The 70,215-nt window shown below is 42.0% G+C and overlaps 4 protein-coding genes across 6 annotated transcripts; 2 read left to right on the top strand and 2 right to left on the bottom strand.

The window, feature by feature from the left end:
* Positions 1-5,539: 5,539 nt before the first annotated feature.
* psme3ip1 (proteasome activator subunit 3 interacting protein 1) lies at positions 5,540-10,206 on the top strand. Of its 2 annotated transcripts, XM_072386670.1 has the most exons (8): positions 5,540-5,599; positions 6,700-6,836; positions 6,923-7,021; positions 8,105-8,227; positions 8,412-8,550; positions 8,791-8,876; positions 9,293-9,499; positions 9,786-10,206. In XM_072386670.1, the coding sequence occupies exons 2-8, from the start codon at positions 6,710-6,712 to the stop codon at positions 9,788-9,790; spliced, it is 786 nt and encodes a 261-aa protein (XP_072242771.1). In that variant the 5' UTR covers positions 5,540-5,599; positions 6,700-6,709; the 3' UTR covers positions 9,791-10,206. The 2 variants fall into 2 exon arrangements, with proteins under 2 accessions (XP_072242771.1, XP_072242770.1); XM_072386669.1 differs by having other exon boundaries at positions 9,293-10,206.
* Positions 10,207-11,272: 1,066 nt separating this feature from the next.
* On the bottom strand, positions 11,273-13,261 carry exosc6 (exosome component 6). Its single transcript, XM_072385295.1, has 2 exons — positions 12,964-13,261; positions 11,273-12,272 (listed from the first exon to the last, which is right to left on the bottom strand). Exons 1-2 carry the CDS (start codon positions 13,239-13,241, stop codon positions 11,726-11,728), a joined length of 825 nt encoding a protein of 274 aa, XP_072241396.1. The 5' UTR covers positions 13,242-13,261; the 3' UTR covers positions 11,273-11,725.
* A 573-nt stretch (positions 13,262-13,834) lies between these two features.
* Positions 13,835-33,837, top strand: aars1 (alanyl-tRNA synthetase 1). Of its 2 annotated transcripts, none has more exons than XM_072386667.1 (21): positions 13,835-13,912; positions 17,270-17,427; positions 17,546-17,734; positions 18,583-18,728; positions 19,839-20,030; positions 20,384-20,528; positions 21,857-22,002; positions 22,228-22,336; positions 23,671-23,821; positions 24,665-24,789; positions 27,108-27,252; positions 27,343-27,521; positions 27,969-28,082; positions 28,168-28,374; positions 28,532-28,716; positions 31,147-31,255; positions 31,538-31,651; positions 31,729-31,935; positions 32,563-32,676; positions 32,758-32,943; positions 33,039-33,837. In XM_072386667.1, exons 2-20 carry the CDS (start codon positions 17,284-17,286, stop codon positions 32,935-32,937), a joined length of 2,901 nt encoding a protein of 966 aa, XP_072242768.1. In that variant the 5' UTR covers positions 13,835-13,912; positions 17,270-17,283; the 3' UTR covers positions 32,938-32,943; positions 33,039-33,837. The 2 variants fall into 2 exon arrangements, with proteins under 2 accessions (XP_072242768.1, XP_072242769.1); XM_072386668.1 differs by having other exon boundaries at positions 32,758-32,948; positions 33,046-33,837.
* Positions 33,838-35,456: 1,619 nt separating this feature from the next.
* Positions 35,457-60,305, bottom strand: st3gal2 (ST3 beta-galactoside alpha-2,3-sialyltransferase 2). The gene is made up of 7 exons (XM_072386672.1): positions 59,819-60,305; positions 46,259-46,318; positions 45,783-45,916; positions 42,565-42,744; positions 42,251-42,296; positions 41,213-41,332; positions 35,457-41,088 (listed from the first exon to the last, which is right to left on the bottom strand). Exons 1-7 carry the CDS (start codon positions 60,227-60,229, stop codon positions 40,915-40,917), a joined length of 1,125 nt encoding a protein of 374 aa, XP_072242773.1. The 5' UTR covers positions 60,230-60,305; the 3' UTR covers positions 35,457-40,914.
* Positions 60,306-70,215: the final 9,910 nt, after the last annotated feature.

Raw genomic sequence — 70,215 nt, 5'->3', positions numbered from 1 at the left:
TGCTTCATTTAAGTGCTTTGGCATTACAGAGTTAAACCACAATGGAGCCCTGGAACAGGGAGAGGGCAGGTCAAACATCACCAAACCACTCAATATGGTTTGTATTCCTGTCGAGTGAAGCTGTTACACCTCCCCATCAGTGTGCTGAACAAAATGACACAGTTCTGAGTGGCTAAGAAAAGCACCCGAGCAGTGCTCAGAGAGGTTGACACAGATAAAGATCCTAAAACAAGAACCAAGGGTGGACAGAGCTCAGGAGACGTGAAATAAGGTCGAGAAGCTGAGACAAACGGACAGAAGGCACAAAGAAATCAAATGGGACAGCTGGCACACTTCATTAACAAACCATGCACCTGCATATTTCTGTTTGCATCATGTTCACAGCTGCAAATTACTCTATAAATTGTCACTGCAGCCACCAGAGTGTGATCCTGTTTCCACGACAACCCATTCTCTTCTTCACCCACAGGATAACCTGTCTGTTAGACCTCTGTCTGTCAGCAAAGACAAATAGATGAGAAGCTAATATTTCTGAGGAAATTTGAGGTGTTTTCAGGCAACTAAACTGGGATTTGGCTCCAGACCAGTGAGTCACTGCGCGGAGACAGGATTAGTCTTTTCCTGCATAGTTATAGGGTAGCGCTAAGCTCGTGATTCAGACATTACTGCATGTACAGTAAATGAGAGGTAACAACAAATGTAGGTTCAGGAACGTAGGCAAGGCAAGGCAAGTTTATTTGTATAGCACAATTCAACAACAAGGTGATTCAAAGTGCTTCACAGAGACATTAAAACAGAAGAAATAAAAAGCATGATTTAAAATTTAAACAAAAGAAGGAAATAAGAACAATAGATAAAATAAGAAAAAATTATATATATGAAAGATAAAATCAATAGTTAAAACATGATTCCGTTTTGAAAGTCAAGCTTATTCAAATGCAGCTGAAAATAGATGTGTCTTCAACCTGGACTTAAATACACTGAGTGTTTCAGCTGATCTGAGGCTTTCTGGGAGTTTGTTCCAGACATGTGGAGCATAGAAGCTGAATGCAGCTTATCCATGTCTGGTTTTGACTCTGGGAACTGATAAAAAACCGGATCCAGGTGACCTGAGGGGTCTGGAAGGTTCATAGTGGGTCAGGAGGTCACTGATGTATTTTGGTCCTTGACCATTCAGAGTTTTATAGACCAGCATCAGAACTTTAAAGTCTATCCTCTGATGGACAGGCAGCCAGTGTAAAGACTTCAGAGCTGGACTGATGTGCTCCACTTTTTTGGTCTTAGTGAGGACTCGAGCAGCTGAGTTCTGGATGAGCTGCAGTTGTCTAACTGACTTTTTAGGCAGACCTGTAAAGATGCTGTTACAACAATCAAGCCTACTAAAGATGAATGCATGGACTAGTTTTTCCAGGTCCTGCTGAGACATCAGATCTTTTAGCCTTGATATATTCTTAAGGCGATAGTAGGCTGACTTTGTTATTGCCTTAATGTGTTTGTCCAAATTTAGGTCTGAGTCCATCACTACACCCAGATTTCTGGCCTGCTTGGTAGTTTTTAGATTTATAGATTGAAGCTCTGTGGTGACTTTCAATCGTTTATCTTTGGCTCCAAAGACAATTACCTCAGTTTTGTTTTTGTTTAGCTGGAGGAAGTTGTGGCACATCCAGTCATTAATCTCCTCAATGCATTTTCCAAGGGCCTGTACAGGCCCTCTGTCTCCTGGTGACATTGTTATATACATCTGTGTGTCATCTGCATAGCTATGGTAGTTTATTTGGTTGTTTTTTATAATCTGTGCCAGTGGGAGCATGTAGATGTTAAACAGAAGAGGTCCCAGGATGGAACCTTGGGGAACTCCACATGTGATTCTTGTCTGCTCAGATGTAAAGTTACCTATTGACACAAAGTACTTCCTGTTCTCTAAGTATGTTTTAAACCAGTTTAGTACAGTTCCGGAAAGACCAGCCCAGTTCTCCAGTCGTTTGAGTAATATATTGTGGTCAACTGTATCAAAGGCAGCACTGAGATTCAGTAAAACTAAGACTGACATTTTTCCACTGTCTGTATTCAGACATATGTCATTAAACACTTTGGTCAGAGCAGTCTCAGTGCTGTAGTGCTGTCTAAAGCCTGACTGGAAGGTATCATAGCAGTTATTTTGTGTTAAAAAGTAATTAAGCTGTTGAAAAACCGCTTTTTCAATGATCTTACTTATAAATGGGAGATTTGAGATGGGCCTGTAGTTGTTAATTTGCGTCTTGTCAAGATTTTCCTTTTTCAGCAGAGGTTTAATTACAGCTGTTTTTAGTGGCTCTGGAAACACACCTGATGTTAAGGACAAGTTCACAATCAGTAACAGGTCTGACTCCAAAGTCTTTGAGACCCCTTTGAAAAAACCTGTTGGTAGGATGTCTAAACAGCAAGAGGAGGACTTCAGGTGACGTAAGATGTCCTCCAGGTCTTTACTGTTAATGGGTTGAAATAGTGTCATGGTGTTTAAACCGGTTTTCGGTGGACACAGTACATATGCTGAACCTGCTGCTGATGTACCAACTGCTTGTCTAATATTTTGGACTTTGTCTATGAAGAATTTGGTAAAGTCATTGCAGGCCATGGTGGAATGGAGTTCATTTGCCACTGACACAGGAGGGTTTGTTAGCCTGTCAACTGTAGCAAATAAGGCCCGAGCATTATGACTGTTTTTGGTGATGATGTCAGAGAAGTAGGATTTCCTTGCATTCCTCAGTTGTAAATTATAAGAGTGAAGTTTCTCTTTATAGATGTCATAATGAACCTGGAGATTTGTTTTTCTCCATCTGCGCTCAGCTTTCCGACACTCTCTTTTCCCATTTTTCACCAGTGTGGAATTTCGCCATGGAGACTTCTTCCTTCCAGAGATAACCTTCACCTTAATGGGAACAATAGTATCCATAACATTTAACATTTTATTATTAAAGCTACTGACGAGCTCACTGACTGAACCCCGGACAGGGCAGGTGTTAAAGAGAAGACCTGGTTAAAGATCTTACTACTGTTTTCAGTTATACACCGTTTTGAGATCACTGCTGTTGAGACATTTGTGTGCACTGAAATCGTACTCTCAAAGAAAACAAAGGAATGGTCAGACAGGCCCACATCAGACACAGTAATCTTTGAAATGCTTAGACCCTTAGAGAATGATAGGTGCATCTCTGTAAAAGAACAAGAAAGTTAATGGGGAAATACAAAATGAAATAAATGGATGAAAAAGTTAATTTAAGAAACATTAAGATAATAAGACTATGGTTCTCAGCCGGAAAAGGGTGGAATGCTCTCTCCGGGTCGGGAATGAGATCCTTCCCCAAGTGGAGGAGTTCAAGTATCTCGGGGTCTTGTTCACGAGTGAGGGACGAATGGAGCGGGAGATTGACGGGCGGATCGGTGCGGCGTCTGCAGTGTTGCGGGCTCTGCACCGACCCGTCGTTGTGAAGAGGGAGCTGAGCCAGAAGGCGAAGCTCTCTACTTACTGGTCAATCTACGTTCCCATCCTCACCTATGGTCACGAGTTGTGGGTAGTGACCGAAAGAACAAGATCGCGAATACAAGCGGCCGAAATGGGTTTCCTCCGCAGGGTGTCTGGGCTCTCCCTTAGAGATAGGGTGAGAAGCTCAGTCATCCGGGAGGGGCTCGGAGTAGAACCGCTGCTCCTCCGCATTGAGAGGAGTCAGATGAGGTGGCTCGGGCATCTGGTTAGGATGCCCCCTGGGCGCCTCCCTGGGGAGGTGTTCCGGGCACGTCCCACTGGGAGGAGACCCCGGGGAAGACCCAGGACACGCTGGAGAGACTATGTCTCTCGGCTGGCCTGGGAACGCCTCGGGGTCCCCCCGGAAGAGCTGGAAGAAGTGGCCGGGGACAGAGACGTCTGGGTTTCTCTGCTCAAGCTGCTGCCCCCGCGACCCGACCCCCGGATAAGCGGCAGATGATGATGATGATGATGATTAAGATAATAAACAGAAGAATTCTTCATTTACTAATAATAATATATTCATGTTTGCATTTATTCTTGTATTTAAAATGTGTTTTTCCTATAAATGATATTAATTTATTTCTTAGTTCTTTTATGTGCTACTCTAATCATTTGATGTAATTTTTAAGACAAAACAAGACTTTTGGTTCCATGTTCTATAACCTCTTGATGGCACCGGCTCGGTTTTGCTTTTTATGGAAAAGTTCACTCCATGGGTGACATCAGCTGCAGAATTTACCATCAACAAGACAAGCAGTAATCACAGCTCGACATGCAAGATGATGAAAGGATATGGGTCCAAGTTATGAGACTTGTACAATTAGGCTATCATGCATACCTTTAAAAAAATATATTATAAAACTTATTGTAATAACCAGCATGGGTAGGAGAACTGATTACAGTAAGGTAACATTAGTTTAGTGTTCACAGAGGCTTCTGAATATTGTTTCACCCTTCTTTGGTCTCTTGAAAAAGAAAATTACTCAGCTGTTGCTCTTGTGTGTTACCTGAAGCATTAATGAACCCAAACCCACCCATAGTTTTTTGGTTACGTTTTACACTAAAGTTAATTTAATCATTACATCAGCTTAAAAATGATCAAACTGGCAATTTAGACTAGGCTGTCTCCAGGCTGTCTGAAGGTCTTCCAAAGGCTGCTTTTCTGTTTGTTAAGTCACTTAACACTGACCTATTAATCATTCAGGCTTAAAAAAGGAGCCAGTTAATACCTTGTATTAACGTACCTTTTTAAGGACATAACAGACAACTTAACCAATTTAAAGTGGAACCTGTCACAAAGACACATCATTTGTTCCCATTTCGTTAGTTGCATCTGTGAAAAACAGCAAAGATAACACAGTTTGACAGACAGAAAATAGGATTTCTGCAGCAACAAGGTGATTCCCAAAGAGCTATTAGCTGAAAACTTGGCATATCTCAGCATGGTGTGCAGTGTGTCCTTAAAACATTTGAGGAAACTGGACAAGTGGAGGACAAAAGAAGAAGTCTCAGGCCTAAAAAACTATCTGCAGCAGATGAACAGTAGCTGAAAGTGATGTCCTTAAGAAAGAGGATGAAGAAAGAGCAATGACTTTTGCACAGTACAGTGCCAGCTGACATGTCCTGTGCTTCAAGCGCCATGTTGTGATCATCCTAGTAGCTTGGACATTGTTAAATCCTCTTTTCATGTACATTATTAAAACATAATACGTATATAAAGATATCTTCGGTTTTTCTAAATGACACATATGGGCTAAGAAATTGTTTGAATTAATTCTGTGATGTTGACAAATCACTTTCACTGCTGAGTTAATGTTGTTATCCTCTGAATCTTAATCAGGATCCTAATCTTTTGGGAAAACCTCAACTACTTTATTTCTATTTATAAAGATCTACTCTGAGTTTTGCAGCTTGATTCGGCATATCCTACATTTGTTAAAATTAGCAGTTAAGTTGAAAAGAAAGGGTTGTTTAAGGCCGGTGCCGCTAGAACAGCGAAGCGGAACAAATTCACAGTTTAACCATTTCTGACGAGCCACTTTCACTGTAACGCAAAACGTCATTATTTGGTGCTGTTTGCTAGCCTTGAGCTAGGTAAGTTTTAGCGTCACAGAAATAATTCAGATCTATATGAAATTTTCTTGCACCAAAACTAAAATTGTGCTCAGTTGTTCATACAAGAGTTTCGCTTTTCAGACATGTCATGATGTTGTGTTGTCGGCAGCGGTGATTTGTGAAGCTAAAGAAGCTAAGGTTAGCCATAAGGCTGCAGCTTTGCCGTCCTACAATCTCAACTCAAACGAGACAGACTTGATCAACCTTACTGCTGTCATACAAACTAATAGCTGAGTTGTTTTTGTACTAGTAACTAAGTGTATCTACTGCCTTTAAAGGCTGAATTTATTTGTAGCTAACGTCGCATCCGTGACCCGAGGAGCGGATCAATGGGACCGATAATAGCTGTTAGCTTCTGTCTGTTTGGCAGAATTTGTATTTAATTTAGTTGAAATCAAGTTGCAATTCAGTTTTACTAACTACATGATTTTCTGTTTACTGGTTTCATTCACCCGATAAGTTGTCAAAATTGTCATATTCTTTTCGGTTCCGAAGGCCTGATCTAGCCTAATATTTTTCTTTTCTTTTGGTAATACCATCTGTTTTGCAGGACACGACGAAGATCCATTAACTAATTGTCAGAAGAGGGTTTTATAGAACACGCACACACACACACACACACACATTGCACGTAGTTATATCTTTGTTCTGGTATATAAAGTCCTGGAATGACAGCACAACAAATACTGGAGTTTTGGGACCAATACAACTTTTTTTGGAATAAAAAAGTGTATTTATACAGTTATGTGAAAAAGAATTCAATACTAACGTCTTATGTAACAGGACATATTGAAAAAGAGTTCTTACCCTGTCTTAAAATTAGGTAAATGTCCTTAGGAGGTCCTTGCTTACCTTTTTAATTTATTCTACAAATTCATCGATGAACTGTATTTTAGAATTTCTATTTGATAGTTGGATTTATTTTCTGCTGAACAACTTATGAAAAGAGAAACAACATTGATAAATTCCCAGTTGCTCTCAAGAGGAAAAGCACTCATGACCAGTCAGTTATGAGGGGGAAAAAATGTATATATATCACGTTGAAATGAAACTCAGAAGTAAATACCTGTTGTTTTTAGGGTCGTTTCAATGGCGGGGGATAAAGCTGCCGGCGCCGACCTCAGCAGGAAGTTTGTGTCTGAGTCAGAGCTTGATGAGAGGAGGAAAAAGAGACAGGAGGAATGGGAGAAAGTCAGGAAGCCCGACGATCCCGAGGGTGAGAACACATGAGCTGACACGTGGATTCACAACACACTGAACCCACTGCAGTGCGAATAACCTCATATTTGTTTGTTTCCTCAGAGGCCCCAGAGGAGGAGTATGACCCACGTTCACTATTTGATCGACTGCAGGAGCAGAAAGACAAGAAGCAGATGGAATATGAGGAGCAGTTTAAATTCAGTGAGTCTTGAGTCTTTATATCATTCAGTTGGTTGACCAAACATCCCATAAATGGGATGAAATATATCGATCATGCAATCATTTTAATCCTAATTAAGGAAAGGATTGAATAGTTATTTCACCACCGCGGGATCCTACTCCACCACGATCTTGATTTGTCGGTCAGAATTTATGTTTGCTTTTCAATTTTATTCTTAATCAGGAAAAGCAAATGTATACAGCTGCCATTTTGACTGTAGTTTCAGCATTTTTGGGCTTTAATTGTGCTGTCATTCTGTCACATAGTCTATTGAAAACAGGAAAGGATGGCTAAGTAAAGTCTAAATGTCCTTACCAACGATGCTTTTGTCAACTTATAGAACATTTCTTTCTGCGCTTCTGAGAAAAAAGGAGGATATTTCAATCCATTCTTTAATAGTGGGGGTTTCCACTTTTAACCATTTTCTTGTGATAGCGTTCTTGTTAGCTGCTAATAGTATACTAAGTAATCTTTTGTCATTAGTATGCCAGTTATCAAACACTGTGTTACCCAAATACTTAGTAACAAAATGCTTGTGGATCTCCTTCCATTAGGCTGTAATGACCTGAGAGTTCCAGACAATGTTGGTATAATTGGCTCCGTCAGTCTCAAATTCTCTCCAGTAAGCATTACCACTTCCCTGATGCCTTTTCTGAACGGGCGTAACAAAGAATCTCACAATGTTTTTCATGCAAAACTCTCACTATGCATTTGACCCTGTTGAAAAGTCGTGTGATAACATCCACACAACAGCAGAAAATCTGCCAAAACACGTTAAAAACACCCAAATATCCGAGCCAACTTTATTTAAAAAGCACTTTAAAAACATGTTTCTGCATGCAGGATGGATAACTTGCTGGTATCTGTAAAAGTAATTTTTCCAACCCATGTTCATTCTGTGGAGCCTCCAGATTTTATTAAAACAATACCGGAGCAGAACTTAAACTTAAACATTTATAAATCAGCGCTCAGAACCCCTGAACTATGTGTGAGTTGTGAAAGCAGACTATGTAGGTTTGTCATATTTCCCGCCTTGTGTTGAGAGTTTGTTTCCGTGGTGACAGGAAACATGGTGAGGGGGTTGGACGAGGAAGAGACCAGTTTCCTGGACGAAGTCTCCCGGCAACAGTGTCTGGTTGAGAAGCAACGAAGGGATGAGGAGAAGCAGGAGCTGTTGGAGTACAGAATATCCTTTCTCGTGTGAAGTATTATTTGCCAGTTCTGTGGTTTATTTGACTTGTCTTTAATCCATTTTAGTGAATGATAACAGATTTTCCTGATTTGATATAAGCACCATCACATGAGGAAAAAATAACTTAGAAGAAAAATGGCTCCATTATGGTTTATCCACCTTAACTCTGTGTTGTCACAGCGCTCTAGTGAAGCATGCATCCGCAGAAAGCCGCAGGGAGCCTGAAAAGAAGGCAGCACCAAAACCTTCAGGGGCAGAGCAAAGAACCAGCCACCTGTCTCAGGCCCATTTATTAGCTGGAGCAGTCAAGAGACGCAAGTAAGCTCACAGATACCTTCCATTTAATCCTAAAACATCAATCAACTTTTCTCTCTGTTTCATCCTTTTTTCTTTCTCTACCTGCTACTGAGGTAAACTCGATGATAAATGCTGGATTGTTTTCAACAGCTACTCACTAACACCATCTGCTTATAACCAAAACATTAAAGTCAATCAAACGAAGCTGCAGGTTTATGCTGGCTATAAATAATCAGAATTTGTCTTTGTTTTCTCCAACAGTTCTTCGCAGTCGTCAGACAGCAGTAAGAAACAGAAGGTGGAAATCACGACTCCGGCAGCGACAGGAAACGGAGACAGACTCACAGGTGGGCCGCAGTCTGAGCTCTTTCAGACCAGAGAAACCAAGATGTTCTGCTCACTGCTCCACTTTGTGATGCATAGAATGCAGTATGTTTGTTTTCAGGCAAAACTGGCTGTGTGATTGGAATAAAAACCAATAACAAGACTGTCACATAAGACCAAGATTAGCCCACATAGAACCCAGCACTGGCCTGACTCATTTCTACACCTAACTCAGCTTCATGTAGATGTATTGTGCTACACAGCTTCCTGTTTCTGATGTCGTCACACACTTATAAAAACAATCTGAATCTGTCGGCTGAATCTAAAAATCTTACCAGTTTCCTCCTCTCTAAGCTCTTCGTGAAGTAAACAGGCTGAGTGGATGCTTGGAGGGATGCATTTACAATCTCTGAGTCTTACAGTGTGTTGTGTTGTTCAGCACAGGAGGGTGGAGCAGGAGGAGGGACGAAGGGAGCCGTTGATGAGCGAGCAGTTCCTGGCCTGACAGCCAGGACACCGTCAGCTCCGCTGGGCTCCGGTGAAGGCGTGTTACACCTGCCATCAGCAGCCGTGTGCGTCGGCGTTTTACCGGGACTCTGTGTTTACTCTGGCAGCAGCGACTCCAACAGCAGCTCGGACAGCGAAGGTAGCGTGGATGCAATCATGTCGCCGTACCCACGGCACAGCAGGGCCTACAGATAGACACACTCACTCCTTGCACACATTTTCAGTATTCCTGTTGATTTCACAGCTGTGAGTTAAACTGTTGCTCTTTGTCATCACAGTTCAGCCCAGTGATATGAGTGAACACTTTAAACCCATTTAAACACTATTCTGAACCAAATCTAGTTGTGATTTTTAATTTATTTTTGCTGTTGTGGCGCTAAAACATGACACCTCCCCCTTCCTTCCCTCAATCGCATCTCACACAGTTTAAGCCGAGCAACAAATCCCGCACTGCCTACCCTGATGACATCCGGCCCCCTCCCCCACGCTCCCCTCCCCACCGCAGCCACAGTGACTGCAAGCTGAACTATTGGCTGAAGGAACAGTGATTGACAGCTGTGGAGCACGGAAGAGACTGCTTTAGATGGTCACATGACTCACACCCGTTAGCTATCAGCAGCAGAGGAGTGAGAACACAACACGCTCGTCTGACTCTTCCATTGGGTTCAATGCAGAGTTGGAATGGTTTGAAAAATGTTTTTATTTGTGAGATTCAATTTGTTTTCCCATCAGTAGTTTGTTTCAGAGTCTTTGTGGGGAGATGCTGGATCCTTTGCTGCTGTCTCAGATGTTGGAGTGTATTTTGTTTATTGAAGTCTGAAGAGAAAAATAAAGAACTTGCTCTTGGTTTGTGATTACTGTCAAATTTGTGTTAGTGTGACATAAAAAAGGGAGACAGTTGCTTGGAAAAGCATTCACCCCTCTTAGTAGTTTTCTTATTTTGATGCCCTATAACCTGGAATTAACATGAACTTTTCCGGGATTTTACCGTTCCATTTGCAGATGATACAAAGACAAACGAGTGTGCAGAACTGTTCACCTTTCTAAAGTCAGGACTTTGCAGCGCTACCTTTTGCACAGATTACAGCTTGCTTAATCTAACCACTGGGAATTTTTGCCTACTCTTCAAACTGCTCCAGCTCCTTCAAGCTGGAGGTTCTGATGGTGTGCAGCAGTCTTTTAAGTCATGCCACAGATTCTCAGTCGGCTTGACGAGGCCATTCCAACATATTTCAACCTCTCGAACGCTGCTTTAGCAGGCTGCTGAGGGACTTTGTCCTGCTGAAAGGTGAATCTCCATTATCCATTATGTGATTAATCATGAGCACCAGTCTTTCCTTCTGTTTACATCCTTTCATCTGAATAGTTTGAAGCCTTACTGTTTAAGTATCCAGTGTCTCACAGGAAGAAAATAGCCAAAAATCATTATTCCAGTCAGAACCTCAAGCAGTCGGTGAAGTATAAATATTTTTTAAATGTATCTCCAAACCTTGGTCCAGCGCTTTTTTGATTAGACTAAAGTTACTGAAACCCATCATAAATAGGTTTGACCTAAAACCTCAGATAAAGTTATCTCTCGTGGTGTGAAATTCAAAAAAATAAAATAAAAAAGTTTAACAGTTTCAAATCCCCTTATGTGTCCTCATCTTTGGCCGTGCATTTTGCAGAGGGTGTCCCTTTTCTTTCAGGGATAAAGGAGTAGTGGTAATCCAGTAGTTTCAGGGGCCATTTGAATGGCTCTAATACCACTACTCCTTGATCTTCAAGATAAAAAGTTTCCTTTCAGCTGCAAAATGTCGGGATGAGGTCAGGGGGAGAAACTGGGATTGGTCTTATCTTCCATTACTTTCTATATTGTGATGCAAATGGAGGAGGCACGGAAGAGAGTGAAGTCGAGATATTAAATTCTGTTTTATTATTTTTTAAAAATTAGACATTCTCGCTCCTGAGCCATCATGTAGATCAGTGAGAGTTTAACATGAGGTGCAGAGCTGCATTATCTGTCCACTGGTTTGTTACAGCCGGCTGCTTTGTCTGACGACATCCAAATTTGTTCCTAAAAATAATATAGGTTCAAACTACTCTTATTTCCAGTGAAATACAATGCATTTCATTGGTTATTCTGCACTTTGTGCGATACCCCTTGACGGCACATTCAGGGCAAACAAACTCATACCTTTTCAGTGACAGGAAACTGTAAACTTTAAAATGCATCAGACCAAGCCATGTATGCCTATAAAATTATTGAAGAGGAAATCACTTGAATCAGGAAAGAAAATGGCATTCATAGAAAAACAGGTGATGTTATCAACTGGTAATGGAAATTGTAAACTAGAAAAACTACAAATCATGGTTGATTAGCCTCTCAGCTCTCTGATGGTGGGGGCGCAGCCTTGCGTACAGCCTTGAGCAGGGCCTGTTGGATAACTGGGTACAGTTTATAGCATCCCTCAATGCAGGTCCGAATCCCTGTTGTCAGAGTCTCCTCAGCCATTTCTCCATCTGACTGCAGCCCAGAGATCTGGTTCAGACTGGGTAGGAACGCAACAGTCAGACCGCCCTGGTCCTCACTGCTGCCAGAACTCCAGCTGTTTTCCTCTGCGTATGTCGGGTCGACCACATAGGAGGCGCCATCCCGACGGATGGAACAACCGAGCACCAGATCGTACATTTCAATCCCTGCATCTGCGAGTGCGAGAGAGGCGCATGTGATGGCATGGGCCAGAACTGAACCGCCGTTCTCCAGAACCATCACACTGACCTCAATCTGAGAGCGGGGATATTTGTGAAGGCACAGCGCTGGCTGCAGACTCTCATGTAGCATCAGCGAGAGGTCCTTGTCCTGGCTCCCCTGGATCCAGGAGCCCCTCTCCGGGCAGGAAAACGGAGCGAAACGCATGTCGGTGGTCAGTCTGGATAAACAGAAAAACACAGAGGTGGTGTCACATGGATGCTTGAGGATTAAATGACTTGCACGATTCAAAGTAATCACAAGGATATGGCTTCATTATGTTTTTATGCCAGTGTCATTAAAAAGTTGGTTGCCTTTACAAGAGCAGGGCCTGTGTGTGCTCCTATATGGTATCCTGAGTCAGCACAGTTCCATTCACAGATGAGTTGAGCTATGGTTACAGCTCCACTTGGCTGTTTAACTGGACCACCATCTGTTTCCCCATATACCTCCATGGGAGGGGAATCAAGTTATTGACTGACGTATGTCTGATGTTGTAATGCTGTCGAAAATGTTCAAGACATTCTGCTGTTTCCAACTTTCTCTGTGGCAGATCATCATACATATAAGTACAGCAGAATTCACCGCACAGTTTTTGATGTGTTTATTCAACTAACAAAAATAAGAAGCTCGAGTTAGTATGCTTTAAGTCAGTTTAACATGTTTACACACATTTTAAAAGTGTATGTATGTATGTGTGTGCAGATATTCATAGTTTAGTCAAATGTCCAGGGTTTATTCTGTTGAAAATGTCGGAAACACTTCACTCAACACAAACTCATAAATACTAATATTCATACTGAACCAACTTTGCTCACAACTAACATTTGACCATCTTACACATTAAATAAACACATATCATCACTACATACCTCCCACATTTCATATCTGTCTCATCTTTCCGCTCTGTTTCTCTGGGACCGTAAACGCAGCTCATCAGCTTGGTGTTTCCAGCTTCGATATAAGCGGAGCCTTTAGCTTGACTCACCAGGCCGCAGCGGACAAAAACCGGCCGCACGTCCACCTGATCCCGCTGCCGACCGTCCCCTCTGGGGCCGGCAGAAGGGAGAGCCGCCGCGGGTCTGCACGTAAACAGAGACGGACTTTGAGACACTTCGGGGCCGCGAACACGTTTTGTATCAGTCGGCATGGTGAAATGAACAGTACAGTAAAAAAAAAAAAGTCTGTAAACTGGTCCTGTGCGAAAATCTCTCCCCATAGAACTGCAGCTAACAGAATCGTTCCGCCCAAAAATAAATTTAAAGGGAATTTAACTCTTTCTCACAATTAATAAGCACAAGAGGCTCTTTTGATTTCCCAATCAAAATTGATTTTCCAATTCCCAATTTATTGGTCCGTAACAGTGTGACAGTATTATCAACAACGAACAAAATACCTATGAAAACAAGCAAAACTGAGCCAAATACTAAAAGAATGGGAAAATGGATATGTTTTGCACATCGGTAAATAAACTGTTTGAATATTTCAAACACTTCTGTAAATGTTATTTGTCAAAATACGTCTTCGGCACAAATTTAATACAAGCTGGGGCAAAAACGCACACTGACGCCTGGGTCTTTTGCATTGCATCAGCCAGACAGTAAAGTTTGTAGTGCTGGTGGAGCGGGGCTCGGCTAAGATTGACAGTCGATTTGTCCAATGAGAATTGATATTTGATGACGTATAGATACGGCAGGACCAATGGACGACTAATATAGGCGTATTCACTGCCTCTGCGCTTTCCTTGTGATTGAGCAGCGTGGATCGAAGCGGTGTATCAGGGAGCTGCAACTGATTCATTCTACGAGAACAGCGACTTCTGTGAGTATAATTAGCTGTGGTTATGCTGTTGGAATAAACAGCTGTTACTGTAACATTCAGCCCAATAGGTTGTCTTTTAATAGTCGTATTTGGAATTCTTTAATTCTGACCGAGAAAGGAGAGTTAGCCTGACGGGCTAACATCTTAGCTCGCTAACTTCAGCTAAAGCTAGTGTCTCTACCCGGCGTGTTATTGCAGTTTGTACAGTTCCCACAACGTGTCAGCAATGCAAAATGCAGTTTTAGAGACTTTCTTTAAAGGGGCCGGTTTCTGGTGACTTGACTGTCAGTATGTCATGGCCTCAATTTTCTTACGCTTGTTTACAACAAAGGTGCAAAGGTGGCTTGTGTGAATCCTTTTTTGTCACCCTGAAGGAAGAAAATGAACAATTTATTACTTTGTGTTAGATATGTCAGAAAACTTATCATTGTAAGTTATATGTAGGTTCAAACAGACCTTCAATATGTGGTGGAAACCAATTTTGGCATCTTTGTTGAGCTGTTCCATTAGAAGCTTTCAGTGTTTACTATTCACTTGATATCTCTGTAAATGTGCCCATAGGTAAGGAGTAACACAAATGGTCTTGTCATTTGCAGGTTAAAACTGCACATTTTCCTCCTTGTCATGCAGCAAGTTATTGGATCCTCTTTTCTATCTCACTGACTTCCCTTGACTTTGCTGAAATTTCCATCCCATAGCACAACGTCGCTACCCTTTTTCTGGTTTCTAGCTGAGTGGTTTTGTAGTCAGGATAGGGAGAGTGGCTGTTTATCATCCGCTTGCTTTCCCCAAAGATCTGAGGGGACCAGCTGTGAGGTTTCCTCAACCGGATAGTTTTCCACAGAGTCCACCTATGGGAATTCAGTTCTGCAACCTTTTAATTATACACAGTGCTTCGTTTAGCAACACTGTAGTAATTTGTCAGTTTAAAAAAATATCTCCAACTTTACTGGTTGAATTCAAGTCATTTTGGGAGTGTTTAAAAGCTTGAATTTGGCTCTGTGTTGCTGTGATTTTTTTCCTGTTTTACTAATTGAATTGTAAAACGGGTTTGGTCTTACTTACAGATCTTCGTCACAATCTTTTTCTCATCTGGCTCACAGAGCACACACAAAAAAAACACTTCAGGTTAATGTAGCAGTGATATTTATTTTTCATCTAAGGATCTTAAAGTTTAAGGAGTGAAATAAATTATATGTTGGAATTAATTTGCCACCAATGCTTTATTAAAGATGCATGACATCTTTTTGATCAGCTACAAATACTTTTTATGAGTGTGGGATACTGCAACACAGTTATTTTCTGAATAAAGGGTGCGTTGCAGCATGCAACCTCGGCTGTCTAACAGGATCACTGAACTTCTGTTGGTTGATGTCAAAGGAAAATGACGCGGCAGAAGATAAGACTGCCAAGATTCACACCTAACAGAGGCACCATTACTGTGCTTAAAATGTTTAAAACACTCATTTATAAGCACGCATAAGCCTATAATTTGGTTTATAGATGCACATATGTGGTTGCTTCTATGTAAACGAATGATTGTCGAGGGACAACAGTCCAGATTTTACAAAAACATGTAATGTCATTGTTGAATATTGCAATGATGACGTGACTTGTGTTAAACTAATACATGAAAATATGCTGCAAATCTCAGGTGTGAATCCACTGCATTCTACTTGTGCACCTGTGCGTGTTGGTCAGTTGGAGAATATGCACATAAACAGAACTTCTTCCATGTGGAAAACCTCCGTACCTCCATAATAACCTTTGATTGTTCTATTTCAAGTCTTTTTATTGAACATGTTGATATATTAAGACACTTAATTTATTAATTATCATGCATGTCATGTAAGAAGGTATTTTATTGACTAAAATGAGTTAGTTATAAGAAGTCCTTACATCTGTTATTATAGAAACCATTCAGTAAATGGAAACTGCCTATAAACACTAAATAAGAGTCACTGAGTTTTCTGGAAAATAAAATATTGTATAGGCGCCCAATTGTGACAGGAAACACCTGATGTGTCAATGTTGTTAAAGCTGTAGCAGACTTGAGATGGAATAGTTGACTTGCAGGAAAGATTGAACTGGATTAACTGATAGTAACCTGTTTTGTTTTGGATCCTTTATGATCCGAGAATTGTTTCAGTTTCTCTTATAACTTGTTTTCAGGTTATGTGACAGGTCACAGAGAAAAACAGTTCATGCTGTTTAAAGCATTCAAACATCAAAACGTGCAGCCAATTCTGTAGATTTATGCTTCTTTTTTTATAAACTTTGAAAAAAACTATATCTATAAATGAATAATAAAATTATTCGTGAGCAGCGATGAGGTGTGTACATTCATGGTTGGTGACATCCACAATTATTTGTGCTGTGAAAATTAAATCCAGGGGCTCTGAGTTGGCCAGCTGGATTAGTTGGAGCTCCACATCACAGCTGGTCTTTATCTGAATCATGGCTTTTCTGCATGGTGTCCTCTTAGAAACGGCAGCAATACCAAAAGTCTTGGCATTTAGCTCCAGAATGATCTGCAAAGTTTGATACTTGAACGACTTAAACATGTCTGATGGATAGAAAGATATTTGCATTTGTAAATACTGACTGCTGAAAGAACAATCTGCTGAGGTATGTTCACGCTGCATAAGTTGATGCTTATTGTGAAGATGAATAACATGCATGAACAACAAAATCCCCACCCACAAATCAAGCCTTGTCCAATCATTTTACTGCTTTTGTTAAAAAGGCAACCTCAGAAATTTGAAGCTCTTTAGATATTTTTCAGCAGTTTTAAGTGCATTCATTCAGCAGTCTCCATTCACACCGCTCTTTCACAGGAACGGCACCTTCTAGTGATGATTCAGCAGCCGATTTTTGTAGCATTAAATGTTAGTTTTTGTAAGTATCATGCTGGCAGAGTACCTGCAGTTTGTCCACATATGATCACTTGATCAGCACCTCAGTGGCAGCTGTTTTTGGGCTCCACTGGTTGGACAATGCAACTTTCTCTTCTTCTTCCCATTATCTGCCATGTTGGCTCTGGTTCAGCTCAATCTGGACATTAGAATCGTGCAGAAGAGCATGGAGGGCCCAGCCTTTAGTTCACAGAAACGGATTAATTACTGCTTCTAGATTTTAAAAACTGACTTTTTTACCTTTTTATTTGATTAGTTGTGTTTTCAGTCAGTCCAAATGATTTGGCTGCCTTGTTTCTTTGAAACTGCAACCAGAAGACAAATGGTCATGTTGTTAGTGACCCAGAACGATTTAACTGGACGTGAACGTATAGATTGCTGCTATGGTTGGAGCTCTTTTTTCTTTCTGTATTAAACTTGTGTTTGTTTGATTGTTGTTCAGATAGCTGGTTCAGAATGGACTCCTCCTTAAGTGCAGCTCAAATACGACAGAAGTTCATTGACTTCTTCCGTCGCTATGAGCACCAGTATGTTCACTCGTCAGCCACCATCCCACTGGACGACCCCACGCTGCTTTTTGCCAATGCTGGCATGAACCAGGTACGCATGCTGTCTTTCTTATCTACGTACACTCCGATTGACCACTTTTTGACTCAGTGTCTGATTCTTATCAAACAGCACAGCTCCTAAATTTGATTTTCCACCTCTTCCGTTTTAGTTCAAGCCCATCTTCCTCAACACCATTGATCCCTCCCACCCCATGGCCAAGCTCCATCGTGCCGCCAACACTCAAAAGTGTATCCGCGCAGGAGGCAAACACAATGACCTGGATGATGTGGGTAAAGATGTCTACCACCACACCTTCTTTGAGATGCTGGGCTCCTGGTCCTTTGGGGACTACTTTAAGGTATTGTCATGTTTAGAAACAATACTGATGATTGCATGTAGGAGTTTCCCTGCTGGGGAATAGTTTAGGTAAAAGAAACACTCTGTGTCAATGACTATCATTGTACACAGCTCTTAGTTTATTGTGTATGCTTGCAGGGTTTTCTGCAGGCTGCCAAACTAGATTTGCTGACCCACTCCTAAATTCTATCTGAGATCAGGAAGCCATTCATTGTCATGCATTGCTTTCCAGTCATTTGTGGCATTTAGCCTCAGTATTTTATATAGAAAGTCCAGACTGTTAACCAGCAAGTGCTGGCCACTCCTGCCTGCTGTGTGAATGCGTTGCTCTGAATTTAATTAGTCTAAAAGTAGTTGGTAATTAGAATATTTGCAGTTCAGTATTTTAAATTTGTTATTTTAATGAAATTAAGAAAGCCTGAGTATCAGAAAATCTTTTCTGCTATGATGTATGAAGGAGACGTTTTTCACACATGCACTGCAGCCCTGAAACTTTCTGCATGTGACAACACAGATTCCCACATGATCCCTGCTGCCAAACAATAACTCTGGAAAATGGGAGCGAGATGATGTGTAAAAGCAGCAGGAGGTTAATCCTGCTTGTTTAAATGCATGTTGGTAAAGGCGGCTGCAGTAGAAGTCTGGACATCATTGTTTTTGGTCACTCTAAAACTTTTGTAGTAGTTGTGTGTGAGAATTATTTAAGAAAGTAACCTATTAACATGAACATATTAATCTTTATGTTTAATGAAATCATGAATGATAACATCCATATTTGTGGTCGTTTTGGGTGTAGAAGAGTTCTTCTTTTTAGTACTCAACCTGTTTGTTGTCTCCTTCGCTCTGCAGCAACTGGCCTGTAAGATGGCCCTGGAGCTGCTGACTCAGGAGTTCGGTATTTCCATTGATCGCCTGTATGTCACCTACTTTGGAGGAAACGCCGATGCAGGCCTTGAGCCTGATCTGGAGTGCAAACAGATCTGGATTGACCTGGGGTGAGTCTGACTGAGAAATGAGGAGTATCAGTGAACGGATCAGGCTGGAGCGATACACTAATCTTACGATACACGGCATTCAGCCAACGATTCGATATGATTTTATACACATAATTTTCTGAAAGATTTTAAAGCGACAGTGTGATTTGACATGTGTTTCAGGGCTCTGTAGTGTCTCCCAGAGGGCAGTAATATGGCTCAGCTGCAGCAGAGAGCCCTTTTTTACCTTTGTATATAGTTACTTCTAGAAAGATGTTATTCGTGTGTGTGTGTGTGTGTGTGTGTGTGTGTGTGTGTGTGTGTGTGTGTGTGTGTGTGTGTGTGTGTGTGTGTGTGTGTGTGTGTGTGTGTGTGTGTGTGTGTGTGTGTGTGTGTGTGTGTGTGTGTGTGTGTGTGTGTGTGTGTGTGTGTGTGTGTGTGTGTGTGTGTGTGTGTGTGTGTGTGTGTGTGTGTGTGTGTGTGTGTGTGTGTGTGTGTGTGTGTGTGTGTGTGTGTTACACTAATCTCACGATACGATACACAGCACTCAGTCAACGATTCTATACGATATGATTTAATACACATAATTTTCTGAAAGATTTTAAAGGGACAGTGTGATTTGACATGAATCGTCACTGATTGGACTGGTGGTCCGACCTTTGAACCGGAAGGACAACACCGGCAGACAAACGGAAACAAACAAACATGTCACAACTGTCTTCAGCGTACGCAGACTCATGTTTATGTTGTGAATATTACATCATCAACCTGCTTGTTTTACTTGCTAAATACCATAAACACAAATCCAAATTCTCTAATCACAAACCATCTTTTTACATTTTTGAGAAGCAGCTCAAACAATAAATTACAACAATCCTACATTCTATAAACAGAAAAGTCATCAAAACCACTGAGCTATGCACTTTATATAACATTTGTATGAACTAACTTATCACTGTTTTGTATTATGTTAGTGTTCTGCGTTTTCTCTAATTGTAACAATTGTAACTTTTCAATAAAGTTTGCTAAAGTATTTTTTTTAAATCGATACTTTATCGGGAAACAAAATATCGTTATATATCGTGGTATCGATAAAATCACTCAGCCCTAATATGTGTGTGTTTTCCTCAGCATGGCAGAGGCTCGCATCCTGCCGGGCAGTATGAAGGATAACTTCTGGGAGATGGGAGACACCGGTCCCTGCGGTCCCTGCAGTGAGATCCACTTCGACCGCATCGGAGGCAGAGACGCCTCTCACCTGGTGAACATGGACGATCCCAACGTGCTGGAGATCTGGAACCTGGTGTTCATCCAGTTCAACAGGTAACAGACAGACTAAAAGGAGCGCTCATGGATCAGTTTATTATTGGTTTATCAGTGCAGACTGAGAGGCTGTTGGGTTGTCATTAGGGCACCCGTACAGATAGGAGCACCACTTAATGAATAAACCAATTTCTGTTTAGTTTTAAAGGGAAAATATCAGGTTAAAGTTAAATCATTAAGTTAAACTGTTTTTATGTTGAAACACAGCAGAACATGGAAATAAATTACCAGCAAGACAAAGACATACAAACAATGATTAAAAAAACAGTTGTCTTCCACAACAAAACTGCATTCTTTGATTCCCTGATGAATTAGTGTTTTTAACTCCAGTTTCCTTCTTGTATCTTGCTCAGAGAGTCTGAGACGGAGCTAAAGCCGCTGCCCAAGAAGAGCATTGACACGGGGATGGGTTTGGAGCGCCTGGTATCCGTTCTGCAAAACAAGATGTCCAACTATGACACTGACCTCTTTGTCCCTTATTTTGAGGCCATTCAGAAGGTAGCAAACTGTCCAATGTTTGTGTGAATGTGACAGAGGTCTGGTGCACTTTTAATGACTTACTTTAAGGAAAGAACATGAACATAAAGAGGCCGTTGTGCTGCATTTGAAGAGTTGAAATGATTTATTGATTGAATCAGTCTTCATTTGAGGCTTTAAAGTTGCTGCAGTGTGCTCTCAGCCCCATCCTGAGGTCATAAGACAAACTAATACAGTGATTCAGCTTTATTTATACAGCACCATTTCACAACCATACAGGCCAATTCAATGCAATTTATTATGATCCATCCATCTATTCATTATCTGCCAATCTATTCTCAATATTATCCAATTAAATCAAATGAATTAAAATCCATAAAAAGTAGCCTAGCGAAGGAAACCAACAGATTGCACTCAAACTTCTTTGATCCATCCTGAGCGTGCACGAGGCGACTGGACAGGAAAAAAACCTGCATCAGAACCAGAACTAAGAAGGGCAGCCGGTGTTTTTCTCCTGAGAAAGAGAAGCGCAAGTTAACGACAACAATAATGTCATATGTACATGGAGATTAAAGAGAGCAGAGGGAGGAGAGGTGCATCATGGGAGCTCCCCCAGCAGGCTGGGCCTATAGCAGCTTAACTATGGGATGTTTCAGGGTCACCTGAGCCATCCCTAACTATAAGCTTTATCAGAAAGGAAAGTTTCAGCCTGATCTTAAAGGTAGAGAGGGTGTCTGCTTCCTGAAGCCAAACTGGCAGCTGGTTCCACAGAGGGGGGCCTGATAACTGAAGGCTCTGCCTCCTGTAATTTATGGAGAAATGTTAAGTCAAACTCTTCCATAGTTTAGGAATTTATAGTTTCAGTCTTTGTGTAATATTTTTAGGAAATGTTCCTTTTAATTTGTGTGTTAAAATTACATCACCGGCAGCTAAATTAGTTTTGATGAGAGCTGAGATGAGAAAGGGAACAGATAGTTTTTCTACCGGATGATGGATGTAACTGATTTATTCTGTAAGTATCTTTCACCGGATCACATCTCTTTTAAGAACACGTACCTTTCCTTCAGCTCATTAGTGGCTCTACTAGAAGCCATAATACCTCCCATTTTACTTTGAGAAACTCTGGGAACCACAAGTAAACCTGCAGTCTGAGAGCAAAGTGGGTAAATATATCTAACCTGTATAACCGTAGTCCAAGAAATGCAACCACCAGCGTCACATTCAGCATGCTAAATCTGTCATAGGACAGATTCTGGTGAAAAATAACTCCAAGATTCCTCACAGTTGTACTGGAGTATGTGTAAAACCAGAATCCAACTAAATCAGAAACTATATGATGTTTGTTTCAGGGAACAGGTGCTCGAGCTTACACCGGTAAAGTAGGTGCTGAGGATGCTGACGGCATCGACATGGCCTACCGTGTCCTCGCTGACCACGCACGCACCATCACCATCGCCTTATCAGATGGTGGCCGGCCTGACAACACAGGAAGAGGGTGAGACCAGCAGAAAACTGGCTAAAAAGATATTTGATGTGCAGAAGATGAAGCAAACGATGATGTCATTTGTGTCTCTGCAGCATACGTTTGTTTTGGATTCAACAGACGTGTCAAACACAAGCAAAAGCACCTTGAATATAATCCAGAATGTGCCTGGAAAAGTCCTGCATGCGATTAGGTATTAAGTTTTAATGCTTCACTGTAATGTTTTGTCGTTTTTAGCTACGTGTTGAGGAGGATCCTGCGTCGTGCCGTCCGTTACTCACACGAGAAGCTGGGAGCTCAGAGGGGGTTCTTCGCCTCTCTGGTGGATGTGGTGGTTGATTCCCTGGTGAGGCTTTCTTTCTTTACCCGCCTTATTTTTATTCACGTGTTAAACACGTTAAAAACATTCAACATTAGTAGTGTTTGTGTGGCTGGTTCTGGTTCTAATCAGGCTTCCACGTACGTTCAGTTTCGCAGGTGAATTAACCATCTACCAGTGACGTAATTGTTCTGGGAAGAAGCTAATTCCTTGTTAGGGATGGAGTGATTTTCGATCGGATCGTCTATCGAAGGGAGGATCGTGATCTTTTTTTCAAATGGTGATCTTGAATTAATTTAATGCCATAAGATGTTTCAGAAAAAATCTCTAGAACCTGCGCTTTACTGCGTAATTAAAAATGTTTCTCGTGGAGCAACATGTCTGCATTCAGAGCCCTTTGATCAGTGCAACTGGGAGTGAATATTAAACTCTTAATAACTCTCCTTCGCCAGATATCTTGCAACAGCTGTGGTACACTGGGCCCATCTTTTGCTGCCTTGCTTGTATTTGGTTGATTTTGCAAAAGCTGCGGATATTGCGGGCTGTTGAGATGCATTTGTGCTTAATCCGGCGCAGCACCTGATCTCGCAGCGGTGGTTGGGGGTATTTTTGCGGCCTCGGAGGGGTGATGAACTCATATGTGCCCAAATAAATCTGTCGTCTGCTTATCCTTCACAGGCGTACATTTTTTGCACATTGTGCAAATAGGTTGCGTTAGGTCTGTAGGTTCACCGTTGACATCTGGGAAAAACCTGAAATATGCCCAAATGGCCGATTTAGCATTCCTTTTTGGCACGAAATAGCTGTCGGCCATGTCAGCGCCAGGCGAGGTGTTTTTTATGGTTTTTTTGTTTTTTTTTAAGCTGACGTAACTGCGCCCGCTCTCTCAGGTGATTGGATGGCCTATCGGTGATCGACAGTGGCCACGATCTAATGATCTGATGACAGGGCCGATTTCACATCCCTATTCCTTGTATCTGTGTTTCTATAGATTTATAAGTGTTCCATGTCTGAATCAAGCATTATGTAACCGATACACTTCAAACTGCTCTTGGATGGTTCAAATCAGGATTTCAGGCTACTGATATGAACATTTTTCAAACCTCTTCTCATTGGGTTTATGGATAAGAATTGATTGATATTTATGGAGTTAAACTTTGAAGTTTCTGATCATTTAAAACAGGATTTGCTGTGTTTTGATCATGGTTGATTTTAAAAGTTAACCCCTAGCTCCAACACATGTTATGCATGAGTGGAAGTCTACATGTAAAAGAGAAAAAGGGGACTTACTGGAGTCCTTGCATCGTCGTGCAGTCGGTCAACTTCCTCCCTCTTTGTCTGCGTTGGCTCTCCTCCTGCAGGGTGAAGCCTTCCCAGAGTTGAAGAAAGACCCAGAGATGGTGAAAGACATCATCAATGAGGAGGAGGAGCAGTTCCTCAAAACCCTCAGCAGAGGACGCCGCATCCTCGACAGGAAGATCATGAGTCTGGGAGACTGCAAGATCATCCCCGGTGAGACACACTTAACCAGAAGCCTCCCAAACCTGTATGTGCTCCCATCAAGTTCTGTTGATTTTAGTGGAAAGAACCACCTTTGTTTTTTATCCTCCTTACTTACTGTTTCAATTATTCCCTCTGCCTTATATTTCAGTCCTCACCTCCTACATCAGATTCTGTTTTGGCTCTTTATCTATGTCTCCCCCTCCCTCGCTCAATTGCTGTTTTTCTCTCTTTAATCCCATCAGAATGAATTTGTTGGCATAATGGATTAGTCTCCCTTCAACCATCTGACTGGATTCTCTCTTGCCCAGGGTTTAAAAATACTCGGATCAGTTAGAACAAACAAAGAAAGCTAAAATCCCAATTAACAAGCTCTCCTTTTGCCTCCTGTGAGCCTGTCGCCTGTTTCAAAACTTTAATTTTCTTACATTTAGATGTTGTCAAGGAAATGAAATTAAGAGTGACATCATTTGTGTTCATGATTAAATCACGCTGATGGAAATACAGTAAAAATTAGGCTAAAACCGTTCCTCGAGTAACTCGAATAACTTGTTGACGCTTCGTTCTGCTCTGTGGTTGCCGGTTTCACACGGACAGTTATTACTGTTGCACAACGTGCTGCGTTTGTAGCAGCTTGATTTGATGGAGGAAACCGGAGAAAACAACGAGGAGCAAAATCCGAGAAAGAAGAAGAATGTCTAAAGTTTGGGAGCACGTGTAACGTGACACTACTCAGTTATCGAAATAAATGTTTGCTGCAGCCCTTGTAAGAGTTTAAATACGGACTTTTCCTGTTTAACATCCGGAAGTGATGGCATGTTTGAAGTGAGATGTTGTCTCTCTGTGTGCATCCAGGTGACACAGCGTGGTTGTTGTATGACACCTACGGTTTCCCTCTGGACCTGACCTCCCTCATCGCTGAGGAGAAAGGCATGCAAGTGGACCTGGCTGCCTTCGAGGAGGAGAAGAAGGCTGCACAGGTGAGGAGATGGAAGCAGGGGTGGAGGGCAGTGAAGGAAACCTTCTGACAGTCACTGACTGTCTGGATTTTGCTTTGATAGTCGTGTTCTTAACATTGCTTTGCATCCACTCCCGTGGGAGCACTATTTTGCCTTGTCAGCCTTCTGCTGTATTGCACTGTAAGTGAGAACTAGGTGCCATGCACCTGGTGTTTAAATAAACCCACATTTACTTTACAGTCCTGTGCAAATCCCCTGTTGTTTGATGTTGCAAAAAGGCTGATGTGTTTTCTTTAACACTGCAGCATCGGCCTCTGCAGCTTGTGTGCACGCACTGTCGGAGCAGCTCTGCTTCCTGCCAGATGGGGGAGTTTGAAACACTGCACTCGTGTTTCCTCCTCTTCTGGATTAAGTTCTCTACCTTTATTAGACACACCTGTAGAATATGAAGTATAGTAATTAAAAGAGCTTGCTGTAAATACTGAATACTCTGGATATCAATAAAAACTGAAAGCTTTATAACAGTATGCTGAATTTAATGTAATTGCACAGCTTTACATGGTGACGTAACTGAAACGGACCCCTAACCATTTCCTGGCCTCATCTTTAATTACAAAAACAGTTTGAATCATCGTCATCTCTTATAGCTACATTTTCATTCCGTCAGATCAGTCTGAGCTTCAGGTTTATTTGGTGTTATCTGCCTTAAATATAAAAGCTGCATGTTTTCAGTATCCCACCTCAGTATTCTGCTGACTCTGTATTCCACAAATCACCTTTAATGGATGTTAAACTGCTTTTACTCACAGTCCTTTAACTGCGCTTCAGTGTATAATGCGAGTAGAAGCTCTTTCCATGTTGCCTCGTGCACAGTCGGGACGAGCGAGTGGATCGAAGCGAAGTATCGATGCAATCTGTCTTTCCTTTTTTTATGGTCTTTGTATGAATTGGACTCATTTGGAATTGATTGAACGTGAATTATGATTGTATTACAGTCCGTTTTATTATGATTGGCTTTAATTGGAGCGCATCTTTGAAGTGCTTTGGGATTGCATTTGTTGTTATTTGGCACTACATAAATAAAGCTGAATAGAATTAAATGGACTATTCCACATCAGTCCTTGGATTGGGGGGGTGTAAGAGTTTAGTTTGTGAATGAAATAAAAAACTTTCCTCAGTCTGGGGGTGCAGTGTTTCAGGGCTCTGTAGTGTCTGCCAGAGGACAGTAATATGGCTCAGCTGCAGCAGAGAGCCCTTTTTTACCTTTGTATATAGTTATTTCTAGGAAGATGTTATTCTTGTGTGTGCTGTAGGGCTGTAGGGCTGTAGTGATACACTAATCTCACGATACGATACACGGCACTCAGCCTTCGATTCGATACGATATGATTTAATACACATAATTTTCTGAAAGATGTTAAAGGGACAGTGTGATTTGACATGAATCGTCACTGATTGGACTGGTGGTCCGTCCTTTGAACCGGAAGGACAACACCGGCAGACAAACGGAAACAAACAAACATGTCCCAAACGTGTTCTCAGCGTACGCAGACTCATGTTTATGTTGTGAATATTACATCATCAACCTGCTTGTTTTACTTGCTAAATACCATAAACACAAATCCAAATTCTCTAATCACAAACCATCTTTTTTCATTTTTAACGAGCTCAAACAATACATTCCAACAATCCTACATTCTATAAACAGGAAAGTCATCAAAACCACTGAGCTATGCACTTTATATAACAACCACAGCTAATTTATCGCTATTTTGTATAATGTGACCCCCCCCCCTGCATTGTTTTGTATTATGTTAATAGTCTGTTTTTTTCACTAATTGTAACGTCTGACTCTTCTATAAAGTTTGCTGAATTTTTTTTTTTTATCCATACGCATGGCTGAAAAATCGATACTTTATCGGGAAACAAAATATCAACATATATCGCGGTATCGATTAAAATCGCTCAGCCCGAGTGTGCTTAGTTCATTCTTTTTTGTAAGTTTACGAAGCCCAAAGTGAGCCCAGATGTCTGCTTATAACACTGTATATCGTATGAGTTTTACAACAGTTAATCGCAGTCAAGTAGTTTAACTGTGGAGCTTCGGAACACGTGCAACAATTTTGCCTTATAATGGCTGAAATATCCACACTTCTACAGCATGCACATAGATTTTACTATGTGATGGAAAAATGGAGGCTGCCACTTTTAAAAATGAAAGAAAAGTGGATGATAGGGAAATCAGTAGAGAAATGTCTTGATTGTATGTAAAAGTTGTGATGGAAGCGATCGGAGTAAGAGTTTGTGTTCTGTGTGAACACTGTTTTGTGTTTGTTTAGTTGAAGTCGCAGGGTAAGGGTGCAGGAGACGTGGACCACATCATGCTGGATATCTACGCCATCGAAGAGCTGAGAAACAAGTCGATACCGGCCACAGATGACTCTCCAAAGTACAAATACAGCTCGGATGAAAACGGCAACTACGGTTAGTGGTTTCCACATCTAAGTTCAGCTGCACTGGTGCCTTTTTCTTAAAAACCTTCACACGCTGATCATCAGTCTGTTGTCGGTGTAGAGTTTGAGCAGGCCGTGGCTACAGTTCTGGCTCTGCGCCGCGACCGCGCCTTCTGCGATGAGGTGACGACGGGCCAGGAGTGCGGCGTGCTGCTGGACCACACGTCCTTTTACGCCGAGCAGGGTGGGCAGTCGTTTGACGAGGGCTACATGCTGCGAGAGGACGACAACACGGAGGATGTAGGTGCAACGAAAAATGCTAAAAACTAAAGGAAAGTGAACGTGTGCACGTCTGAGTGCTGCACAATGAGCTCTGTGGAAGCTGTTAATTTAGGAGATAAGACCATTTCCAAGATGACAGTCCGCTTTCTAAGCTGACACATTTGTTTAAATGTGGGTCTGATTGATGGTGGAAATCACAGCTGCAGTCAAGCAAGCCGTCGGCAAAAAAGAAAAAAGGAAAATATCACAGTTTTGACAGAAGAATAAATGAAAGATAATAGTTTTAGCATTGTTCCAAGACTGGGAGCCTGAATGATAGGAAAACATTCATATCGGTGTCTGCAAAGGACCATCTGTGTGTGGCTGTGAAGACTCAATTTTCTCCTCTTTATTTAGCATCACATTTGTTCTCTAAATGGCAGAAGTGACTGACAAAAAGATTTGTTTCTGTCTTTTTCTCTGCAGCGGATGGAGTTCACGGTGAAGAACACGCAGGTTCGAGGAGGTTACGTTCTCCATGTGGGCACCATCTACGGCTCGTTGAAAGTTGGAGACCGCGTCACTCTGCATGTGGACGAGGTGAGGCACGAGCTCCTCCGTATCAGACGGGTATTCTAATGAGACACTGTCACGATATGCCTCTAACTCACATGTGTCGTCCCAGGCTCGCCGTAGGCCCATCATGAGCAACCACACCGCCACTCACATCCTAAACTTTGCCCTGCGGGGAGTTTTGGGGGAGGCAGATCAGCGGGGCTCGCTGGTTGCTCCCGATCGCCTGCGTTTTGACTTTACCGCTAAAGGTGCTCTCAGCACCGGCGAGATCCGCCGCACCGAAGAGATCGCTTGTGCCATGATAAGAGATGCAAAGGTCAGTGATGGAATGTATATGAATGTTGCCCTCAGATACCTTTTTACTCTTAATGATGCTGATGTTTGAGCTGAACTGAAACATGGTCGTATTCGAAACTTCCATTGTGTTGAATTGCCAAAACAAGTGACTTTGATATGATCACCAAACCATCCAGCCCGTCTATGCCATGGACGCTACTCTAGCAGAGGCCAAGGCGATCCAGGGTCTGCGTGCCGTGTTCGATGAGACGTACCCCGATCCTGTCCGGGTCGTGTCTATTGGTATTCCCGTCCAGGAACTGCTCGACGACCCCAGCAGTCCTGCAGGTTCCCTCACCTCCATCGAGTTTTGTGGTGGAACGTGAGTATCCTGCTTCTGGTCCTTGTTCCTGTATTACGTGTAGATTTATATATTTAGATCTAAATGGTTAGGAACAAGGTTCAGTACAGTAAGAAACTCTGACGGGAACTTCAAAATCATTTTATAAGCACAGCTCCAGCAGAACAGATGTGGCATGTTGGGACGCTGCTCTGATAGCATTAGCATTAGCACAAGTGAGAGCAGTGACCATGTTTGCATACGTCTCTATTATTGAGTTTAAATAGCTGCTGCAGACAAAGGAGCCAGTTGCAATGTTTAAATACGTACTCTGCTAAAGCAAATCGAGCGCTACGTGTGGACCACCTGCTGTTCTGACTCTGAAGTTTGGACGAGTAGCGACATGAGGACAGAAGAACAGAGAGCAGACAAATACTGGGACAGCAGAGGAGGAGGAGGAGCTCGATCCGAAATACTTTGGATTTAGGACGAGCAAAGAGTGCTGCAGAGTTTAGTTTCCGCCACAAAGCAACTGAACAGATTTTAGGGGATTTAAGGACCAGGTTTGTTCACAGGTTATTTGGCGTTTTGCTCGTTGGTTTCGTAGCAAACATTAGCTTCTTTTTAGTTTAGGCTAAGCAGACACCAGACGGCCCTCTGGAATACATGTCAAACTACTTCTCCTGGTTTCATGATTTTACAGTCTGTGACTTCTGAATTTGGATGGGATACCTTCAGTGTCCCTACATTCCAATAAATTTCCAGACTCCGTAGAAATAGTGATGACTCAACTCCGAAGGCCGCATTAGTGGCTTGAGTTTGACGCAGGTAGCCAGTGAAGCTCAGTCAGTTTTTATGTTCTGGACTGCTGCTCGTAGAAGATTAGTCATCCAGATAAGTTTACCATGGAGTGCACCAGCTGTTCAGTGGCGTTTAAATCAGCCCGTGATGATAAAATGTTTGCTGGACTTTCTTGAACATTGGGTTTGTCTGTGTCTAAAATGAGCTGTTGCAGTCAGTTTCCTTGTTGTTGGGTCTCTTTATGGTTACTGCGACAAGTGAAGCTACAGAACTGCTGAGGAAAGTTGGTCAAACAAGAAGACAATAAGCTGTTTTACATCGATAAGGCTGTTCAGTTATTTTCTGGAATAAACCAGTTTCTGTCACAGTCTGCCTGAAGTTATAGATCAGCGCCGTTCGTTCTCTCCTCCGATTCAGCTTGCTGCTACGTGACTTCGTCCTGATTCACCCTCACTGCTCCCCGACTGGCGGTCACGTACTGATGGCGTTTGCTGACCTGCTTTAACACACTGTGTGTTTAATTAATGTTAGTGATGAAGATTGATAAAGTGGCAGAGCAACAGCACAGTGCTGCTTTGATGTGTTCCCGCAGCAGAGCTCCTTCTAGAGGGTGCTTTGTCCTGAGTGTAGTCAGGTGTGCAGCGTGAAAACGTTAATGTGACACATTAGAGCCGTGTCTGAGTGAATGTCTTCATTTGCATGAAACAGGTAGTTTTCAGAGGAGTCGGGGCCAATTGTAAAGTGTAAACCTTTAATTGGATTTCTGCCTTTTTATGTCGAGACGACCGTGTCGCTGCACAGACCAGGACTTGAACATTTTGTCATGCTCAATCCAGCGATTAGACGCACTGGCTCCTGTTCCTGGCTGTCAAATTCACCCTAATGCAAACTATCTCAACTGTTTCATAGATTATTCTGTGGCTTTTCACTCAAGAGACAAAATTCCCTGCAATATTTTATTTATTTCAATATGAAATATACATTTATACAGTAAAAAAATGTTAAAATAAAAGGGTTTCAGATTTAAAGTTTTATGTATCAGGACATAATAAAAAGCATCAGGTCCTGTGGCTGCAGAACCAGCCCAGATCATCAGCCCTCCACCACCGTGCTTGACAGCTGGTATGAGGTGTTTGTGCTGACATGCTGTGTTTGGTTTTCTCCAAACGTGCTGCTGTGCATTAGGACCAAACATCTCCACTTTGGTCTGGTCTGTCCAAAGGACATTGTTCCAGAAGTCTTGTGCTTTGTTCAGATGCAGCTTTACAAACCTAAGCTGTGCTGCCATGTTCTTTCTTTTTTTAAGTTTTTTATTGAGGTTTTAATGACCTCATTTTAAGACCTGCTGAGGATCGGATGGTTTTTCACTGTCCTGACCTTGAAAAACCTTGAAAACTTGCCTGTAGATGTTGCATCCGGTCAGAGTGAGCTGTGGTTTTGAATAACTGGAGGAGATGTTTGTATCGGCCTTTGTTAAATTGAAAGTGTCACCCTCTCGGGTTGTGCTGATGTGCTCATTGATGTTGTTTCATCAGCAGCCACTTCAGTCCGCCTTGTTCCTGCTGCTGTTGTTTCTGTAATGTTTTCTCCTCTTCGCTCTTTTCCTCCTCTGCCTCCCACAGTTGTGCAGTGTTGGTAATGTTCCGTTGTTCTTTTCGGTTTTATCTGCAGCCATCTGCGGAACTCTAGTCACGCTGCTCCGTTTGTCATCGTCTCAGAGGAGGCCATCGCTAAGGGCATCCGCCGCATCGTCGCTGTGACAGGAACAGAGGCCCAGAAGGTTAAAACACACAACTTACACTCCCTGATGGAGCTGCTTCCAGCGTTATGCTCATGCACACACATCCAGCCAGAGTTTGGAAACATTTTAAAGTTGCTGTTTGTTGTGATTTGTTGAGGTGGGCTGATCAAGTCAAGTCTTTGCATTGATTGATTTGCCACTAATATAAAAACATGACTAATTGAATTCGTTCCAAACAGAGGGACAGCATTTCCACAGGCCCAAAGGACAAATTGTTACCCACTGTTTTTAGAGGTTAAATACTGTTTAATCCACCTTCAGGCCCAAAGGAAAGCCGATGCCCTCCACCAGTCTCTGTCCGCGCTGGGAGACAAGGTGAAGCAGCAGACCTCCCCGAACAAGGACGTACAGAAGGAGATCGCAGACATGACCGAGGTAAGTGACATTTCTGTGCTGGAAACACTTCAGAGCAGCTCAGTGCTGTGATCTCAACGACTCTGCCTTCTCTGCAGTCGATCGGCACCGCAGTGATCTCTCAGTGGCAGAAAGACGAGATGAGGGAAACCCTGAAGGGCCTGAAGAAGACGATGGATGACCTGGACCGCAGCTACAAGGCCGACATCCAGAAGCGAGTCCTGGAGAAGACAAAGGAGGTGATCGAGAACAACCCCAACCAACCACTGCTCATCATGGAGATGGAGACCGGATCCTCAGCAAAGGTAGAAGTCAGCGTCTTTTTTTCTTCTGCCACATTCTTAAAAAATGATTTTGTTTTTTGTACCTGAGAAAAAACTTTCCCCCCATAAGCGCTGAATAAAACCGAGAAACGCTTAATTAAAGCTGAATAAAGGTGTTTTCACATTCAAAGTTTTCCTGTAAATGAATGACAAAGTGACACTTTGAGCCTGTTGGCTGTCGAGGAGTCGGACGTCTGACAGATGCTGAGCCCACTGAGCTGCTGTCCCTCTTCCTGACTGATGATTCCTGGACTCTGACAACAAATGAAACTAACAGATGTGAACACCAGTTCTTGGCCACTCAAACACTGAAGCCAGAATCAGGATCTGATTGAAAGACATTTTGGTTAAATAGTTGGTCATTAACCAGATAATGCTTATTTTGTCAGATGCACTAAAGAGATCATTATAATTGCCACCATGTTTACGACATCAGCCTTTACTGAACTCATCTGCTGGGGACCAATAAAATTGACTGAATTTGACTTTGTGTCACATTACTGGTGACATTGAGACATTAAAAGTGCTGCTCTGGAGTCTTTTATGTGACCCACTTTTTCTCATGTCCTATTTTCCCTCTTTAACCTTCTTTCCCTTCGTCTCTCTCAGGCTCTGAATGAGTCTCTGAAGCTGCTGAAGTCGCAGTCCCCTCAGACCGCCGCGATGCTCTTCACCGTCGACCCCGACGCAGGAAAAATCACCTGCTTGTGCCAGGTCCCACAGGTATGGCACCCGCCCTCTCATATGAGCCGCAGCTGTAGCGCCACATCCTACTAACTAACTCCGGCTTCCTCCTCTCTGCAGGATGTGGCCAACCGCGGTCTGAAGGCCAGCGAGTGGGTTCAGGAGTTGTGCCCCCTGCTGGACGGCAAAGGAGGCGGCAAAGACATGTCGGCCCAGGCCACAGGTAGAAACACACAGTGCCTGCAGGAGGCGCTACAGATGGCCAACGAGTTTGCACGGCTCAAACTGGGCGAGAACTGAGAGGAGGTGAGGTCCAAGCACAGTCTGGGGAGTGAAATGGAATCTGATTTAAAGTCTCCAAGAGTCCCGCCTTGATTTCCTCTCCTGCTTACTTCCTGCAGGTCAGAGATGACGAACCAAACAAAACTCTGGGTTCTCGCTTCCACCCCGACAGACGACCACTGACACTCAGCCAGCAGCAAATGAGCCACTCATTGTGATTGAGACTACTCTTTGCAGATTTGAAATTCACCTGTCTGGATGTAGCTCGACTACACAACATCCTTTCATGCACTTTTAACTGGGAAAGGATGAAGAATAATTTGTTTTATCGTGTCTTCTACATTGTTGCATGTTCAAATGAAGAGAAAAAGGGATGTAGGTTTGCTTTAGCCTCTTACTAGTACTGCACAGCTCAGATAAAATGACTCCAGATTCCTTTTAATGAACCACCATCCTGCCCCTGAGCTCATGTTTCATCTCACTGTCGCCCCGTTCGTACCCTGGAGGCACTTTGTCTCTCTTTTGGCTGCTTGCGCCGCTTCAGCTCAGCCTGAGGAGGAAAAGTAATAAGTCAGCTTTGCTCTTAAACAACTGAGATACAGTGAATACTCTGTGTCCTTTACTGGCTCAAGGCTAGCTGTGTGTTCTCTGAACAGTGGCGCCGTCCATCTGTGTGAGCGAAACCCAGTTTTCACTGGTTGGACTGTAGCTGTACCGTAGTCCCCAACAACAAGCTGACAAATCTGCCGTTTTAATTTAGTAAAGTAATGATTCCTTAATGTGTAAAATGATCATGAATGTGTTTAGTAACCAGTCTGTCTTCATGTAGCTGACATGTGATGTGACCGAACGCAGGGTGTCTTATTGTAGTTGTTACAGAAATGATGGCGATTGAATAAATGCGACTGGTAAATGGCACATGTCTCGGGTTCTTTTTTTGTGTGAAAACAGAAGGATTCGGCACAGATGAGCAGCTACAGACTGAGTTCAGATTAATCAGTCAGTTACTGCACACAGGTTGGCCTGAGATCGTTTCATGTGGATCACTGAACATAATTATTAACACTGTCAGTTTAAACTTTGATAAGAAGGAAGACGTCAGCCTGAACAGTGGCCTCCTCTCCAACACCCTGGAGTAAGCTTTCCCAGGGAGGCTGAGTGGTGGGATTCCTTTCTTAAAAATGGGAACCACCGCCCAGGTCTGCCACTCCACAGGTGTTGATCCAGACCTCCATTCCATGTGGAGCCTTTAGCATCTCAGGGCGAATCTCGTGTATGTGCAGCAACCACTTTTCATCCCACTGTTTTAACAACTTGGTCCAGTTCAACGCTGGACTGAAGGAACTGAGCCACAAAGAGGATCAGTTCCAACTCTCAGAGCCTGAACTTCAGAGCAGGGAAATGGAAGCATCTGAGAAATAATTCCTCATGGTTTATTTTTTATTTATTTCTTCCTTTAGCAGCAGCTTAGCTAATGAAGATGACGTACACCAACTTCTGAGTGGAGTTATTGGTGTTACTTTCTGAAAGATGAACATTATTGTTCCCACATTCCTTTAACTGAAGCTTTCTAGTTGAGCGGTTCCGTTCTGTGACTCAGACAACCTGCAGCTGTGTGGATAAAGTGTGTTTCCAACACAACGTCGGTCTTCTCCTCACTCTCGATGCTGCATTAAATGCTGTGTACCGCTCTCAGTGTGTTTATTAAACTAACAGCATGTTTCTGAAAAGGATGTTCGTCTCCCAGCTCAAGTTTTTAATGACGTCAATATATAAAAAATGTTGTAACACATGCATTACTATGAGTTACACTGTGCACATCTCCGGCTTGGTCCATTACTGTTGGTGAGAGAGAGCATTGTTTACGAGCATCTGCTGCTAACTTGCAGCTACTTTCTCAGATCAAATGAGTAGCTATCTACCTACCTACAGTCTGAATGTTTTTGGTATGGCTGGAGGAATAGTTTAATTATGTTTACTGCATTAAATTGCACACTGGATGCCCAGGTTTTCATTATATATTACGTATGTAGACACGCCACAAGATATAAACTCGTGTCAGCAACAGCCAGCATGTCTTTGGCCAACTTACAAACGTGCATAAACTAACCTGTAACTGATGTCCTGTGACAGCCCTGATGGCTGAAACACTCTGGGAGCTCCTTCTTGTTCAGGGTCTGACTGACTTCGGTTCAAACTGATGATGGCTGCTCAGTTCACTTTCTGTTTGGGAACTTTCTTCCTCCCCCGCTGCACTCTCAGCAGCTGCTGTCATCAGGAGAGGTCGTCTTTCTCTAGGTCAACACCAAGAGGGGGTTCAGCAACACCTCAGGAAACCGTGCCAACTTGTTAAAAATGGACATCGAAGTCCATGTTGTACCACTTTATGTTAACACCAGTTTTTGATTTTCTGGGGCATCGGTGATTAAGTTTGACATGAACTTCGACCAGCTCTGAATACTGTTGCTATGACGCCATCATTACTGGTAAATCCCTCTCGTCCCTGAGTGTGAATCAGTCACTTCACAAACACAACGTCGGGTTTCATGAAGCTTTTATTTGCACAATAGCATAAGATAGAAAGAGTCACATATCATACAGTTGTTCCAGTGGTAATTACATGTGTACTACCTTTCCCAGATGGTGCTAAAGGCAGGATGAGACGGTGGTCCACATGGAGAGGCTTCACCCAAGTTTAACCAACTACTTCTTTTCCTACACTCTGCTTTTGTACGTTTGCCGTTTCAAATTTATTAAGCAGCTTTGTTCCTACTTCATTAGTTCAGTATTTCATCTCGGTCGCTGTAGAGTACAAGGACAGCAGCTAACAGAAGTATGAGTGTTGGCGTCAGAGGCCGTCACATGTGCAGCTCTCTGCTGCTTTAAGAGTTGTTTCTGTCAGACAGTGAAGTGAAGGAGGAAACCGCTTCCTGCACGTGTTCCCACATCTGAGTTAAACCCTTTCAGAGCCATGATGTAGATGTTCTATAACACATCTGATCAGAAACCGGTTGAATGGTTTTACTTAGATTAATTCTCCTCCAAAACTCCATCAAATCTTCTCCATTTCGGCAAACTCAAAATAAGTAACAGGTGCCTCATAATATTTCAAGTAATAAGGCCTAAAGTAGCAGTTGCTTCCCTTTAAGTTTAGGCAGCTTTTACTTTTCTTAGATAATTGGATGGAAAGATTTTGATTGCTTAATTTGAAGCTACGCTTTACTCGATTTTACTCTAAAAACATCTAAAACTGGGCAGCCTTTTTTGGCAGTTATTTCCCAACTTTCTGGTCTTTTTCTAAATCTGGATTGCATCATTACAGCACAAACATGAGAATAATATTAACTATTGCACTTTTTATTGATCCCATTTAGACCTTCTGCATCATATAAGAGAGGCAGTGCATGTCTGTACGCTGCCACTGGTCCCAATGATGAAAAATGCAGATACGTGTTCGTGAGGAGCTCTCATCTCACACTCTCAAATTGTCCTAACTCCATCAGTTTAATTAGCTCTTAAAATGAGATGTAACCAATTAAATGTGCTTGTTTTTGTTCAGTAAAATGTGGTAAACGTCTGTCTGATTGTAGAAAGCTGGATCAGTAAATTGAGGATGTTTGATGCTGAAAAAAAGAGTAAAATTAGCCTTGAACGTAGAAGAACTCTGGATTTCACCGACGACAAGAACAAAGGTGATTTAGATTCTTCAAGGGAAAGCAGTCGATACTGACTGGCTTTAAGTTGCCCATCTTTCAGTTATCAGAGGATTTAACATGTTTAGTAAAAAAGTAATGTGCCTCCAGAATCTCTTCTTAAGGGTGAAATAGGTTTTAAGGGTCAGCAACAGGAGAAAAGACCCATTCTAGATTACACCGGCTCCATGAAACGCTCAGATCTGTGTCAGGTACTGTGGGTGGGGAAAAAACCCTCTAATTTCAACTGAAATGGCAGGAAGGGATCACCCTGCTCTCCTCCTCTATCTGATCACCACACTCTGGTCTCCAGCCGGTGAGGAGGCTGATAACAGCCCTGCTGGCACAGCCTGTTTGGGAGAACAGTTTAACTATAAGGAACGAGGCATTCTGCTGCCAGAGGACTGAGAAATATCTCCCTGAAAGCAATTAACATTCATTATGTAGCTGGAGGGGAGCATTTTGGATTCCCTGCAGCAGCTGACTGATATTTCTAAACCTTTTGATGCTTTTTCATCATTATCTGTTTGTCTGCAGTCACTGTGCACCTGAAAGCTGATACAGAGAGATAAGGTGGGTACCTGCAGTCTATCCCTCCCTGCCTTACAAGTATCCACTGTATGATCAAGAAACTAGCAGAAAATTATGAATTCACTTCGTCACTAGTTTACATCCTCTCCCTCAGCTTCACAGCGATCTTTAGAAACAACGTCGGAGTACAAAGCACTAAGAAGCGAAGAGCAGAAGGCAGTGTGTGTTGTCCTGTAGGTGTGTGTGTAAATGTACAGCTCGGAAGGCACAGCTCTCAGCCAGAAGATGAGTGTGACTAAAAAAAAGATGCAAAAGTAGCAGGTGCGCGTCGCTGATGGAGCAGCAGTAGGCGGGAGATGTCCAGTAGCAGGACAAGGCACAAAAGCATGTGTTTGTCTGTGTGTGAGATGGAGAAAACGAAACAAAAACATGTCCAGATTCAGCTGCAACGACTGTTAAAATGAGCCCAGCTCAACACTTAAGCTTCCTATAAAACCTGCTATAGAGTAAAAACATTAACAGCAGATAAAGTACAGTGAGAATACATGGAGTTACAATATAACACGATACAATAATACATCAATAGATCTGAGATCAGTAGTTCCTCACATCGCCTGCTGGGGGCAGCGTGACACGGCGTCAGCGTGCAGGAAGCTGCATGTAGAACTAAAACACCTTATTAGAAGTCGCCTTGGTGGTTAAATTCTGTAACTTTAACAACCGTGTGCTCTGTCACACACAGCCTGCAGGTTTTTACATGAGTAGAGGACATGCTGAGCAGCTGGTGCTCACATCCTCACTAACATTTAGGAGAGGATTGGATTTATTTTTACTCACACATTATGAGTCACTAAGAAACCGTGACTTTAGGCTGCAAATAGATCTTTACTCTTAGCTTTTTAAAGCAGCCTTAATGCTCCTGGAAACATAATTTCTGAGCAGTTGTGGACGTTTGAGTGAAATTAAGACACATTAGCTGTTTTCTAAACTTTAAGGAGCCCAGTGGAGTTTGTTTTCAGTTTAAATAATCCCAAGCCTGTTTTTCTAGAAATGATTAAAGTCCTTTTCCTGCTTCTGAATAATGCATTGCTGCCCTTTGTAGTGTTTTGTCAGTAGGTCTTTAAAATCCTTTGTAGGACAAAGTGTTTGTCGTGTCATACCTTCTCAACCAGACGTTTTCTTTGATCTGGTAAAAGGTGAATCTATGTGACAGCACAAGGGATTTACTTATCAAGTTACAGCCACTTCTACAGAGGCTGCATCGGACTTTACTGTGTTATAAAGAAGATTTAGCAGTTCAAAATGACTACTTAAAGAATGTTGTACGCTGAAGATTTTGCTCATTGGGACAAATATGCAAATGCTTTAGAAGGTTCAGATCAGTTTGGCACATTTAATCTGGATATGTGTCGGACACAGGCACCAAAAAATGAGTGGAATGCACATCATGAGGAACTTCTGCACATGCGAAGCAACTTCTGCTTACAAAGTATTCGATAAACTTTTAATAACCTAATAACACAGTTTTGTGGGTCTTTGTAGATGAGACCAATGGTTTAATCTGTCAGAAATTGTCCGGTGAAGATGCCTCACAACAGTAAATCAAATATATATATATATATATATATATATATATGGCAGATGCTCACAGATGTCTGTTGTGATATAAGTCAACAAAATTAGGTGGATATCTTTAATACTTTATGTGCAAAGGATTTTTAAGAAATTGAAATATAACATTTTTGCATCTTTTATACCGAAAGAAATCGAGATAAAAATGTGTCCCCATGAAAACAAAATCCCATTTTCAGCTCAAATCTCAAGCTGAACATTGTAAATCTGACATACCTTCTGTAAAAGTTGCTCTCATCCCCCCATTCTTCTAATATTTGGGATTTTCTCCATCTTAGAGGCTCAAATTTCACCACAAAATGTATTTTTGGGAAGTTGAACATGCAGAATATCTGTACAAACTCCACCTGGTACCTTTTTAAATGTCATATTGTTCATATTCTTTAAATATGGGCTTTGAGTAATCCATCTCCTGACCTATGTGTCTGTGCATGTCCTATATCGGGTGAGTCTAACTTAAAAGACTTTGTTTCCAATCTGTTGCTTCTCCAGACGTGCACAGGAACCCTAAGCACTTTTCTTTTATCAGCCACCAGCTGCTTCTTTATAAACACATCTGTCATGTTTGGATGGATTTAAAGCCGCAGCTCGAAGCGCTCCTCGTTTCCTCTCATCCCTTTTCCCGCTGATGTTTGAGTTTTATGACAGAACAGCACTTCCCTCACTAATACTTGTTTGTGTTTTCTGTTTTAAAGATGTAAATAACTCAGAATGGAGGGTATACATGGATAATTTATGATGACAGAAACCATTAGTGTGCTGTCTGCGTGGGAGAGAAAAGCCAATCTAAGCCAACAGTGTAAATCCTGGAGGAATACAAACTCAAAGTGAAACGGCACAAAACTGCAGCTGAAATCTGTCGCCGCTAAGAAACGGGTAGCAGAGGTGAAGTCTAAGACGCCTGGTGGCTCCACCTCCTCCAGACTTTGCAAAGTTTTAATTGGCTGATCGGGGACCTGGGCTAGTGGTTAATGAGGCCGAGCTGCTGACAAGCAATAACAGGTTCCAGTCGGAGTTTCCTTCCACCCCATTAGGTGGGCCTTAATCTGCAGCAAAGCCTTCAGACAGTTTTTGACTCCACTGGGAGACTAAGGTGTCCAATTTGTGGCAGAGACAATAGTCCACGAGATCCGGAAAGAGATGACCGCAGTCCAGCTTGCATGGAGGTGTGCAAGCTGTAGCAGATAAACAAAGCTGAACTGCTTTTTGTACTTCACAAAACACAGCTCTCCATCTCCATTTCTACTAAATTAGACCCTGATGGGCCACATGAGGATTAAACTCCAGTCCAGAAACCAGCATGCTTCCATCCAAACATGAGATCCCAAGAGATGGACTTTAGCCTCATTAGAGTCAGATTCAACTAAACATCTCTCTCCGTGTCTGGATGTGAACAAAGGCTGCAGCAGGGCCTACGGTTGCCATGACGTTTAGCAGCCCTCAGAAGCCGAGGCTCGTCCGAGCACTGTTTAGTGATGTCTCTGAGTCAGAATGGCTGAAAGGCAGAAGACCTGATTGTGTTTCCGTGGATCTGCCGCATGATGCTGACACTAAGAGCCCGGGGGCTTCAGAGGACAGTCATATTAGATAAGCCTGCAGTTATCACATGTCAGTTCTTGCAACCATTTTACAATCCATCATGGCCACACAGAGACGTTGTGACACATAAAGTGGATAGTTGAAAGTTGCAGTGAAATCCTACAAAATCTTTGCCAGCATCTGCAGCTTCGAAAGGTTAAAATGTCACCAAACTGCTTTGCAGTGCACGAAGACGATGGTTCGCTATGCATTTGTGTCAAGGAATAGGCTTTAAATAGTCCTCAGTGAACTTTTCCTCTTTAATGAGTCCAGAATTGAGTCTCTTGTCTGGTGCTATAGAGGGTTTTACTGATGTTTAGCCATCAGCTGTTTTTCACTTGCGTCAAAGAAAAGAACAGTAGCCCGTCTTACAGTCCTGAGGCCAGCTATTAGAGGGTAAATACTATGATTTAGGACCCAGCTTCCAGGAGGAAAGTTAATAAGTTAACCTTCTGTAAGGCTTTGCTTCAACTGGGAATCCAAACTGGTGCAGGTTAGTAAAAATAAGAATATCTAACACGTCGTAAGCAGCCTGTCAGATCTACTCGGGGTGATTTGTGTCTCATTTTCCAGGGAATACTGTGATCTTGCCGGCTTTAGCTAGCTGCTGAATAATCTGGGCTTCGTAGTCTGCGTCATGGACGCCCGTCTTCCTGAACTCTCCAGAGTAGCGGTTCTGCTCCCAGTAATGGTGCCAGTTCCCTCGGCTGTCTGCCCCGAAGCCAAACACATTCACCTAATGTTAGAGGGGAAGTGTTAGGCTCACAAATGTATATCTGTCCAGGAGGAATGTAATGCAATTATCATTCCAGTGTGATGTGGGGATTTAGTTTGACAGAAAGGAAAGAGAGAGAACTGACCTCATCACAGACGTGCAGCGCGAAGAAAAGCACCAGCATGCCGGTGGATGGATAGCGCCCGTGATGTCTGGTCCAGTGGTCATGGATGTATTTAAAGAAAGCTGGGTTGAAAATCTGGACCTGGGAGGTAGAGAGGAAAATACTGTTGATTCACTCTGACAGACCTCTGACGTAAAGTCATGGAAGTAAAAGAAGGTACAGAGATAGTCTTTCCACTGTTGCTTCAGGTTTGCAGCATCGGTTTATGGTTCCAGAAGTCTTGAGCTTTGTTCAGATGCAGCTTTGCAAACCTAAGCTGTGCTGCCATGTTCTTTTTAGAGAGAAGAGGCTTTCTCCTGCAGCCCTTCCAAACAAGCCATCCTTGTTCAGTCTTTTTCTAACTGTGCTGTCATGAACTTTATGTTTATGTTAATGCATTTGGCAGAAGCTTTTATCCAAAGCGACTTACAGGTAGGCAGTTTCCCACAAGAAAGCTGGCAATGATTGAACTTTAACCTTTAACATGCTAACTTGGCTGGCACATTTTTACCCTCTTAATTCATGGAAGCACAAATGGTGGACTTAGTTTTTTACACACTGCTTCTGCATTTTGCTTTCAAAGAAGTTAAATTCTGATTCCCGGCCTTTGGGATCATTTTGGAAAATTAAGTCTTTTAATGGAATGAAAAGTAATTACAAATCCATCCTCTGCCTCCTGTTGATACCGTTGATCCCAACAAAAGGGGTGTCAGGCTGCTGAGGGCTCCAAAGTGGAGGAGTTAAATCTTATGAATCTATGTTTTTGGGTCAGCCTCAGATACACTGCGTCCCTGACTGGACAAAGATCTCCTCAACATCTTCACGTGAGGGGGATTAGTTTGAGTTTATTTATCTTCCAGGATTAAAGAGCAAGCAGGAGATTAGTGAAAACAAAGGGAAGGTTTATAATCCCTCATCAGCAATGAGGACGGGGTGTTATAATTGCAGCAAAGCAGGGTCCTTCTGTGTGTGTTTGGCTCGGTCAAAATAGCCCAAATTAATTTGATTTAAAAGACAAACCTTGTCTTTATCTACACGGAGAAACTGCTTCACTGGAGCGTACGTGCTGTGAGAGAGAACAGAGAGAAATGGATTAATCACATTCAATCAGCACTTTCTGTTATTACTGCAGCCACAAATCTTGGATGATTGACAGGTGACACATTGCTCAAACGCCGTAGCTCCTCACCATTATTCTGTGTGTGTGTGTGTGTGTGTGTGTGTGTGTGAAGTGCATGTATCTAACGCGTACGTGTGCCCTGATGTCTAACAGTGGCTGTAAGACCTAGATTCCCCTTAACAATGTCCGTGCACATCTGTGTGTCTCGTCTTACAATCGAATCTGGCCGGTGGACAGAGCACTGGTGATCCAAACCAGATCCAGCGTTTTGAAGGGAACCAGGACGAAGCTGACGTTGGCTGCCAGGTTTTTGGCGCTCTCAGGGTACATGAAGTGGTGAGTGGTGTGGCTGCCCGCGTCTTCCTCGTAGCCCACTGTGGGTGCCAGATTTATCCTGAGAGAGGCGAAAGGGAGGAACATTATCAGAGATCTGCAGGTCGCAGGCTGACGGCTACGGGATCTGACCCCTGCAGTTCCAAATCCATCTGCAGTGTCAAAGTAGTTTCACAGGGAACTTATTTCATGCTGATCTGCTGGCAGAAGCTTCCTGTTGTATGATTTGTGTTGTAACATTTCGGGAAATGACTTTATAGCAAATTTTGGAACAGTGCAGTAAAACATGAGCCCACAATTGACCTTTTTACGCTGATATAGCAAAATATCAGCAAATCTGTGTTCCTACACTCATCAGGCCTGAATGTATTTTCTGTTCACCTGGTAGGACGAGGCTCCATACACTTTTTAATTTATATCTGTTTTTTTTGTTCAAATGAGTTATGAAATCGGACATTAACATTTAAACTGCTATTTCTATATAATCCACCACTGTTGGCTTAAAAGCTGAGCCGGTGTGTGTATTCCTCCTCGCAAAGCACGCTTTTCTCTGTTTGTCAGCAAAAAGCTGAGCTGCAGACTCACTGAAAACTTCCCATTGTTGCTTATTTAGTGACTTTATCAGCACAGTCTTTTTTTTCTTAAAGGAAAGCAACTGGCGATAATTGTAGAGATGTGTTGGACAAAAATCTGTCGCCCAGTTGCCATAGCAGCCTGTGAGCCTGAGCGCTGCCTTTTGCAGGTGAGACACTGATCATTCACACAACTCTGGTTCAAATAAACTGAAATACACCTTTAATTGGACAAAAAGTAACAAGTGGTCAACATTTCTAAACCTTTTTCCTGGAAATCAAGACCTCTAAAAGACAAAAGCCTTCAAATTCATTAGTTTTACTGCAGGGACAGACCATATAAAAACATTTAAACATCTCATTTTCAGAGTCGTTTGCAAATAGATGAATTTTATACTTCCTGCTTTGCTCTTTACAAACTTATAAACAAATACTGGCTCTTAAGCTGCTTAATGCTCCATAGTAGCCCTTTTCACAGCATACTTTTAGCTTCAAGTCCTGACTCTTGTGTGATCTAGTCAGGCCAAACTGGATATTTCTAGTTATAAGAATGTGAACAGCTTCAGAGCTAGTTCAGACTTAATTCTCCAAATAGAAAAGTTTCTTTTTGTGCAAACAGCCAGATAGTCGTTACTGTCGACCATGTGGTGGTGTTGGAAACGGAACGGAATGGAACGATTAACATTATCCCTGAGGACATTTTCCTACATATGTGGAAACACAGAGCCAAAAAGCTTGGCCACAAACAGACAGGGGTGCGTAGTGCAGACTTTTCCATCTGTTACAACCTGGCTTGTTCTGAATAAAGTGGTTTACCTGTAACAAAAATATGTAATCAAAGGTGAAAATCTAGAGGCAGGGAGAGCTGATGGATACCGTACCGATGGATACATCGGTAGGGTGGCCCAAGGACGCTTTGACATGTAGCCTGGGGAAGCCGAAGTTGAACCACCGACCTTCTGATTGATGGGCGACTGCACTTCCACCTGAGTTTTACTCCTGAGTTCCATCTTTTTTCACCTTATAGTAAAAACAGCAAAGTGTATATATATATAAAACATTTCTGTTTCTTTCATGAGACGGCTAAATGCATCTGATATAAAGACTAAAAAGCAGCCCAACAGAATTATGTGACAACTCGTTGAAGCGTTTCCAGATTGTCTCTCTGCTCCGATAAAATCCTGATTTTATAACAGCAGCCTCATCTGACAAAATCACCCTTCAAGTTACTTAAAGACGACGTCTGTGCGGTGAATTCAGCTGTACTTCCATGACCATCAACAGAAAACATTAAAAGTGGCTAAAATGTATGAAACATTTTCATAGAATGTCCACAGCGTTGTGACATCAGACATCGACTGCCCTCCCATGCATGTATACTGGGATACGGACAGTGGTCCAATTAAATGGCAGTGGAGCTGTAACAGTGGCTTGACTGAGCTCTAACAATGCAGAGTAAAGACAAATAAGCCCACGCACCCCCCAAAGGCTGTTGCAATTCCACACAAAGGCCAACAACTGCTGAGTCACTGTTTGTGATACAATTCTCATTGCAAAGGCTTTCCAACTGCACATCTTACAGTAATAATGTTTTGAAGCTTTCCTTCCGTCAGGAACTGAAGCACTCAGTTCTGTCTGCCCGCTTAAGATATTTACAGCATTTACTGTACAGAAGCTGTGAGTCACTGTCTGCAGAAGTGATATACCTATGTAGACAGGGAGACGCATGTAAAAGGAAAAATGTCCACTGAGGGCACCGACCCATATGTCAGATGATAAAACAGCTGTTTGTTTCGAAAGTGGGAGTGAGAAGGAATGCAGATTTGTGGCTGGTGGTGTGTGGGACTACTGTGGCCGAGCTGAGGCTCAGAAAATGAATGAAAATCAAAACCACAGCGATGACTAATCACAACAAGAGATGGAAGCTGGAGGCTGCCCACACCGCTCAACGAGAATGCATCTGGAATGGATGCTGTGGTCACATAAAAACACAAAATACCAGCCACTTCTGCCGAGTGTTTCACAGCACCAGCGTGTCTGCACGATGCAAACGCACACTGCAGGGAACAGCATAGAGTAGTGCTCATGAGCGCGTCATGAAAACAACTGATTTACGTGCCTCAGTGCATGGGTGTGCATGTGGGAGACACAATGAAGGGTTTATCTATCAGCTTCTTTTAACATAAAGCACTTTGTGTTGCCCACAAGGGTCAGCTGACCCCTGCCAACCAGTACGAGAGCCAAATGGAGGAGAGCATTAAACAGTGAGATTAAATTCAGTATCAGACGCACACATCTGCTGTCTGCGTCTGTGTAAGCACATCTCCCCCTCACATACACACATAATCTAGATGTTGATGGAGCATCAATGGGACATACTGTGCAGTGTGATTTTTGGAGCTTTTCCTTCCCTCTGTCCAGCTGTCTCTCTCCTCCTCCTCATCTCCCAGTTTTAGCCAAGTTTATGTCTCTGAGTCGAACTCTCATCTAATGCAGCTGTGCATCCGTTCCTTTCCATCCTTCTTACCTCATGATGTAGTTGTGTTTATCGATGGTCGCTCCATATCCGGCCCCGCGCAGGTTTCCGGAGTTTCCCACCACAGCACAGCGCAGGCAGCGTCCTGGATCCCAAGTGCCATACGGCGACCTCCCGGGAATCACCTGCGATAGACTGTTATGCTCAGATCAAGCAGACCACACTCAAGCTACAAAGGAAATTAAATGGGAAGCTAGCAAGATGCATAAAATAATCTAACCAGCAGCTCAGACCTGACCATGAAAACTCATGCTCAATTCTGGGCAGAATTCTTTATAAGGACCTAGATGAAAAATACATGAACCAATTCTGCCCTCAGAGAAGGCATAAAAAACATATCCAGACACAGCCAGGTCACAGATAAACCTAACATCTCCCATCAGCCTTTTTCCAAAAATGTGAAGTAATGACTTGGCTGATTTAAAAGGACCATGGTAATGGAGAGATGAATTAATAATATCAAATACCTGGAACAGCCTCATCAGCACCTGCTGGATGCTGTGGGGTTTAAACTGGGGCTGTAACATCTGCAGAGAGAAAGGGAGAGTGCAGTTAGTATGTGTCCCCCTTCACAAACAAATCAGACCTGACAACTGACTTTAAATATTCTGTGTACCCATGTCTGTGCATGCATTCATCCTCCAATAAGCAGCTGCTTGTGCTGACCTGTGTGTGCATTGTTGCCCACATGTCAAAAACAAGCTGGCTGCACTGCTCTTACTGGGTTGAGTTAGAATAAATAAATGATAATTAACAAAGAAAAGTTATGTGCCAGAAGTATAAGGGAAGCAGAAAAAAGACAGAGGAGGATGATCCTATAGAGAAAAACCTCTCTGTCAGAGGCCTAATGGATTAAAAACACCATGAAAGTGAAGCTATTGATGCTCTGTACAAAAAGCTCTTAGTTTTAGATCTTCTTTTAGGCTGTGGTGAAAACTGCTCTGATGCACGGTTGAAGAAAATCTGTCTGAACATTAATTACCGTCCATCTATCAAACTTAACTAAAGCAGAGTGCTTAGAAGCAATAAATGAAACCAGTTTCTAACTTCAAAACAGCTTCCGAACATAACTGGAATATGATAAGACGATTGATGAGCATCGTTATGACGGACAGAGACCTGTGTGATCCATAGAAGAGAAATAAACAGCAGCAGTCGCTGTAGACATAGTCATACTTAAAAAAAGTACAAAAATAAAAGCAGGATTACAAGTTTATAGAGACGTCTCATATTATCTGATAAGACAAATCTGTGCAAAGTTTGAACTCAGACTTTATTAGGACAGAGTCATGCTGTTGCACATATGCAGACTGTAGTCACACACTGTCTTGCTGAAATGAGCAAGACCTTTCCTAAAAGAAAAGACAAGTATGCCCTCCTTTCATTCTAAATGAAATAAAACAACAACAACGCATGAGATATTACAATGTCATTAGTGAAGTGAACCCTTGCTGCCTCCACAGGAGTTAAGAGGGTAAGTAGCAGCCAGGTGCAGCTGATCAATGCACTGATCAATTGATCATCAGTCAGAGTGAGCACCTCTATAAAAGCAGAAGTTTGGAGCATTCAGGTGTGCATTAACTCAATGCCAAGGAGGAAAGACATCAGCAATGATCTCAGAGAAGCAACTGTTGCTGCCCAGCAATCTGGGAAGGGTTAGAAGGCCATTTCCAAACTATGTGGAGTCCATCATTCTACAGAGAGAAAGATTATTCACAAGTGGAAAACATTCAGGACAGCTGTCAATCTTCCCAGGAGTGGACATCCCAGCAAGTTCACCCCAAGGTGAAAAAGCCAAGAGCTACATCTCAGACTCTACAGGCCTCAGTTAGCATGTTAAAGGTTAAAGTCCATGACAGCACAGTCATTAGAAGCTGAATAGTTTATGCGACTATCGCCTTTATTTGGACCTATTTGGATTTAGCCAGCGGCTGATAATATCACGTTACTACCACCACAAGATGGCAGTGATGCACCGAGCTGTTCGCCATCTGACATGAAAACAACAGAAGACGACTTCAGATGCTAATGCTGCTCCAACAAAAGAAACATGCAAAGCTGAACATAGCAGTCCTCAAACACTTCAACTATGTGGAACTTTATTTCAGGTAAAGCTAGTGTGCTGTAGGTTTACAGCCGGTTTACACCCAGAGCACATTATTTTATGATGATGTATGACACAGTCTGAATGATATTAAGCACAGCTTTGCATGGTTAAAGAGCATGTTTTGTCTCTTTTTTTATGTAGGTGTTGCTTGTTCTGCAGCGACAGGACCTGGACGACTCGTCATCGAGTCCACCATGAACTCTTCTGTATACCAAAGTATTCTGAAGATTATCAACATTCAGTTTTGGTCTTCACATTTGACGAGGTAAGGGAATTGCCCTGTCGCAACTGTTTAAAAAGCATTATCTGGCATCAACTTCAGAAGAAGCGAACATTAAAACATGTGTTTAAGTTTTCCCTGAAAGATTTCAGGTGAATTCTGACTTTAAATGATGTGCAAATAATAAACTAGTGCTGCTGTGTGCAGACTTAGCCGCTTCAATTGAACAGATGTGCCACCTGCAGGCAGTAAGTGCTTCCTTTTAAAATATGTATCACTAATTGCAGCTTTGAGTGCTCGTCTAACTGTCCTGCGGATGTTATTAAGGGATGAAAACATATTGCAGCTTTAGGTGCTAACTGTGTGGAAAAATAGATTAGCTCTGATTCATTTTGAACATTTAACTGTTGAAACTACCATTAACTAAAATGCTGAAGATTGAGAATTATGGAGTCAAACAAGATTAAATTGGGATTTGTTCTCAAGTTTCAGGGTTGCAGTCGTGTGCCACATGCGTGCACGTGCATGACATCATCTCTAAACTGCTTCAGCACATGTCCAACATATCTTTTACAGACGTTTGTTAGTTTCCATTTCTACATGTAGCTCTGAATCTTAAAACAATTTAAGGAGATTTAAATGGATTTCTGAAACATTTATTATATATAAATGGAAAATGTTCCACAGTTTTATAGAATTTTTTTGGCTTCGTCTAAGTTCAACACAGTGCTTTACATGTTTTTCACGTTCACAAAGAAACGCGCACAGTGTTTCTTATCATATTAATGCACTCTTTATACAGTATCCAGCACTTTCTCTCTATAATCAGTTGGAAGATGACCACTCAGCTCAGCCACAGCCGCCCTCATATATATGAAAATGAGAGTATTTTCCAAGCTTAATAAACTAATATTAAACAAAATCTTGTCCCTTTGAGAGTCAAGGCAGAAAAAGACTGCAGGCTAATTCACTGTCATTAGTTCATGTTTTAGCTAGAAACTGTTCAGATTACCAAGCATTACCCATCCATGATGTGATTTACTGACATTTCATTCAACACACTGAAGTTTTAACAATGCTGAGAGACTGTAGACAGTTTTATTTATCTGCTAATAGAGGAAACCTGCCTCAAATCTCGCATTTAAGTTACAGTTTAACTGTAGAAAGTTGCTTATCACGAATATCGGCAATTCTGTTATAACACCATATAACAGGCATCGTGCATTTTCCTCCCTAACTTTCCATCCACCTGCCATTTTTCTATCTGTCTGCCTCTTCCTTCTGAAAGTGAAGTGAAATGAGATGGCTGATCTGCTCGTAAAGGCGAGCTCAGTCCTGGATGTGTTCATACGTGCTTTATCATGGAACGAGTGAGAATAAGGTTTAATTTCTCTGAATAGGTCTGTAAACACATCCCTTGAGCTTGTTACTTTGTTAGACTTTAAAACTGAAAAAAGTATGAAAAAGACAGCAAAGCTGAGGAGCTTTCAGCCATTCCTTTACTGGAGGATCATGGGAAATGTATCAGGATGCAGTATTACATATTCTGGCTGCAGGTATATATTTGAGACTCCAACTCTAAACGCCTCTCAGACTATACCGGCAGACGGAGACTGCAGACAGACCAGTAAAAGTAAAGGAGGAAGGATTGCAGTGCTTTTTAACATGTGGCATAATGTTGGACATGTTACAGATTGAACTGTTGGCTAGGACTTCCTGTTTGCCAACGCAGCATCTGAGGTCATTGGCTCATTTGTACCACATCTCTTCCTCTGCTACACTTTCAACTGATCATTTTTCTTAATAATAATAAAGCAACAAAATAATTTCCTTTGGGGATTACAGCCTGATTGAAGCCACAGTCAACAGTGAGAGCATTTCTGCTCCGTCGACTCATTTACAGTCACAGTGTCTTTCATTTTCAAGTTTTTCTTTCATTCTTTTCACTGGCTCATTGTGGGATTGATGACACATTTTTAGCAGCAGCTGACAACAAGTTGACCAATTAAAAAGAATAAATCTCTGGCACATTTGAACATCTGCCAAACCACACATGAACAGGTTCATTCACGTGTGTAAAGATGAAGCAAGAACCTGCATAAAATCCCCATAAAGAAAAATGCAGACACACCAAAGTTCCATCAGGATTTTGGCAGCCACAGCTCTCCCTCCTCTTCGTGACCATCGCCTGCTTTCTCTCCCACACAGCAATCTTTATTTATTTCACACTCTTTTGTCACCACTTCCTTTGCACCCACCATTGGCCTTAATTCTCCCGACACAGATCTCATTCGTTTAGATTTTCATCCACTCCAACGGTCTCTAAGCACTGTAATTCCTTTTCTTTAATTTCCCTTGTTCCCTCTTTGTTTCTCCTTCTCATCTTGTCTTTCATCATCTCTCTGGGATGCAGAGACCAGTAATATTTTTTTTACTGCCTCTGATTTTGTTTGTCACACCGCTGGATTTCTGTTTTCTGCTCCCCATCCTCCTGGATCCCTCCATCCTCTTCCTTCCTCCGTCTCTTACTACCTGCTTGATGCCTGAGCGAGTCTGGCGTTCAGCACTCCCTCTTGTTCTGGTGGTAACTCATTTTTGGCAGATGCTCTCTGGCAGTGGTGCCAACCATCGTCTTGTTTCTTTCACCATGACCACTTTCTGTCTCCTCAAGTATAAATGTCATGACACACATATACAGTTTGACCTGGTAAATTCAATTCTCTCAAAACAATATTTCAATGCCAAATAAACTGCTCGGACTCAGCCTCAGTATACTTTAATGTTGAGTCAGGGGACATTAATTCTTTGCTAAATTACAAAGCGTTGCACAAGGCAAGTACTTTCCCCCAACAAAAAACACATTAACTCTAACATCTTGTATCTAATAAAGCCGAAACAAGTAATAAGCTGGGCTCAACCATAACAGTAGCCCAGGGCAAATCCTGTGTTTTGGCAGGTGGAAAGTCTCTCGCAGTTGCCCGATCAGACAGTTAAATACAAATATGATGCATTCACTTATATTTCCATGTTGGAAACTGTGTTGTTATTGTTAACCGATCAGTCTACCAATCAGAGAGTGCGCTCACGACCAATCAGACTAGTTATCGTGCCGAGGGATTTAAAATCTCAAACATGCAGCACAAGCAAACAACCAAAGTTTAAAATGTTCCTCTTACCACGTACGTTTGATAGGTTAGTTATGGGATGACAACAAAGTTAATCCAAAGAAAATAAGGTTTCCCTGAGTCTCTTAAAGCAGACATGTAAGTTAGATTAAAATTCAGTTATATTCAGGGGTTTATCAGTTGAATTATGATTAAGTTTATGATAGCTTTAAAAAAGTGTCCATCTCAGAAATTCCTTTGAACTCCAACAACTCCACATAATAACTGAAACACTCACAATTAAGTTTAAGATAAATATTTCATGGCAACATGAAAGATCAGGTGCGTCAATCGTGCAATTTTATTGCTGTTATTAAATGTATTCATCAGAGTTCGGGTTAGAAACATAAGGCTGTTTTAACCTGTTCAACTTGACCCGCTTAATATAAATCTATAAAGTTTTGATCAGGAGGCAAAAATCTCCATGTTGATGCAGCTGATCAAATTACCAGGTAGGACCTTTTTAAATCAACCTTTTAGTCAACAGTTAAAGCAACTTTCGAAGTTGATACTTGACAATATTTACGGTTTTACCAACACCGAAACACCAAAGTTAATGTCTTAAATGCAGCACATCACACCTGCATCTACAGTATGTTTTGTACATGTACATAAATCCTCCCTTTTTAAAAAATAAAATAAAATTAGACCTCGTTTTCCATTTCGGACAAATAAGTTTGGCTTCAGGGCAAGTAGAATATATCTGCTGAATGAAGTAATGATGATTGTGCTATGCTAATATAACCTGAAGCCTTTTACAACAGTGATGTGGACTGCCTCATGTGTTAAGATGTGTTTGTAGTTTATTTGATAAATTAAACCTAAATAAGATGATGAAGTATGGTTAATGTTACTCTTCATCTTGACGGGGCTTTAACTTAGCACAAATTTCAGAAGTCTCAATTAGTTATAAATTAGGATAACTGATGTCTTCAGTATGTTGGCCGACACGTGAGAGAGAAACGTGAGAAACGCTCCAAGTTCACTCAAAAAACAACGGAAGTTCGCCAGACCACTAGGGGGCCTCGACCTGTGGGACAGGGGGTGGAACATATACACTATAAAGAGTTATAATTAGAGTTATAGTTAGTTGTTTATATGTCTATGGGATGGACTATCGGAGATCGACAATGTTTTGAGAGAACTTGCAGCCGTTTTACCGTGAGCTCCGGTCGTTCTAGTGATTTTTCTCTTGCAGCGTTTTACTGTTGGATTTGTTTTGCCGTTTGCGCGTGTCGGCTACCGTACTTCTGCCTTGTGATTCCGAACTGAAGAACTATAACGTTTTCTCTCGTTTGCATTAAAACGGTTGCAAACACGGTGTAGGAAGCAGTTTGTCTTCCCTCTGTCCAACTCTGACCGTTCATCTTTGTTCTTTCTTCATCTCAAGCCAGCCATCCATCCTTTCCTGTTAAGTTCAAATTGATTTATTGATCGAATGTTGCAGATCTGCTGACTGCAATGTGAAGGGTCACATGTAAAGGCTGCAGCTCAGATGAGCAGTTTTAACCAATCAAGGCCTTGGGAGGATTACTTCAGCTCACATGGCTAATTTGATATAATTAATGTGTTTAATTATATGCACACCACACAGGCCATTAGAAGGCAGCAAATGTGTAAAAGTAACTTCCATTTTCACAGCTTGAATTCCATCAACAGAATAACTTGCCACCACTTTCTGTTTTTCCTTTTGAAGCCCAAATAATTCTCAAAAATCGCTTCCAGTTGTTTGTGATTTTAATCACTTTCCAAAACAGGAATTTAAAAAGAGCCTCAGAGACAAGCAGAGCACAGAAGTGTGAGAGCATGGGAGTGTTTTCAGGGTTTAAATAAAACACATATTATGAAATAATCTGATTAATTTAAAGCAGATTTGATTAAAACTGGTGTTCTGATGTTACATTCATCACTCAACAGAATCTGTCCGTTAGTTTAAGAAAGTAGCCACAAGGGCTAAAAAATAAAAAAGTAGGTTTTTCCTGCTATTAAGTCACATTTATTTATACATCACATTTAAAAGCCTCAGAAGTTGACCCAAAGTGACTCCAATTAGGGTGTTGAAAATTATGAAATCAGAAACGTATCAACAAACATATTAAGAAAATCACAACACAATAATTCTAATTAAAATATAAGACAATGAATGAATTTGACAGATGAAAATGTCTTCTGGATCGTCCTCAGAATGATGACCTCGTCTGTTAGACTGCGTAAAGCTACAAACAGCTGTGAACAGCTGTAAACAGACCAGAAGACATGTTTGGTGGATCCAAAGATCATAAAAGAGGTTTACACTGATTGTAATGAGAAGTTAGACCTGAAATAGGTCCTAAAATAAAGAAACATAACAAAAACAGATGAATGTAAGATCGTTTTAAGAAACAGCCTGCAGTGTTGTAGTTTGGTTTATTTCAATCCTCTAACCTCCATTTTCCTTTTCTTTTACACCCTTACACCTTCTTTGTGTCTACTCTTCCTCTCATTTCCCCACTGTGGAACTAATAAAGGTTTATCTTCTCTTTATTCCTCCTTGTCTCTCCTCTCCCCCCTCCTAGTTCATCACCTCCCTGTTGCAGTGCAACCTAATGACTTGGCAGCGGTTGGTCTGTGTTTGCAGTTTCTTGCCATTTCAGAGCTGAACTGAGGACACAGCTTTCAGTCTAAACTAGCCACTGAAGGACACCACAAAACATGCAGATTTAAATTCACATTTACGCATACGCAGTAAAAAAACATGAATAATGACACACCGAGACGTGGTGTCAATACATCTAGTCTGTAATTAAGTGCTTCCCATCTGTCTCGTTCATTCTCCTGGATGACACATTCATTTCAGTTTTTCCATCAGTGCTCTGTGCCGTTTAAGGAAAACCCTGTGGCCAGCTGTTTGTTCCACTTCTGCACTGCCACTGTGACATATGACTGGCAGGGTAGATGAGGAGGATGCTGTGCTTTTAAGAGGGGATTGCTTGGCTCAGCAATGAATGTGGATGATGAGGAGGAGGTGATTATGATGCATTCCTCCCCTTAAATTAAAGCCATAATTAACTTGCATCTTCTATGTAACTACCCCCCCCCCCCCCCCATGTGCCATATATACAAATAGAGAGTGTTTGATGGTGATCCAGAAGCAGTCAAAAATGATTATTGTAGGAAAGCTGACGTTAACTAGAAACTGATTATATACTCTATAATTCATAACCCAATTACTGTGTTGTGTTGGTGGATTTTATTCTATCAGGTTTTAAAATATTAGGTTATAAAAAGCCTTCAAGTTTACTGTGAACTCTGGAAACTTCCAGAACTAGCAGCCTAAACTTTCAGATCGCAGATCTTTATCTTTGTTTATTCATAAGTACAGGAAGGATGAACCTACTGAAGAGCTCATTTTTAGCTACTTTTTGGGATCACTTGGGTACTTTCTCAGCATCGGGGGATGATTCAGTGACGTAACTGTACGCTGATTGGGTTCACACCCCAACCAGCCATTACAAGACAACTTAAAGAAGTTATAATTATAGTTTTTAATGTTCAAAGAGCACAGATGAATGGACTGACAGTGAAACCTCAGTTTTATGAAGCCAATATGTGACGGAGGAAATACAAGATACTGGCTATCAACCGCAGGATAGCGTTCATATCTTTACCATCAGCAAGCTCCTAGAACTGTTCGGTCTGAAGGTGACTATTCCCATCCTAATTAGGACCCCTGGAATACTGTGATGGAAGGGCTTAGAGTTCACATAGATTCAAAGCTCTCAGATTTTGGATTCAGGCACATTAAAAATAAAATATCTAAAGTTATCTAATGTTTTTCGTATGTTAGACAACGTATCATCTATCGGTCATCGGTCACCTATTTATTACTTAATTTACAGCTGCGCTGTTTCCGTCACCATACAGTCTGCTTAATTTGTAGAGTTATGCCTGGAATGTTTGACATAAAGTTAGCTCTGAAAGAGTACCATCAGTGAAAATTACATTCACATATTGAGAGTTAAATGCAGATAAAAACAGTGGCATGCATTTCCACCTTGGACCTAAAGTGCAACAATGAGGGGTCAGGTGCTGGTTTAGACCCAGAACCCTTAGAACCACCTCTTTCTGTGTTGAACCCCACATCACAGGTTCCAGCCCTGAAAAACGGCTGCTACAGCAGTACCAACTTTTTGCAAGCCTAGAGTAAGCAAACACTTGTGTGACTGAGCCGGGCGGGATTATGGAGACCAATCAGACCAGCTAAATGTTGTGGTATAAAATTCGGGGCCGTTTGGCCATTTAACTGGACCACTGTTACTGTAAGGGGAACAGAATCCTGAAATATGTCTGATGCTGCAACAGTGTGAGAAAATGTTCAAGACATCCTGCTGCTTCCATCTTCCTCTGAGGGAGATCATGGTGCATGTAACTACAGCTGCATTCACTGCACAGATGTTGTCTTTAAGTTTCCTGAATAGTGATTCTGTCAGATGAGGCAGCAGCTATAAAATCAGGATTTATTAGAGCAGAGCGACAGTCTGGAAATGCTTAATGGGCTGATTTTCAGTCCCAGTTTCTGACAGAAGAAACTGAAAAATATGAGAATGAGAGCAGCTTTATTTATTATATTCGGCTGGATTAATGTTCACGTAAACTTTACTGTTTTTACAACATGTTGCAAAAGTTGGAACTTTGGAGCATGCACAGAGAACGTAGGTAGATTTGATTCTAGATGAGTGTTTCCATGCAGGAGTGATCTGAACCTGCTTTGGAGAGGTTTGATTTAGTGTGATTTCAGTCAGACTAACGTGTTTACGTGTTTACATAAAGTCCGGTTATGGTCAGACAAACAATCATTTTATTTTCTAGTCTCATGTAAACATGCTTGGTATCATGTCTAGTGTAATTAAAGAGGAAACTATCATAAACAGGGTTTTATTATGCACGTGAAGTTGAAGCAGCAGTGGAAGAATATGAGCTCAGAGTTCGTTTAATGTTTATATCCTCGGATGCATTTGTGGAAACAGCTCACTTGTCTGAATTTAAAAACTGCTTTGCAGCTATATTTATAATCACTGTTGGGTGTTTAAATATCAACAGCTGGCCTTTATAGATTCTGCTTGAAACGGTGCTTAAGTTGCACAGAGCATTCACAAACTATAATTCAAAGCAGTATTTATGAACGACAAGGCTCATAATTGGATTTTGGATTATGATTACAATGAATTGGAGTCTAATTGGCTTGAATTGGACTGTATTATTGAGGTGCCTTGAGATGAAATGTCACAATACAAGAAGCAGAGACTCAAACACTGCAGCCATTCCTCTGGTCTTAAAATAATCTTGAACTCCCTTATTTCTTAACCAGTTTTTATAAATTCTGTGGTTATGAAGATGAGAAATTGGTTGTCATGGTGAAAACTATGTGGTCTGTTAACAACATTTATTCAGCATTTCATCCTCTGTGAGTTCCTCCTTTACTCCTCCTGGTTGCTTGGTGATGAATTTATTGGCTGATTAAACTCTGGTAAAGGTGAGGAAAATCAGTCACTTCCTTCCAAAACCCTCAGACACGTAAAATAAAACCTCTTCTGCAGGCCTGTCATTACTCATAGAGTCTCAGACAGTGTTTATCACCATGATCTTAGCTTTCTCATCCAAACGGATGTTGTTGATGAAAAAGCTGAGTTCTGGTAAAGAGGTGATTAGAAACACTGATGGTAACCAAATTTAATACAATAAGATTGTTTTTCACTACAGTGCTTCAGCAGCGTCAGTAGACAAGTTTGACATTTAATAAACTGGAAAAAGCTATTCTTCTGTACTACGTTTTATATCTTTTACTTGAGTGTTTTTGACCTTTTTGAAGGCGTGCGGAATTTGAGCGGCAGAAGTTATCAGCAGAAGCAATGCATTCCCTCCATTACAGCTACCGTTTCCATCTCCGATTATCCCGACTGGAGACAATAAATGTGAGTCATTTGACTCTGGAGTGTCTGCCAACCGTGCCCTCGTCCATTTAAGACAAATACAAAATGTTTTTCTTCAGTTTGTGAGGAACTTTATTATCACATCATGACCCAAACATTTGATTAAACGTGCATGGAGGGATGTGAAGAACATCTGAGATGAACATAATGACTTGAAGAGGTGGGATCTTGCAGGGTCAAAGTTCAGGAGTGTAGCTACCAGCAAAGTAGCAGCAAAGGCTCACAGGTTTGCACGTTATGACTTGCATGTTTAGAGTATTTAATGGTTTTACGGGGGATTATGTGCACAACTCAGCTGGTGCCATCCAAACAAACATGACAAAAGCTGTTAATCATAAGCTTTAGAGGAGCTTTTAAGAAGATTTTGCTTTTGTTGGACAGAGTCTGGCTTGCAGGTCCCCTGCTTCCAGTGCTTGTGCCGGATGTTGCTCAGTGTTAACAAACAACCAAGTTATACCAATCGTTCCATCTAATTAACTGTCAGCTGTCAGGCTTAAATTCTGAAATTCTTTTAAAAATGACTTAAGCCTCAAAAGGCCAACCGATACACAAATGTTCCATTAGACTAATCTTTTTATTAACAGCACTGGATTGATTTCAGACACATAATTAAAAGATAATCTACATCAGATTTAATTATCTGATGATGCCCATGCATTAACATGCTTTTTCTCACCGTATAAAATATTGAGTGACTCATTACTGCATCAGCATGAAACTCTGTTACTTGATAGTTAAAGAATAACAGCTAGATTCTTTGGTTTTTATTACACTTGCTGTGTTAAAATGACAACCAAAGAGCTGATGCTTCAAAAGAAAATAAACTAATCAATACTGTTCAGTTTAAATAAACTGGTCTACTGCATTTCTGCAACAACAAATGGCTTCAAACACCAAGCTGCCAAAAAAAGAGGAATCTGTGTATATTCATAAAAATCATCTGATCATTTCCAGGTGTTAAGATTAAGTAACTTCAACCTTAGATGAACAACTTGATTATCAACTCATTATCTAACTGAAGTGAACCCTCACTTTTTCCACAGGAATTAAGAGGGTAAATAGCAGCCGGGTGCTGCTGATCAGTGAGTGTGAGAACCTTTATAAAAGCAGGAGTTTGGTCAGTTTGCTGCTCTGCAGCATTCAGGTGTGTTTTAACACGATGCCAAGGAGGAAAGACATCAGCAATGATCTCAGAGAAGCAATTGTTGCTGCCCAGCAATCTGGGAAGGGTTAGAAGGCCATTTCCAAACTATCTGGAGAAAGATTATTCACAAGTGGAAAACATTCAGGACAGCTGTCAATCTTCCCAGGAGTGGACGTCCCAGCAAGTTCACCCCAAGGTGAAAAAGCCAAGAGCTACATCTCAGACTCTACAGGCCTCAGGTAGCATGTTAAAGGTTAAAGTTCATGACAGCACAGTTAGAAAAAGACTGAACAAGGATGGCTTGTTTGGAAGGGCTGCAGGAGAAAGCCTCTTCTCTCTAAAAAGAACATGGCAGCACAGCTTAGGTTTGCAAAGCTGCATCTGAACAAAGCACAAGACTTCTGGAACAATGTCCTTTGGACAGACCAGACCAAAGTGGAGATGTTTGGTCATAATGCACAGCAGCACGTTTGGAGGAAACCAAACACAGCATATCAGCACAAACACCTCATACCAGCTGTCAAGCACGGTGGTGGAGGGCTGATGATCTGGGCTTGTTCTGCAGCCACAGGACCTGGGCACCTTGCAGTCATTGAGTCCACCATGAACTCCTCTGGATACCAAAGTATTCTAGAGTCAAATGTGAGGCCATCTGTCCCACAGCTAAAGCTGGGCTGAAACTGGCTCATCAACAGGACAATGATCCCAAACACAGCAGCAGATCTACAGCAGAATGTGTGAAAAAGAAAAGAATCAAGGTGTTGCAGTGGTCCAGTCAGAGTCCAGACCTCAGCCTGACTGAAATGCTGTGGTGGGACCTTAAGAGAGCTGTGCAGAAACCAATGCTGCAAACCTCAATGAGCTGAAGCAACGCTGGAGAGAAGAGTGGGCCAAGATTCCTCCACAACCATGAGAGAGACTGATAATGAACAAGTAAAACCATTACTGCAACCTACTGCTGCTGAAGCTGCTGCTAAAGCTGCTGGATCAGGGGGTTCACTTAGTTTTTCACTTAGCTGCTTCTGAATTTTGTCTTAGTTTAAGTTAAAAAAAACAATGACACTGTGTAATATCTCATGTGTTTATCTGAGGTTCTATTTTCTTAACTTTTTTATGTACTGATGCATAAACGTTAAAACTGACGGAGGATGTTCTTTTATTCCTTACATGACCTCCAGCTGGTAAATGTCGAAGGCAGCCTTGCACACATGTCTCCTAATCTGTGATGGGTGTGTTTAGTTTATAGCTCAGCTGTCAGAACTGATCAGGACTGCAATATTTTTCATGTGTTTTCTAAAGCTCAGAAGCTGAGGAGCAGAACTGTTGATCGAACAAATCAGAAAAGTCATGAGGGAAAACAAGGCAGCATGTCCCACTTTGAAACTGCTGTGTTGAGTAAAGGTATGAGGTTATTTTTACTTACCACCCACCAGTAGTAGACATCAGGGGGCAGCTGGACGTTGTCTCTGGTCCAAACGGGGGAGATATCCGGATCGTAGTTCTCATCAAACCAGTCGGAAACTCCAGGATCTCCGACGCAGTGAGGGCAGACACAGGTCTTCTGCAGCTGAGTGTCAGGTTGCGACAGCCGGTGTGCGCCCGCATAGCTGGGCACCAACTTCACCCGCCTTGACTCCTCCCACCCTGGCGGCTCCAAGTAGTTGAAGCTGACGCCCCCGCGCAGCGAGACGGACAAGAAGAGCGAGGTGAGAAAGATGAGAGCCAGCATTCCCAGCAGGACCCAGAGTCTGCGGGAACATCTCACCCTGCCTCCTTTCTCCGCTCCGCCTCCTCCCCCGACACTACCTCCACCCGCTACCACCCCTCCACCCATCCAGGGTCTGAGCTCCGACAGTCTGGGAGCTCCCCTGGGTGGGAGCCCGCTCCAGAAGCCCCAGCCCCAGCCCCTGTCCCGGTGGAGTGTGGAGGACGGGATGCGGCCCCCCCACGGCCATGCCCCCACCCCTGGGCCTGCCACTGTCTTAGCCCCACCACCACCTGCCTCTGTGCCACGCAACAACCACCAAAGCCTGGTCAGCGTAACCGACAGCCCCCCCTCTGTGTCAGAGCTGTGAAACACACAGACTGAGCACAGTGTGTCAGAGTTGATTCGTCTCACAGTCAAGCTGTGCGCTCAGCGATGCTCCCACGCCGTCTCTCTGCCTCACGCCGCCGCCGTGTGTTCGTCTCACACACACAGAGGCTGAATCCCACAGCTGTGACCTCACTGCTTCACAAGCGCTTTCTGCGAGAGCTGATCTCCCCTTCAGCTCCGAGCAGCCTCTCCCCCTTTTCTCACCTTCATTCCTTTTGTTTGTACTTTAAAACTTTCCCTTCTCCGGTTTCCACCATGTCCACCCGTCACTTTTCTTTGCGAACAGCAGTGAGAGAGCTCCTGGTTTTCTCTGCCATCTGTGTGGGCACCAAGCTCGACTCCTGCGCTCTGCGTTCTCGCTCTGCACTGAAGCGATGTAGCCGAGTAAGCCTGGCAGATCAGTTTAGAGCGATGGAGAGAGGGAGGGAAGACGGGAGGAGGAGCAGAGGGGAGGAGGTCTGTCCTGTAGGGTGCTCCATCATGGCTTAAGCCATCCTGAACAGAAAATCCCCCCCTTCTTCATCTCTTTTCTCCTTCTCTGCTCTGTTATCTGCTGTCTTCTTTATTCTTTTGATTTTAGTGCCTCTTTTTCTCTCTCAGGCGACTCTACCTCAGTCAGCCTTTCTCTGTTTCAAGGTCTCTACTTTTCTCCTTCACCTCTTTAAGTCCATAGTGTGTGTCTACTCCAGTAAAACACAGAGGATTAGTTGATAGGAAAGCACTCTTCTGTTGCTCTTTTCTCAAAGCGTCAGGTTTAAAATCTTTGTGATGAACAAAATAAATCAGATATTACCAGAAGATCTCATGACCTTGTGCAAAGGGCTGCAGCATTTCCAACTTACTGATGCCAGTGCTGCAGTTGATGGGTTTTGCCAAGTCTGTCCTTCCTCTCTTCATCTTTGTCCCCATGGAGGAAAAAAGTCAAAAACACAAAGATCAAACCACATGCTAACGCCAGGAGGTGTATTCAAAGTACCAGAAGCAGACTGGTTGACATCAGACCGAAGAGATTTTTATGATGTTGGTTTATCCGAACACAAGGGGACGGATGAAAGTGGTGGGTGGAGTGTGATGTGCGAAGGGTGCGATGCAAAAAAAAGACGAGACCAGTCAGTCCAAAATCTCTTCTTCTGTCCAGCTGGCTTTGAGAGGATGATGCGCTGAAGGGTGGGGCAGCATCTGTCCTTTAGCCCACAGTTAGCGTGCGTGTGTGTGTGTGTGCGCACGTTTTTATGCCAGTCATTTAATGTGTGTAGCACTAAGCTAGATTTGGACACCCTGTGCCAGACATACTAATTTAATTGTGTTCCCCAGCTGTGGCAGTGTGTACATGTATGGATGTGCTGCACCCCATTGGCTGCCAGCGTATGTTTTGTGGAGCCTGTGAGCTTAAGGTGACTGCTGCTTAGCTTTAATCCACTGAACTATAATGACCCCTGTGGGGTCCACCTAATCCTAGCTGTCAAACCCACCCATGTCCATACAATGCCCTAAAAACACTTGTTTGACCCACACACGAATGCTAAATTACACCTGTTTCCCTTCAGCAGTTAAAACAAGTTTTTGATGTGTTTATGATCCCTGAAGCACGAACCACTGCTTCCAGTAAAGTTTTAAGTTAGATTCTTTCACAGTCTGTGTGTGTATGTACTTCTGGTTGGGATTACAGATGTCTGGCATGAGGTCCGGCTTCCTGTTCTGCGGAGAACCTGTCGAGACAGAAAGAGACAGAGATAAAAGACTGAATACCATTTACTTCCATTAGTTTAATTCACCGCCAATTAAAATTTTCTTTTCCCCCTCTGACAGTCGACTCATTTCTCATTTCATCTCTACTCTTCTAGCTCAAGTTGTCCTGCAGATATCCATCACAAGAGACGAGGGAAAACACAGAGGAAAAACTCTGGTCTCCCCTGTTTTGGTGTCTGTTGGTTGGTACTGAATAAACTTCAAACTGTCACGATGCTGAAGAGGAAATGCTGAAGTAGACTGACAGCATACAGGCTGAAAGAGCCTGGGTGGAATAGCAAGCAGAGAAAGTGAACTTCCATACAAACTCCTGTCATAGCTGGTGTCTGCTGGTTGTTGCTGCTGTAGTGGATGTTTGTACTTCTGCAGAAGATATTTTCCAAGCCCACTTTGACAGCATTAAACTTTCCAGTTTAAATGTGTGAGGACTAACTAATTAAGTCCAGCTCATTAAGAGTTTCATGCCAGGCTGTTTTGACACATTATTTCTGGAAAACCGTGTTCTTTGTAGCCGACGATGGAACATTTGTTGAGGAAAAATGTTCCTCCTGTAAGAGGAAACATGATTTAAACTCCACTGATGTCATAAGCTTTGGAAAAACACGAGAAGCTGAATAATCTCTGTGGGGGATTTTGGTGAAGCTTTTAAATCTTCTGTAGATTCTTGCTGTAAACTGATGAAAAAAATTAATAACACACTGCACTGAATGTTTAATGAGACTTTTGAAATCAGGCTAAATGCATCTTGGAACTGTCAACTGAGCAAATTATTTCTAAGTTCATACACAAAGACTTAGGTGGAATATTAGACCTAAAATAATCAGCAGACTAAACCTTGCTTTCTTACATCATGCATCAAAGAAAAGGCTGCAAATCCTGACCAAATGTTCCCTAAATTAGCTGTTTACTGGAACGTGTGGAGTGACATTTCAGTCAGAAATGTCCTGAACACAGTAAAATAAGAAGAAAAAAATAGGGAAATATCAAAGGTCAGTGTCTCTGCAAAGAAATATACCTCCAGACCTCCAGTCCTAGTGGGAGATGACTGCAGTCTGCATGTCTATGAATATTCTGCTTATTCTCCCTTTAAATGTATATACGTGCATAGGAAATAAAGAAGAAGCCTATGTTTCAGGTCTGTGTTATACTACTGCTACACTAACAACATGACGCCAGAGGACACCCTCTCCTCGCTGTGTTAATTAGACAAAACATTTGACATTATTCTCATAAACAAAGCGCTAACTGGACTGAGTGATAATCTGCAGACTAATCGTACCTATAAGCAAAGTTTTAATTAGTAAATAGAAATGTGATGTGTCAGTTAAAAGGCCTCATTAACCGTCCCAATATTTAGCCTGGCTCTGCCTTTTGTCCCCGTCGTTGAAGAGAAGGTAACTAATTACTCTGAGGACGGTCTGCCTCCTGTTCAGACGATCAAGCTCTTAACACTCCCACCCAGCAAAGAACGATCATTTTCCACCACTCTATTTCTGATGCATTGCCATGGCAGCTAGCAAGAGATGCAGGGTTGTTACAGCAACACAAACCAGACCTTGACCCATCTAATCAATGCTGGAGATCTAGGACAGACTGCCTCCAGTTGATACATTTATGTCTCATTTCCATATCTGCAGTATAAAGCGCGTCTTCCAGGACAGAACATTCTGGGGCTTTTGCATAAGTTGATCACTGTTACTATATTTCCCCATGCTGTAAAACTGAACCAACGACACTTATTCACACAAAAACATGCTGATATGTAAAGCTGGCAGAGCACAAGGTGCTGGTAAAGCTGTGTATTGTGCTGCAGATTTACAGCTCGGGCTTTTTCTGTAACTATTACACTCTGTTTTCCATTCAGTTCTCAGGTTCTGTGTAATGACATTTTAGAGTTCCTTCCATTTATCATTTAGGTCGTGGAGGCTCAATTAATTTGAGCATGAAGCTCGCCTCTGCCCTTTGGGTTTAATGAGAAATGCCACCAACACAACTTACATTTTTCTTTACCGTGTCCATTCATCACACAAATGCAGATAAATGTTTACCAAGGCCGCTGTTAGTGAAACAGCTGTCAGTGCTTTGCACTGTATTCGCCACTGTTATCCATGAGAGAATACACAGAAATCATCTGTTGAATGATTCAAATTGTCCCTGAGGACGTGCACACCTCTGCGTGGTGATGACAACTCAGTGGTACACAAGACAACACAGCTAATCTATAATGTATCAATTCAGGCAGGAATCCCAACATGCTGCAGTTCATGTTTTCCATCAGCCCAACCAGTTAAAGGGTTAAATCATTTGCACATCTTGTAGCAGCTTCAGTGTGTTGTGCTTTGTATTCTGTTCCAGTTGCACTGAGCTTATCACTTTTAACTATCAATCATCTCACCCACGTCCCCCTGCCTGCATCATCCTTCACTTCTGCAGCAAGTATACCTATATTCCTGTCAAATTCAAGCTACTAATGCCATCACCGTTTTACAGCTAGCAATTATACCCAAATACCTCCCGCCAGCCTCATTTCAGTAACGATGGGTCTTAAAAGGTTTCGGTGTCGCTCTCTATCCCGTCGGTCTCACCTCCAGCTTTTTAATGACTTATCCACATGCAAACAGATTTCAAACATTCATTGTGTAAAGCTCAAGCCAGATGTTCAGTGTGTACAGGGTTGTTTCAGATTTGCAGTATTTCTTCATAAAGATGAAGATTATATTTTGTTCATCAGTTATCATTCACAACCTTTTTTCAGACTAAAATGAGATGAAAACTAAACAAAAATTACTTTACGAGGACTAAGACCATGAAGAAATGTATTGAGACTTTGGTCAATGGATGAAAACCAGATGAAACAGACAGGATCCAATCAGAACTGTTTGTGGAAGGCAGGAACTGAGCAGTAAGGACGTTAGCATACACACACATTTTAGATGATCAATTATACCCCATGCACTGTTTGTTTCTCCAGAATCATGACAAAATGTCAATGCCTGGGAGACAAATTTCACATTTGATGTCACATGTAAACCGTAAAAACAACAAATTTGAAGCAACTTTTGCAGACAAGTCATCCTGAAATCCACACAAATGTAGGCGTGCTAATGTGCTAAACCCAAAGTTTCTGCTAAGCTACGAATATGACACCACCGCTGTCCTGTAAAGCTAACGTTATGGATTATTATTATCATTAAAGAAGAAAATGTCCCATTCAGAATAAAACTCTAAAACTGGATTTTTTTTCCTTCTTATTCACCTCATAGCTGCAGGAGAGCTCAGGTGGGAACAGTAAAGGGTTAGGATCTGTTTTTCAGCAGCTCATAGAGCTTCGAAGCTTTAAACTTAAAACATTACCCTTCACACGTCAACTGGAGATCGACTCGATTTTACCGAGAAATATTCAAAGCATGTTTTCTGTAAAGGAAGGTTAAAGTTTTACTTTAAGCCATACACTGCGTGTAAGGCAGTATCCAAAGAAAACCATTCAGAAAGAGGGAAAAAGATATGATCTTAGTAAAATAGAAAGAATTAACCTAGTTTGTTTCATTGTTACCTCGTGATTACTTAGATTTAGCAAAGTTACTGAGTTAGAATTGAGTTAGTTGACATTAGAATGATTGTTGTTATTGAGGTTTATATCAATAAGGAAGCTGGATAAATGATATCTGATGGCTATTGGAGAAGAGGTGGGACTAAATAATCATCATTTACCTTTTTCTATATATTGTTTACATGATTTAGATAAATGGAATTGAATTTAAACAATGATCAGTAAAAGTGTGAACTCTGGGGCTAAAAATGAAATGAATGCTGAAATTAGAGTCTTCTAATCGAAGAACAGAGATCTTTGAGTCTGAACTGTCCCAGAAACCTGTGCAGGTAAAACCTGCTCCACACGATGTCGATCTGATCAGCACAAACGGTTTGCTGCTTCAGCCAGGCTGTAGATCTGCATGCACATATTTAAAATGACAGCATCTGTGTGAGTCCCCATCCAGGTTTAATTACCGTTTTTAATTACCTGCCTGTTGCCATCTATCAGCACAATGTTCCAAGCCTGCCATTAACCTGCCAGGATAGGTCCCCCATCTCCTTTCTCTTCCCCTCTCATTTTAAATCTGGCTTTGTCAAAATCCTGTCGTGGAAACATCTGTTAATAGCAGCTGCGACCATTTTCAGTCACTTCTCCCAGTAACCTTCTCATAATCTCCTCCTACTCTTCAAAATGTCTCGTCTTTTGTTAGCACTTCTGTCTTATTACCTCCCAACCCCCACATTCATCCACATCTCTTCCAGTTGTGGCTGTTTGTGATACTAAAAGACTGATGCCATCATTACAAGTGCATTGTGCCCGTTTTGATACATCCCTCAGCACACACACCATCTTCATCTCTAATGTCTTATTCCTTCTCTGGTTTCCGCCATTAACCAGCATCTCAGGTTCAGACAGGTACAAACACTTTTCCATTCTCTCAGCCTCACTCGCCGCCTCGTCTGTCTTTGTTTTTCACCGTTCTCCTCATCCCGCTCTCTCGTCATGCTTCAATCACCGCAGCAAATGGCGTGACTCTGGAACAATAAAATGTAGACAGTTTGGTTGTTACACTTGTCTAATATACCTCCTGTGCCCTTCAGCGCTGCTCACCCCTCCCTCACCTTCCTGTCTGTTTACCGCCTCTCCTCTGTACTGCAATTCATGCAAGAAGCGCTTTTTTTAACAGAAAACACTGACTTTACAGTGCAGATAAGCAATTCTTGGAGCCCTTTACGTTTCACTTCAGTATTCAGACCCTTTGTTGTGTGATGCTCAATCCACCTGTGTCTGATTTAATTGACTTAATTAAAGGGTTGCAGTTAGCGTGCGTCTGTCACGCTCCATGCTTCTTGTGATCCGTGCTCTTTGCTCTGGTTTAGTCTCTGTTCTGTGTTCTTGTTTGGTATCTTCTTTCAGCGTTATTCCTTGTATTCTGCTTTAGTTTTCAGTCCTCAGCGTTACTTTCTGGTTTATTCTTGTTTCTTGCCATAGATGTCCTTGGGTGTGTCTGTCTTCTTCCCTGGTCCCTTTCACACCTGTCTCCCGATAATCACTCACCTGTTGTCACTCTACTCATCAACCCTCCCAGAATTTATGGCCCTCCAGTCACCTGTCATTTCCCAGATAATTGTATATTGTTGTGACTCTGTGTCATCTTTCCTTGTGGTTTCTCTTCTCAGTTAGTTTCCTGAGTCAGTCTGTCTGCCAATGCTTTCCTTGTTTCTTCTGTTGTTTGTTCTAGCTTTTTCTCTAAATAATCATGCTTATCCCGCCTTGGCAGAGCCTTTTGTTTAGTTTAAATGAAACCATCGTTCATCTACCACCTGCCGCGCCTGCTCCTCGGGTAGTCCTGCGTTTGGGTCCAACCACGAGTAAATACGAATATCAGAGCGAAAACAAAGCTGTGAAGTTGAGAGAACTGCCCATAAACCTGTGAGACGGCACTTTTAATGCTCTTATCTGAGGAGAGACACAAGAAAATGTGTGCAGCATTTAAAGCGTCCAAAAAACACAGCAACATCCGTAAGGTGGAAGAAGTTTGGAACCACCTGCAGACTTCCAAAATCTGCCCGGCCATCATGGATCAGAGATGACAGGCGCTCGTCAGACAGGTGGACAGAAAGCCAACGGTCATTGTAATGGGGGTCCACAGCTGGGACAACCTTACTAAGGACAACCATCAGTGCAGCGCTCCATCAGTGTGACCTTTATGGCAGAGTGGACGGACAGAGGTCAATAAATGACACATAAATGTGCCAAAAGGCAACTGAACGACTCTGAGAAGCTAAATCCTCTGATCTGATGAAACAAAGATTAAACTGTTAGGTCATAATTCCCAACAGAAGGAGGTCAGGCACAAAGCACTGTGAGGGGCTGCTTTTCCTTGACAGCGGCTGGAACAGAATTCAGAAAAGAGGGAAAGACGGATGCTCGAACCCAGAACTCTAAACTCAATGGATCCCCATGCTCTTGCTGGAGGGGACGTACATTTTTAACCTTTTACACTATGGTCCTTCACCTGATTGTTCCTTATAATTCTACCAGAAGGCTTCAGCAAAAGATTGAAATATCTTCTCAAGATTTTTATGGCTGCAAGTTTAAAAAAACTACGTGTCGGGATAGTTAACAGCATTTACTCAATTAAGAAAAAGGGAGACAAATTTTCTTTTCTCTGTGCCGATGTAGATCATTATGTTTGCTTTGTCAACTGTTTCCAGCCAGAGACTGGACCTGAACCCAGAGGAGCATCTCAGGAGAGACCTGAAAATGGCCGTTAGCTTGCTGGTGCTCAACCCGGTTAAGTCCAATGTTTCTCCTAAGAAGAATAGGTAAAAACCTCCTCTTCTTGTTTTCTTTCCATGTACGCATTTCCTATTTTTTCGGGTCAGTTTTAAGTCAACCTGTCTGCTTTTCTGTCTTAAATCAATAGCAGTATTAGAGTGATAACACAACTGCTTTTCCAATTACACTTGCTGTCAGTAAGCCTGTTTGTCTGGTCAACACATTAATACAATCTATTCCAAAGATGTCTCTGTACCATTTGACTCTGTTCAAAGACACGAGTCAATTGAGTCTTTACCAGAAGATCTTTAAAGATTATAAAACACCTTCAGTAGAATCCCTCTTGGTCATGTCTCATAACCCGGGCTTTGATGCCACTCACCATCTAGAAACAGAGAGAAAATGCTGAGCCTTGAGCCGTATGGGGAGAAAACACAGGAGAAAGTAGTTCCAGACACAGTCGAAGAACGGCTAATTTGAAAAGAAGATAATGGGTCGTTTATCACTGAACTTAAGTGACTCCATTTTTATACACTGCAAGCAGAAAGTCTCGCTCCGCAGCCGAGCTGTAGCCATGGAAACTCACCGTCTACATCCTTTAGAAAGACAGATTTCTTTCACTCCTGTCTACAGTAAACTGTATCATATGCAGACAGTCTCATTTCACAAATGACTGTAAAAATATTGTTCCTAAAACTTAATTAGCACATTATACACTACAATATGTCGCCGCTCCTGTTTCAGCTGGATAAGACGATCCACATGTCCCGACTAAATGATTTGTAGGTAAAATATTAAAAATTAAGAGCAATTATTAACACATGCAGGCGGATCCCTATAGCAAAGGTTCACCTTAAAAACTCAGGCTGATTCATGAAATCTTCACATGACACAAAATGTGACGTTTAAGAAGAAAGAAATGCTGTCATCTGTTCAAAAAAGCAAAAAGATCATTAACTGGTGATGCTTTTGCATCTTCAAACCGAGCTCATGTGTAGCGACACAAACTGTTTCCTTTAACAGCACATGGTGCGATTTCCTTTTAATAGATGCAGGATGACACACCTGAACAGGAAGCCGACTCACTCACAGGTGATGAATGCACAACGTGATCACCAGGTGGTAAATTGTAAAAAAAAATCAATGGGAAGGAGAATAAACTGCAGTTTATGAGCGTTTACAATAATAAAGCCTGGATACGCTGAGTCAAATAAAACGTTTCTCCTTAGAATTACCTCAATCAATCACTGCCCTTTGACTTAATTTTGATGGTAATAAGCTTTTATCTATCATATAAGCAAAAATAAGACCTCAGATTTGTTGGACTAACTGCATATTTAGATGCAAAGAGTGTCAATATATCTTCACTTAAGGCTCTTAGACTTAGCTTAGACTCTCAGTGTAATTTGAAGATGTCTATCTTAAACGTTAACTGCATCCTGTGACCCTGGAATTAATTATTTTTCCTATTTTCACATTAACTTAAAGGTTAAGGAGCATTAGACTAACTCTAATTCCCATTCATTTAGAATTAAAAAGCCTTTATTGCATGTGTGTGTTCAACCGGTGCCAACCTGGATGGGTTAAAAGTGTATTCCATGTATCTACATGAAAATAAAGTCTTACTCTTAGATGTTGGACAGTTTTAACAAAACAACAG

The sequence above is a fragment of the Leuresthes tenuis genome, unplaced genomic scaffold (assembly GCF_036924035.1).
Source record: "Leuresthes tenuis unplaced genomic scaffold, fLeuTen1.0.hap1 SCAF_5, whole genome shotgun sequence".
Taxonomy (NCBI): Eukaryota; Metazoa; Chordata; class Actinopteri; order Atheriniformes; family Atherinopsidae; genus Leuresthes; species Leuresthes tenuis.
The sequence above is the reverse complement of the archived record's forward strand: the minus strand, read 5'-3'. Positions and strand labels throughout refer to the sequence as shown.

What these genes read in the sequence shown, in the direction of transcription:
- exosc6 (XM_072385295.1), bottom strand. Translation starts at nt 13,241, where the DNA reads ATGCCGACTGATACAAAACGTGTTCGCGGCCCCGAAGTGTCTCAAAGT. An exon ending in ACAGATATGAAATGTGGGAG is followed by an intron (nt 12,273 to 12,963) that starts GTATGTAGTGAT and finishes CTGTTTATCCAG; the next exon opens with ACTGACCACCGACATGCGTT.
- st3gal2 (XM_072386672.1), bottom strand. Translation starts at nt 60,229, where the DNA reads ATGGGTGGAGGGGTGGTAGCGGGTGGAGGTAGTGTCGGGGGAGGAGGC. An exon ending in TGCTGATGAGGCTGTTCCAG is followed by an intron (nt 45,917 to 46,258) that starts GTATTTGATATT and finishes AGTCTATCGCAG; the next exon opens with GTGATTCCCGGGAGGTCGCC. An exon ending in TCCACCGGCCAGATTCGATT is followed by an intron (nt 42,297 to 42,564) that starts GTAAGACGAGAC and finishes TCTCTCTCACAG; the next exon opens with CACGTACGCTCCAGTGAAGC.
- aars1 (XM_072386667.1), top strand. Translation starts at nt 17,284, where the DNA reads ATGGACTCCTCCTTAAGTGCAGCTCAAATACGACAGAAGTTCATTGAC. An exon ending in ATTTTGAGGCCATTCAGAAG is followed by an intron (nt 20,529 to 21,856) that starts GTAGCAAACTGT and finishes TGTTTGTTTCAG; the next exon opens with GGAACAGGTGCTCGAGCTTA. An exon ending in GGATGAAAACGGCAACTACG is followed by an intron (nt 27,253 to 27,342) that starts GTTAGTGGTTTC and finishes TTGTCGGTGTAG; the next exon opens with AGTTTGAGCAGGCCGTGGCT.
- psme3ip1 (XM_072386669.1), top strand. Translation starts at nt 6,710, where the DNA reads ATGGCGGGGGATAAAGCTGCCGGCGCCGACCTCAGCAGGAAGTTTGTG. An exon ending in GAAGCCCGACGATCCCGAGG is followed by an intron (nt 6,837 to 6,922) that starts GTGAGAACACAT and finishes TTGTTTCCTCAG; the next exon opens with AGGCCCCAGAGGAGGAGTAT. An exon ending in TGAGGAGCAGTTTAAATTCA is followed by an intron (nt 7,022 to 8,104) that starts GTGAGTCTTGAG and finishes CCGTGGTGACAG; the next exon opens with GAAACATGGTGAGGGGGTTG.